This window comes from Dipodomys merriami, unplaced genomic scaffold (genome assembly GCF_024711535.1).
Source record: "Dipodomys merriami isolate MVZ:Mamm:240054 unplaced genomic scaffold, mDipMer1.0.p SCAF_59, whole genome shotgun sequence".
Taxonomy (NCBI): domain Eukaryota; kingdom Metazoa; phylum Chordata; class Mammalia; order Rodentia; family Heteromyidae; genus Dipodomys; species Dipodomys merriami.
The window spans coordinates 4545288-4605572 of record NW_027206168.1 but is presented as its reverse complement, the minus strand read 5'-3'; the positions used below and the strand labels follow the sequence as shown (position 1 = coordinate 4605572).

At 45.1% G+C, this 60285-nt stretch overlaps 2 protein-coding genes and 1 long non-coding RNA gene across 11 annotated transcripts; 2 read left to right on the top strand and 1 right to left on the bottom strand.

The window, feature by feature from the left end:
* The first annotated feature begins 11170 nt into the window (after nucleotides 1-11170).
* Nucleotides 11171-16416, top strand: Znf232 (zinc finger protein 232). The gene is made up of 3 exons (XM_070001337.1): nucleotides 11171-11446; nucleotides 11958-12027; nucleotides 15420-16416. The coding sequence occupies exons 1-3, from the start codon at nucleotides 11171-11173 to the stop codon at nucleotides 16178-16180; spliced, it is 1107 nt and encodes a 368-aa protein (XP_069857438.1). The 3' UTR covers nucleotides 16181-16416.
* A 7674-nt stretch (nucleotides 16417-24090) lies between these two features.
* On the bottom strand, nucleotides 24091-38565 carry Zfp3 (ZFP3 zinc finger protein). Of its 9 annotated transcripts, none has more exons than XM_070001680.1 (5): nucleotides 38472-38565; nucleotides 38120-38278; nucleotides 36037-36167; nucleotides 33785-34043; nucleotides 24091-27531 (listed from the first exon to the last, which is right to left on the bottom strand). In XM_070001680.1, the coding sequence occupies exon 5, from the start codon at nucleotides 27521-27523 to the stop codon at nucleotides 26012-26014; it is 1512 nt and encodes a 503-aa protein (XP_069857781.1). In that variant the 5' UTR covers nucleotides 27524-27531; nucleotides 33785-34043; nucleotides 36037-36167; nucleotides 38120-38278; nucleotides 38472-38565; the 3' UTR covers nucleotides 24091-26011. The 9 variants fall into 9 exon arrangements, with proteins under 9 accessions (XP_069857781.1, XP_069857786.1, XP_069857787.1 ...); XM_070001685.1 differs by lacking the exon at nucleotides 38472-38565 and adding an exon at nucleotides 33529-33585 and having other exon boundaries at nucleotides 38120-38370; XM_070001686.1 differs by lacking the exon at nucleotides 38472-38565 and adding an exon at nucleotides 33529-33585 and having other exon boundaries at nucleotides 33790-34043; nucleotides 38120-38370.
* A 113-nt stretch (nucleotides 38566-38678) lies between these two features.
* On the top strand, nucleotides 38679-44975 carry LOC138813303 (uncharacterized). Its single transcript, XR_011367743.1, has 2 exons — nucleotides 38679-39033; nucleotides 43152-44975. It is a non-coding gene; the product is annotated as an uncharacterized lncRNA (long non-coding RNA).
* Nucleotides 44976-60285: the final 15310 nt, after the last annotated feature.

Below are 60285 nucleotides of genomic sequence, written 5' to 3'. Positions count from 1 at the left end.
GAAGCTGAGATCTAAAGATTCACAGTTCAAAACCAGCCCAAGCAGGAAAGTCCATGAGACTCTTATCCAATTACACACACACACACACACACACACACACACACACACACACACACACACACACACACACACACACTATGGAAGTTGTGGCTCAAATAGTAGAGCACTAGCATTGAGCAAAAAAGTTCAGAGACAGCACCTCAACCCTGAGTTGAAGCCCCATAACTGGCACCAAACACACACACACACACACACACACACACACACACGCACACGCACATGCACACAGACACACGCGCACACACATGCACACACACACACACACACACACACACACACACACACACACACACACACACACACACACCCTCAGGTCTAAACCCAGCATTGGTGGCTCACATCTGTAATCCTGATTACTCAGGAGGATTATATTGGTTTGAAGCCAGCCTAAGCAGTAAAATCTTTGAGGCTCATCTCCTGTTAACTAACCTCTCCCCTCCCCTCCAAAAAAAAAGCCAGAAGTGGATGGTGCCCAGCCCCTGAGTTTGAGCCCCAGTATTGGTGTGGGGGTTGGGGGAAGCGTAGGTCTAACAGCATCAGAAAAATACACAAGATTGGTTATAACCCAATGAAGACAGTAATGAGAGAGGGGGGCTGGGGCACTGGTTGCTCACATCTGTAATCCTAGCTACTCAGGAGGCTGAGATCTGAGGATATTGGTTCAAAAGCTACCAGGACAGGAAATCCTGTGAGACTTGAGACTGGTATCTCCAATGAACCACCAGAAAACCAGAAGTGGAGTTGTAGCTTGAACTGGTAGCTAGCCTTGAGCAAAAGAGCTCAAGTACAGGGCTGGGAAGTTGGCTCAGTGGTAGAGCGCTCGCCTTGCATGCTTAACGCCCTGGGTTCGATTCCTCAGCACCACATAAGCAGAAAAAAAAAAGCCGGAAGTAGCGCTGTGGCTCAAGTGGTAGAGTGCTAGCCTTGAGCTGAAGAGCTGAGGGACAGCGCCCAGGCCAAGAGTTCAGGCCCCACGACTGGACCCCCCCAAAAAAAGAGCTCAAGTACAGTGCCTAGGCCCTGCAAGCTCTGCAACTGACCAAAAAAGAAAAAAGAAAGAGAAAGGAAGAGAGAGAAAGAAAAAAGAAAGAAGAAAAACAAATGAAACATTCACATGATTTGTTTTAATGAACAAGCCAAAGTCCTATTTCTCCAATTCCACAGCTTACAAGAAGACATCATCTTATAGCAAATCTTTCATGTACTCTCTTCTTCACACCCCCAACTACAAAGCCTTTCAGCTTCTAGAAAGCAGGAAATCCTGTATGTCAACCCAGAAGTATTTCTATTTCTCTTTTCTATTTCTCCCTGCTTTATCTTGCTAAATCTTTCTAAACATCAAAAAAGCAGGAAACTACATTTTTTTAGAGTTTTTTTAAAATTTATTTTTATTTTATATTTTTGGGTCCGGTCGTGGGGACTGAACTCTGGGCCTGGGCGCTGTCCCTCAGGCTAGCGCTCTACCACTTGAACCACAGCACCACTTCCAGCTTTTTTCTTTTTGCTTATGTGGTGCTGAGGAATCGAACCCAGGGCCTCAGGCAGGCAAGGCAAGTGCTCTACCACTGAGCCACCTTCCCAGCCCCAGGAAACTACATTTTTTAACCCTCACCACCAGACTTAGACTTACATGTGTCAATATATATATATGTATATATATATATATATATATATATATATAATACTTATAAACTATAAACTATATATATATTGCTCAGCAAATGACTAAATGTCTCACCTCATTATTGCTGGTTTTATTATTTAAAATACTTAATCATAAAAAGGTAGTACTGTCATTTTCTTTCTTGCTTTCCTTTCTCCTCTAGATATAAAATAAACTAGCCAGGCATTGGTGGCTCACACCTGTAATCTCAGGAGATTGAAATTTGAGGATTGTGGTTTGAAGCCAGCCCGAGCAGGAAAGTCTGTGAGATTCTTATCTCCAAGTAACTACCCCAAAACCAAGTAACTACCACTTTAAGCTGTAACTCAAAGTGGTAGAGCACAGACCTTGAGCAAAAAAAACAGCTCAGGGACAATGCCCAGGCCCTGAGTTCAAGCCCCACAACTGACAAAAAGTAAATAAGTAAAATAAACTATATACAGTTCAGAAAAACAAAAACAAACAAACAAAACTCAGGTTAAAGTGTATGTCACTTGGGTAAAGTATCTATTTCAAATTAAGTTTTTGGCTGGTTTCTAGCTAAATATTTTAACAACTCCCCATTAGAAATGCTGTTTCCTGAAATACAATGCACCATGTTACATTTAGAAATGTAATTCTCTCAATTTCTTGACATCATCTACTGAGTCAGGTTTTATAAACATTTACATAGTACATGCCATTTTGAATAGTTACATTATGAAAACTCAATCATTCATCTAGATTTCCAAATATTATTTTATTTTATTTTATTTTATTTTATTTGTGAACATACTGTACAGAGGAGTTACAATTACATGGGCAGGATAATGCGTACATTTCTTACCAAGCATTGCAGCCTCCTCCTTTGTTTACCCTTCACATCCCTTCTCAGCCTCCCCCCTCCCCCCCTAGATTTCCAAATATTCTAAAGTTCAATAGTTTCTAATTTTTAAATTTTTCCTGGTTCTATTTTTGTCCGTTTTTATTTTGCTTTCTTTTTTTTCTCTCTCTTCTTTTTTTTCCCCCTTGGGCTTGAACTCAGAACCTGAACACTGTCCCTGAACTTTTTTGTAGTACTCTACTACAACTCCACTTTGTTAGAACGAGGTTAAATTAAACCAATAGAGTATTAATTGGACCAAGGAAGAATGACATTTAACTTGGACAAACAAGTCCAGGTAACCTAAGAAACATTAAGTATAGACCCTAGGAATGGAACAAATTGAGGCCTGGTTTTTCTGAAATTTGTAAAGTAAGAATCGGGCTACCCTTGAAAGGCAGAGTCTCCCTGTTGAGAAAAACTCCAGGATAGTCATTAAAAGGAGAAGTCCAGAGATAAAGGCCTGGGTAAATAGTGAGTTAAACACCAGGCTACTGGAATTTGGTAAATAACAGTGAAACTCAGAGCCAGAAAACCTGGAAGGTGGTTTGATTTTGGGGTGTGTTAAGAAATTTGTAATGTGGTTTTTGCTTTGAGGACTTATTACTTTGCTTATGGAGACTGTAATTGCTATTTCACTAACTTGCTTCTTTGATGAGAAGATTTGGGATAAGGACTTTGCCTTGTGACTTATGGCCTTGGTTATTGGAATGACTGGAATTGTAATCGCCATTTTGTAATCACTGCCAGCTCTGCTTCTTTGCCAATCACAAAACCACCACTGGCCACCTGCAAATGGCGCCCCCTCGCCCATGGGTCTTGCCTTTAAATAACCTGAGCTATTTGACTTTATTGCTGGTCCCCACTGTCTTGGTATAGCTGCCACGGCCATAAAGACTCCTAGCTTAACTAACCAAGGTTGGGGTGTCATTGGGAAATTGGGGTTCTACACACTTCCAGCTTTTTTTTTTTTTTTGAGTAGTCTTAGGGACTTTCCTGCCTGGGCTGGCTTCAAACAGCCAACTGCAATCCTCAAATCTCAGCCTTCTGAGTAGCTAGGATTACAGGTGTAAGCCACTGGCGCCCCACTTTTGCTTTTAACCAGGCTCTAAACAAGAATATTTAAAGCTCTTTTTAAAGGAACCAGCATTTGAATTTCTCCCTTTATTTTTAGTTTTCCATTATCATTATTTACAGTTTCTATCATTATTATCTCACTTTCCTTTTTCCTTATTTTAGTATGCTTTTAAAGTTTGGGGGAGGTTATTCTTTTTTCTTGTTTTGTGCAAGCACTGGGGCTTTAACTCAGGGACTGAAGTCCTATCTATAGAATCCTGCTTCCTGCAAATATATCCACCGACTCAGAAAAAAAGGGCAAGGGAGTCTTTATTAGCCTCGCAGCAACTACACCCTACTTCTCAGGTAGTGGAGCATGGAAGCCAGGTTATCTCACAGAGTGACTTATAAAGAGGCCACATGCAGGAAGCAGTGATGGGAATCTGCGGTGTTCTCATAACTCCATGTTTCTCCCCTCTCAGCCCAATTCTTTTTATGTGTCCAAAGATCCTATATGAAGGGCTTGCCTACCCTCTCTTGGCCAGATCATTTTATGTATCTAAAGATGCAATATGACAGACTGACCCCCACCCAGGCACATACAGATGCCAGGCAAAATCCCAGGTATGTGAGAACTTGTTTGAAGTGTGGGCAGGGCCATCCACCTAAGCCCAGCTGTAAACATTTCCTTCATTGACCTAATGGCTTTTTCATTCACCTCTGCCTCCTTGCTCAGGACCCCAAGTCTGATCCCAAATTCACTCCCTAGCACAATCTCCAAACCCACGGAAGGCCTGTGACCCTCCTTGTTCCTCAATAAACAATCCTCGCCCATTCCTTTTCCATTCTCTTCCATTTTCCCACCAGGTGAAATACAGAAAGAGCCACATGTAGGTGTGTATATAACAAATAGCAATTTCCAATAAACAAAGCATTAAGTGGGAAACAAAAGACCACATTCTGGAGTTTCCCTTTGTTAGGGGTTTAACTGATGTTTACCAAAACATGCTCCAAGCTTCCTAGTTACAAAAACACCTTCTATTTACAAAAAACATCTTTCACACTTCCCAAGCTTCCTATTTACTAAGTCTAAAACCAAACCACCTTTCCATCCACTTTCCGGGCTTTTCCTGGATTCTATTATTTACATTTCAGTAACCTGTTTATTATTTCATTTTTTTACTTTGGGTCTTTACCTCTGGAATTTCCCCTTTATTAACCTGGAGTTTCTCTCTACAAAGAAGTTCTGCCTTATATGCTTTGCCTTTTTGTTGTTGTTTTTGTCGGTCATGGAGCTTGAACTCTGGGCCTAGGTGCTGTCCCTCAACTCTTCAGCTCAAGGCCAGTGCTCTACCACTTGAGCCACAGCACCACTTCTGGTTTTCTGATGGTTTATTAGAGATAAGAGTCTCAAGGCCTTTCCTGCCCAGGCTGGCTTTGAACCCCAATTCTCAGATTTCATCCTCCTGAGTAGCTAGGATTACCGGCGTGGGTCACTGGTCCTCAGTTATGCTCTATTTTTAATAATCAATAATTTTGTTCTGATTTCTCATGGTACACTACTAGCCTTTTTGCTCAAGGCTAGCACTCTACCACTACAGCTATAGCTATACTTCCATCATTTTTGCCAGTTAATTGGAGATAAGAGTCTCTCAGATTTGTCTACCAAGGCTGACTTTGAACCATGATCGTCAGATCTCAGACTCCTGAATAGCTAAGTTACAGGTGTAGGCCATCAGCTCTTGGCTTCAGTTTTCTTTTTCTTTATTTTTTTGGTCAGTCGTGGGGCTTGAACTCTGGCTCTGGGCGCTGCCCCTCAGCTCTTCAGCTCAAGGTGAGCACTCTACCACTTGAGCCACAGTGCCACTTCCGGTTTTCTGAGTGGTTTATTGGAGATCAGACTCTCACAGACTTTCTTGCTCTGGCTGGCTTTGAACCGCGATCATCAGATCTCTGCCTCCTGAGTAGCTGGGATTACAGGCGTGAGCCACCAGCATCCGCTTTCAGTTTTCTTTAAGATGAATTTTAAATGCTTTTATAGTTTTATTCCTTAATGAAGGAGGTAATGAAAGCATTTTCAGGTATGGTTATGGCCAGGTCCTGCAGGTTTTAGATGAAATATTCTAATTGACGCTCAATGCTTTGTAATCTTGCTTTTGATCTCCTAATAGGATTTAAGTACTTTCTTTTTCTTACTTTTGATGTTTTGTTCAAAGCTTAGGGCATTCGTTTTCCTCTTGTTAATTTGGACTTTCTATTGTACTTTTCTGTTCTCATCATGGTAACCTCGGCTCTTCAAGCAGTAGTCAGGTGCTTCTTTCCCTAGTATTACTGAGAGTAATAATTTTCCCTACCAAGAAGTCAATAAAATGCAGCCTGCGGATTTCTGTTTCCTCCTTCTCTCCCGTCACGAATTGCTGTTCCTTTGCCAGTGAGACAGGTAGAGCAGTGTGAGGTTGGAGAAGTTTCTACTTGAGGGAACTTCTTCGTTGGCTGTGGCCCTCGAAGTCGGTTTGGAAAGACGTAGCTGTGCAAGTGCAGTTCGGGGATGCTGACAATGGAGCACGGTCCAATGGACGCCGGCCCCGCCTCCTCCGGCCCCGCCTCCGCCGGCCCCGCCCCTCTGGTCCTACTGGCTCCGCTCACTCTAGTCCCGCATCCGTGCGCCCCGCCCACACCGTGGTGGCCCCGCCCACGGATTGCAAACCCCGCCTATGGCGCCTTAGGCCCCGCCTCCTCCGCTGTAGGCCCCGCCTCCGTCGCCGCGCCTCCGCCCCCCAGCTCCCGTTGGAGGCCGCGCCCCTCGAGTGCCACCTGTCGGTTGGCGCTAGCGTCCTAGCCAAGCTACGGCTCCGAGCCTTACATGGAGTCCTCGAGTGGAAAGGGGCGGCGCGGAGGTTTCTGGGAGGGGGGGGAGTGAGGCTGAGGCTGGACCCGGGCTGGGAGGCCGGCGAAGCCCGCGGGCTGGGTCCCGGCGGCGGCCACCTTGCACGGACCTCGCGGGCAGCCCCGCAGGCTGGCGCACCGGAGAGTTTTGAGACCCTGCGCTTTGCTGTCCGTGACACGTGCTGGGAGAAGGCTCTCTGCTGGAGATCCCAGGTGATAAAAGTTGGGAAACTGAGTCAGGTGATAAAAGTTGGGAAACTGAGTCACGAGGACATCAGAATAAAGAAAGCTCAGAAAACGACCTCAATAGGACAGATCGACTTTGATGGGGCGCGGGGTGGAGGGGTCACACGTAGGGTGACAGGGAATTTCTGGACTTGTCTTGAGAGCCGGGGCGGTGCTCGTTACCACGTTTGTGGTGCGGCCTGAAATCGCCTGGTTCTGGGAGCCTGTTGGGTAGGCGGATGCTGGGCCAGTGTGGCCTATGTAGAGGACTCGGGTGCGGGACACGCGAGGGAAAAGGTGGGCTTTCACGTTTAGATTATTAGGAGAACAGCAGATTCCCATCCGTAGAGTATGAGGATGGTAACTGATCTTGACTTCAGTCTCTCTCCCCCGACCCCCAGGGGTTTGGGTGGGCACCTGCCAAGGCCAGTCCGAAGTTCAGCTTCACCCTGACGCGCCAGCCCTGCATTTGCCTGTGTTCCTCCCTTGTCCTCAGCCAACGGTGACCTCCCCCCCCCACCCCGTGCTGCTTTAATGGGCTCTGGGAGCACCCACCTCCTTCCCCATTCCATAGCCCTAACGCTGGGCACTGTATTCCGGTCCAGGTCTTGCTCTTGGCAGCCCTACAACAGGATGCTGCTACAAACTCTGGATGTGTGAATGTGATCTAATCCTTCAGAAAGACTCACTTTTTTTTTTTCTTTTGCTATGGCACTACTTCAGAAATTTGAGAAAGGGGTGAGGGGCTTTCTGGAAGGAGTTTGCTGAAAGCTGCTGAGCTCTGGGCATAGGTCTGGAAATGAGATTTGCATTGAAATATGGATACTAGATCTAAGTAACCCATCTGGTCCTTATCTTGACATCTTAACAGATGGGGAATTTTCACCCAGTTCCAAGAACTCTAGAGGTGAGATGACTTTCTTTGGACCTGCAGCTGTTGTGGGTTGTTAAGCACTATAGAGATATTCTTTGAATTGCAGGTGTGTCGTGAGTTGTTTAGCGCCAGGAAAGTTTTGTCTTGTTTGTCCATCTGTCATAGGGCTTCTACTCTTGGCCTGGGCTCTGTCCCTGAGCTTCTACCACTTGAGCCACACCACCACCAGTTTTCGGGTGGTTAATTGGAGATAAGAGTCTCAGGGACTTTCCTGTCCAGGCTGGCTTTGAACTGCAATCCTCAGTTCTCAGCCTTTTAAGTAGCTAGTATTACAGGAGTGAGCCACCAGCGCCCAGCCAGGAAAGTTTTGCTTCAGAGAATATTTGTCCTTGGTTGTCCTTGATTGTTCCCCCTGGATAGCTTACTTCTGTAAGACACACTTTGCTAGTCCCCATACCATATGACATCTGCCTTGATACGGTTTTTGCCTTTATAAGCTTTGTAATAACTGCATTTGGGGCTGAGGGTTGTTTAGGTCACTAGTCAGCTTGAAGTTGCTGGCTTTCTAATAAAGATTCCTGATACAATCTCATTTTAAATTGTGCCTTCTTTGTATCTCACCAATCAAATACCCATATAACAGCATCAAATTTGTATCTTTCAGTAGTCATTAATTTGTCTTGGACTCTAGAACTCTAGTTTTCCCTGCTGGGTATTTTTTTTTCCTGCTATAGGTGATATATGAGTCTGCAGTCCCCAAAATGTGAAAGCCCATTCCTTCCCCCCTTCTCCCCCTTCCCCAAGCAGCAGGTGCCTGAATTCCCTGAAGCAGGCCACACCTTGACTATGAAATCCGCATACTGTGCCATCTTATCCTCACTGCCATCTTGGCATCTTAGTAGAAGGGGACTTTTCATCCAGTTCCGAGAACTCCAGAGGTGATATAGGTCCTTCTTTGAACTGCAGCTGTGTCATGGGTTGTTAAATTCTATAGAGGTGATGTAGATCATTCTTTGAACTCCTGACCTGTCCTGAGTTGTTAAGCTCCAGCAAAGTCTTGCTGCTGAGAATTCTTGCCCTTAATTATTCCCCATAGATAATTGGCACTTGAATGAACCTGGTTGTCCCCCCCTCCCATAACTTTCACTGGCTTGCTTTGCTACCAACTCAGTTAAACAAAGCAAGGGTCTTTTTATTAGGTACATGGCAACTACACCCCACTATCTGAGTAGTGGGATGCAGTGAGGTCTTTTTCCCATGAGAGTCTTTTAAAGGAAAAATCACAGGAGGGAAGTTTGTTAAGACAAGTAAGCAGATTTACAGAAGCAAAACATACCCTTGAGTTGCATAGTCTTGGCTTGGTTGTCATGACTGATACTATCAGTACTATCAATACTTGATTACAAAAGTCAAAACATATCCTTGCGTATGGGGAAGTCTATTTTACAGAAATGATTTTTATTATAAGCTCTTGACTAATACCGCAACTCAATACAGCTGGTGATAAGCCTCAAGGTTGTCAGTGGCCTTCAGCACAGTTTGTGGTAGACGGCAAAGCTGCCAGCTGGTAAACTTGAGTGAGGGAAAGATGGTCTTTTCTTTTTAGCAAGGATGGAAAAAGCTCAGGCTGACTACTGACCATTTGACCTGGAGTTTCTCTCTATAGAGGGGTTCTGCCTTTAATATTTGGCCCCATTTTTGGGGGGAGGGGTCCGGTCATGGGGCCTGAACTCTGGGCCTGGGCGCTGTCCCTCAGCTCTTCAGCTCAAGGATAGCGCTCTACTACTTGAGCCACAGCGCCACTTCTGGCTTTTTTCTTTTTGCTTATGTGGTGCTGAGGATCGACCCAGGGCCTCAGGCATGCCAGGCAAGCGCTCTACCACTGAGCCACCTTCCCAGCCCCTGGCCTCATTTTTAATAATCAGTAATTTTGTTATGTTTCTGATTTCACATGTTACAATATCTGGGTTTTGTTTTGTTTTGTTTTTTTGTTTTGCCTTTGTAAGGTTTGTGTTAACTTCATTCTGATGTTGTGAGTTTTCTGAGATGTGAGTCTACTTACAGTCACCAGCTTTGTAATAAAGACTCCCGATTCTGAACTATGGATAATTAAGTAGCCCATTCTGGTATCTTAATAGATGATGGGGGAATTTTCATCCAGTTCCAAGAACTCTGCAGGTGATAGATGTTAGGAAAGTAGAGAAGAAAGGAAAGAAAGAACGGGCTAAACTCAATCTTAACAGGCTAGGACCCTTCATTCCCAGCAAGGGACACAGACCTTCCCATGGGTTTAGAGGTTTATATAAGGAGATGGGCTCAGGAATGGGATTTATGGGGTCTAGCAGGAAGGCAGAGGTTAATGAAAGCGCCACTAGGTCAAGGGAGGTGGAGGTCTCAGGATGGAATATTTACAGCCAGGCTTAGATGGATTTCCCTGCCAGCATCAGACAGTCTGTACTTATGGCCTGCCTGGTATCTGTATGAACCTAGGGAAGCAGGGTTGGAGTCAGTCCTTCAGTAGAGGACTTCCTTTGATCTGCAGTTGTGTTATGGGTTGTTAAAGCACTATAGAGGTGATATTTTCTTAATTGCAGGTGTGTCATGAGTTGTGTTGCTCCAGAGAATACTTGCCCTTGGTTGTCCTAGTTTGTTCCCCCTAGATAGCTTGCTTCAGCAAAACAGGCTAGTCCCCATGCCATGTGCCATCTGCCTTGATGTGGTTCTTGTTTTTAGAAGCTTTGTCATCACAGTATTCAGCACTGCAGATTCTTTGAGACGCTAGTCCACTTACCATCATCAGCTTTCTAATAAAGACTCCCAATTCGACCTCTTCAAGTGTGACTTCTCTGTATCTCCACTGATCGAATTTCTGTACAACAGCGGAACCAGGACCTGCTCCGTAAGTTTACACAAGAAGTTCTTGGAACCAGGAGTAAGTCCCTTCACCCCTGCCCCCCAGCTCACCATGCCTTGTGTCTCCTGACTCCTCTGCTGGTCACCATGGCATCCCTCTTCAACTTTCCATTAAAATTGGTCTGGTCTATTGACATTGTTTTCTGCTCTTTATTCTAATACCCTCTGTTAGGTTTATTAAGTAGCCGATGAATGAGAACACCACACTGTTTTCAGGCAGGAGAGAAGTTGATTTTCCAGTCTGCCCCACTGTGCATGGTGGAGCCACATGGCCCAAGGGGGGCCCACTGGTGGGCCCAGGTTTATCTAGGGCAGGGGTAGAGAGAAGGCGTGCCAGGTGGGGGGAAGGTGTGGCCACACCAGATGAGGATGTGACCTCAGAGAAGGGAGAAGTAACTGCCTCCAGGTAGGCCAGTTACCTAGGTAACCTAGGTACTGGGCAGAGACATAGACAGGAAGGGAGAATCTGCATGGCCCTTCCTGAGTCGACCTTACACCCCCTTGACTCAGTTACCTAACTCATTTTCCTAGACTATTATACAAATTTTAACTCTTTGTAGATGCTGAGGTGCATTTAATGGTGGCGGGGGGGGAGGGGCGGGGAGAAGGGGGAGACAGAGACACACAAAAAATGATTTCTTCTTCTTTTACAGTGTGCCCTCAGAAAGATTCCAGCTGGTGTGAACTTTCTGCAGAGCTTGATTATGCTAAGAAGGATATGTCATCAGCAGCAGCTAACACTCTGGTCTTTCAGGGTACACAGGAACAAGAAAAGATTGTGATGCTGGAACCAAATGAAGAAGATCAGTCTTGGGAGTATGAAACCAGGCTACCTGGGAACCCCTCTACCAGTCAGGAAGTCTTTCGCCAGCGCTTTATAGGCAGCTCTGCTACCAGGAGACTCCAGGTCCCGGGGAGGCCCTGAGCCAGCTGTGGGTACTCTGTTGTGATTGGCTGAGGCCAGAGAGACACACCAAGGAGCAGATCCTGGAGCTACTGGTGCTAGAACAATTCCTTGCCATCCTGCCCGAGGATCTGCAGTCCTGGGGGCAGGAACATCACCCTAAGAGTGGATAGGAGGCTGTGACTGCGCTGGAGGACTTGAAGAAAGGACTTGAACCAGGCCGGCAGGTGGGGAAGGGGCATTGGATCTGTTGTGGGAGCCAGATCAACGAGCTGCAGGCTGGACAGAGGGGCAACAATAGGGGGAGTTGCCAAGGTAGAGCAGTTAGTATGTGTTTCTGTCTCTGCCTTTTCTGCCCAATGAATGAGAAAGAGGCGCTCTAAAGTCTCCTTGGAAACTTCAGTCCTGATCACCTGCTGGTTCCAGGCCCTGCCCATGAACCTATCCAAAAAGCGCCATGGGAGAATGCACCAAACATCCAGCTGCAACCCGAGGAGACTCAGCTCAAGTGTGAAACTCAGGAGACCCAACTGATCCAACGGAAGTGTGGGAATCTCAGGAGCCCCAGCCTTCCCTGAAGAGTGGTGAGCCACAGGACTAGATAGGAAGGGAGAGGGGCTCTAGAGGGCACAATGTTTAATACCTTATCAAGGACACAAAGTAGGTGTTTGAATGTTTGCTCTGATCATCATGGCCTTACTATTCTTACTTCTTAAAGACTTAGCCTGTCTCATTACCCATAAAATTAGGAATAACTAACCTACCTTGGTGTAGCCTGTGATAGAGTACTTAACATACAAGAAGCCCTGGATTCAATCTCCCACACCACAAAATAAAAATAAATAGCACAACTTACCTAAAGTAGCTCTGTGGATTACGTTGACTACCTAGTGTTTCTTAGCTTTAAAAGGAGCACTAAGCCGGCACCGGTGGCTCATGCCTATAATCCTAGCTACTCAGAAGGCTGAGAGCTGAGGATCAAGGTTCAAAGCTAGCCCAGGCAGGAAAGGCCATGGGACTCTTTTCTCCAATAAACCACTCAGAAAACCAGACGTGATACTGTGGCTCAAGTGGTAGAGCGCTAGCTTTGAGCTGAAGAGCTGAGGGACAGCGCCCAGGCCCAGAGTTCAAGCTAACAACAACAACAAAAAAAAGGAGCACTAGGCTTGAGCAAAAGAGCCCTGAGTTCAAGCCCCAAGACCAACTATATAAATGAATGACTAAATAAAAGGAACTCTAAAGCTGAACCACAAAATATTCCATTCACTTCCTGTTTCATTTCTGCTGTTCTTGGTATTTTTTTTTTTCTTTCACAACTGGGGCTTGAGCTCAGGACTCGCTTGGCTTTTTTGGGGGGTCTGGTCATGGGGCCTGAACTCTGGGCCTGGACGCTGTCCCTCAGCTCTTCAGCTCAAGGCTAGCGCTCTACCACTTGAGCCACAGCGCCACTTCCGGCTTTTTTTTTCTTTTTTCTTATGTGGTACTGAGGAATCAAACCCAGGGCCTCAGGCATGCAAGGCAAGTGCTCTACCACTGAGCTACCTTCCCAGCCCTCACTTGGCTTTTTGTTCAAGGCTGACACTCTACCACTTGAGCCACAGCTCCATTCAGTTCAACTGTTCTTGACACCTAGTTCTACTGACCACCCTTGGGATCCTTTATCTTTTACCTTCCTTGTGATTTCCCAAACATGCTTTTTTTCTCTTCTTGTTTTTAATGTTTTTTATATACTTTTATTAAGGTGTTGTACAGAAGGGTTACATTTCACAACCAAGCATACGTTGACAATCCATATACTTCTATGGGTGAGACCTCCCCCGGCCCCGTCCTCACCCATACTACCCCCTACCCCCACCCCCATCTAAAGGCCTCACTTGAAACTCTCATGTCTACACTTCTAACCTTCAGATTCACTGCAGAGCTGCATACACCTTTCACAAGCATCTTCCTTCTCAAAATAAACGTTAGACTTACTCCCTCAGGAATGAACTGGCCCCACTGAACTCTGTCATGTTTGTTGCTAATCAAGAAGATTCTAGTTAACCTTTAGTCTTGCACCACAACATCAAATAGAAGCATTTGAACACGCAAATTCCTGTTATGACAAAATTGGAAAAAGCTAGAAGTAGAGATTAATATCAATCTGTTCCCAACGTTTATTTTACCTCCCAACTCTTCTTTCTTGCTTTCTAGCCTCTTTCCTGTCTCCTGTTTAATAAACCTCTATTTGCTTTCTCACACTGATGCTTTACTTTTTTTAAATTAACCTTGGTATATTTTAGGTAGGGTCTTGTTTTCACTGCCTGAGCAGGCCTCGACAATCCTCTTACCAGTGCCTCCTATGTAGCTGGGATGACAGGTGTGAGCCACCATGACCCGCACTTTTTTTGTTGTTGAGATGAGGTCTCTCTAACTTTGACTGGCCTAAACTGCAGTCTTTCCCATCTCTGTCTCCCAAATAGCTTGGATTTCAGATGTGTGCCATCACACCCAACACTATATATATCTCCTATTTCAGATATGTTTTTTGGTTACATAAAAACCACCTAAACTGTATTTTTAAAACTTTTTAATTACCCTAAAGGAATTGCCTTTTATTCTCCTTAGGCTGCAGGGAATGTTAAAAAGTAAGCAAACTGTACAGACCTTTAAACACTTCAGAGGCAAAGCATTCTTAATTTTTGTTTTTTGTTGCTTTTTTGGGGGCGTCCGGTCGTGGGGCCTGAACTCTGGGCCTGGGCACTGTCCCTCAGCTCTTCAGCTCAAGGCTAGCGCTCTACCACTTGAGCCACAGCGCCACTTCCAGCTTTTTTCTTTTTGCTTATGTAGTGCTGAGGAATCGAACCCAGGGCCTCATGCATGCAAGGCAAGCGCTCTACCACTGAGCCACCTTTCCAGCCCCAAGCGTTCTTAATTTTTAAGGAAGAAGTCAAAGGGCAAGGCAGAGAGTACCAAGCAGATTGGGGGGGGGGGGGGGGTGGCGCAGGGAAGCAGTAGCAGAATCTTCAAGGAGGCAGCTGTGTCAGGATTCTCTTCAGTCGCTGAAGGAAGATGAATTGGGAGAGGTGAAAATCACAGAGCCATGAAGGGCGGAGTCTTTCTGCTTTTAGGATCATCTCCAACCTTAACTCTTCTTATTTTTTCCCTTCCTTTCCAACATCAGTTGACCACTCACCAGTTTCTCTTCTCTTCTCTCTCTCTCTCTCTCTCTGTCTGTCTCTCTCCTCTCCCTCTCTTTCTCACTCACCCCTTCATCTCTCTCCTCCCCCCTCCCCCCCTCTCTTCTTTTCTCCTCCTCTGTTTGTGTGGTACTGGGACTTTCTCAGCATTTTACTCACAGCCGGAGCTCTACCACTTAAGCCATACCTTTGCTTCCAGCTTTTCGCTGAGTAGCTAGATTTGTCTGCCCAGACTGGCTTTAAACTTCAACCTCAGACCTCAGCCGCCTGAGTAGCAAGGATTACAGATGTGAGTCACTGACACACCCATCCTTTTTTCTCTTATTTAAGAGAAGTTGAAAAGAATCTTGCTTTGAAATTATTTTTCAAATGATACTTTTTTACTGTTCCATTCTGGAAAGACTAGATGGAGGGAGCGGGGAACAGATACATGGAGGAAAGGAAAAAGAACAACTCAAGCAGGGGCTGGTGGCTCACGCCTGTAATCCTAGCTACTCAGGATCTGCTGGTTGTGGTTCAAAACCAACCCAGGAAGAAAGTCCATGAGACTCTTATCTACAATTAACCATCAGAAAACTGGAATTGGAGCTGTGGCTCAAAGTGGTAGAGCCCTAACCTTGAGGAAAAAAAGAGCTCAAGGACAACGCCCAGGCCCCTGAGTGCAAGCCCTACAATTGACAAAGAGATCACCACTGGTCAATTTTCTTCCAGTCTTTGTTATATGTAAAACCAATATTTTAAGCTCTTATTCCAGAAACGTCCATTCTAATCCAAATGTCATTTTGCTATATGACCAGAACAGGTATACTGCGATTTTCCATCAGTTGTTACAGTGGATGGCCCAGAACCCAGAGAAGCAGGATTATTGCCACAGCCACTGGTTACAAAAGCAGAATCACAGGTGCTCTCAGAAATACTTGCCACTGACATCTCAACAGTTAAAGTTACCTGGGAAATAGAGACCACCTTAAAACAACAGCAGAGAAGTACCAGAGCAGAGAGACCAAAGCGGTCCTCTGCTCAGAGAGAAAGTTCCAGACTGATGGTGGTCACGCCTAAGAAAACTCCCATGGGGAATAAAGACTATGAAGGCAGTAAATGTGGGGAAGCCTTCATGTATAGCTCTCTTCTTGCAGTCTACCAGAGAATCCAGTCTGGAGAGAAACCCTTTCAGTGCAGTAACTGTGGGAAAACTTTCAATCACAGATCAAACTTCATCCAGCACCAGAGAATTCATACAGGAGAGAAACCCTATAAATGTAAGGAATGTGGGAAGGCCTTCCGGTTGGGTACCCATCTTGTTAAACACTGGAGGACTCATTCAGGAGAGAAATCCTACAGGTGTGGTGAGTGTGGGAAGGCCTTTAGCCAAAGCTGGTATCTAAGTCAGCATCTGAATGTTCACAGTGGAGAGAAGCCTTTTCGATATAGAGAATGTGGCAAGGCTTACCAGTGGAATTCAACGCTTTTGAGACATGGCAGAGTTCATGCTAGCAGAGAGTTTCCGCAATGTGCTGAAGATGGCAGAGCCTCCAGACAGACTTGTACTTTTGTCTAGGCACCTTAAGGCTTTTCCGGTCTTTCTGGATTAGGAAAAACTGTTTATATAGTCCTACCTATGTATCGTCTCACTTTATGTTCTTTGATTAACATGAATGTGTCCATTAGGATGCCTTTGGCTGTATATGATAGCTAGCTACATTGTGCTGTTTCCCCTTTCTGAAGTCACCTTGGACAGGTTCTGCACTGTACAGCAATAATGTAAGGACAGAGATGTATACTTGAGAATCCTTGCCCTGCCCCAGAGAAACTGCTTAGTGACAGTTACTAGCATTTTCTGTGGATGGCTCTTTGGTCCTGGCCCTTGCTTAGACCCATGGAAATATGTCTTCTTAGGCAACGTCACATCTGCAAATGTCCAGGCAGGACACAGAAATGACTCCTGTAATCAGAACAAGGTATGTTTAATGTAAGTGATATTAACAAGTAACTGGATTATCTGGTAAGGAAATCTCTGAGGAATATAGGAATACTTCAATGTTGGTAGCTCACACACGTATAATCCTAGCTACTCAGGAGGCTGAGATCTGAATATCAAGGTTCAAGGCCAGCACAGGTAGGAAAATCCATAGTTTTTACCTCCAATTAAGCACCAAAAAAGCCAGAAGTGGTGCTGTGGCTGAAGTGGTAGAGTGCTAGCCTTGAGCAAAAGAAGCTCAGGGACAGTACTCAAGCCTTGTTCAAGCCCCAGTATCAGCATACCAAAAACTAAAAACAAAAATTTTATGTAATGTTGGAATGGGAAATAACTACTATTTCTAGGATTCAGAAATATTTGAAGAAGCACTTAGAAGTTTCTTTACAATTCTGACTTCACTGGAACAGGTGTGGCTGATACAGAGGTAAGTTACAACTAGTCTATAAGGCTTGAAAGAGTCAAGTTTGCCACCTCTCTTCCTAAATCTTCAGAGACAATAGGAATATTTCACACTGGGAAAGTCAGCCAGCAAATCAGAGATTTTGTTGTTGCTTTTGAGCAAGTTAAATGTTTACCAACACAGGCGATGGCTTACTGGGTAGTGATGCTCACTGAGGTACAAACGGGCCAAGACTAATCATTAGGAAACCTCTAGTGGAGGTGCCAGGAAGACTTGGTGGAAGGTGGGTGCACTGGGTCTCACAGCTGTGCTGTAAGAACAAGATGAAAAGAAACGGGAAGCAGCCCCTCTCCCTTTGCCTTGTCCCTGTAGTGTCCTTTACTAGCAAAGGGGAAATGTCCACAGCCCTAGCTCCAGTATCATAATGCAGGACAAAAGAATAGTGGGTTTGGATCTAAGAGGCAATAGATTTACCACTGGCCCACATTTCCAGCTTATTTCCACCTCAGGACCTCGTGATTGATAAACTCCCTTCACCTCTTCCCTAATGGTTACATAAAATACCTCTTTTTAATAGTAAGAAAACTTGGCAGGATCTTATTAAGTAAATAAGCAAGAAAGCAGACAAAAAGCAAAAAAGCAGACACTGTACCAGTGTGGGTACTCTAGAGGATAAAATACTTTTTATCCAGATCTCTAAATGGTACTTCCCTGTCTCTAACATCTAGAAGTAGGTGAGAAGCCACCTTTCACCAAGTATAAAATCCCAATACAGTTCACAGTCTGGAGATGTCCCACAAACTAAGACTGTATTACTTTTTTTTTGGGGGGGGGGTCTGGTCGTGGGGCCTGAACTCTGGGCCTGGGCGCTGTCCCTCAGCTCTTAAGCTCAAGGCTAGTGCTCTACCACTTGAGCCACAGCACCACTTCCAGCTTTTTTCTTTTTGCTTATGTGGTGCTGAGGAATGGAACCCAGGGCCTCATGCATGCAAGGCAAGCGCTCTACCACTGAGCCACCTTCCCAGCCCCCTGTTTTACTTTTTTGTCGGTCATGAGGCTTGAACTCTGGGCCTGGGCACTGTCCTTCAGCTCAATGCAAGAGCTCTATCACTTGAGACACAGCACCACTTCTGGTTTTCTGGTAGTTTATTGGAGGTGAGTCTCACAGACTTTCCTGCCTGGGCTGGCTTTGAACAGTGATCCTCAGATCTCAGCCTCCGGAGTAGCTAGGATTACAGGCATGAGCCACCAGCACCTGGCTTATATTTTTTATGTATTAAATTGTTTTAAATATGTAAGAGTCCAGGCACTGATCATTCACTCTGTAATCCTAGCTTCTCAAGAGACTGAGATCTGAGAATCAAGGTCCAAAGCCATCCAGGGCAGGAAAGCCCATGAAATTCTCATCCAATTAACTACCAAAAAAGCTGTGATTCAAATAGTAGAGCACTAGCCTTGAGCAAAAAAAGCTCAGTAATAGCACCCAAACCCTGAGTTCAAGCCCCAAAATAACACAAATGTGTGTGTTTGTTGTGTGTATGCGTGCAAGAGAGTAAGTGGTCCTCAAAGCCTAAAATATTTGACATCTGCCCCCCCCCCGCTTTTTTTTGTCTGTTATGGGGCTTGAACCCTGGGCCTGGGCACTGTCCCTCAGCTCTTCAGCTCAAGGGGAGAGCTCCACCACTTGAGCCACAGCACCACTTCCATTTTTTTCTGCTTATGTGGTGCTGAGGAATCAAATCCAGGGCTTCATGCATGTGAGGCAAGCACTCTACCACTGAGCCACCTTCCCAGCCTCAACATCTAGCCCTTTACAAAAAGCTAAGCTCTGCTCTACTGGTTAGTTTGGCTTAACTTCACTAAGCATTTCAGGGTGCCCTATGTTTTCTGTCTGTTCTTTGTTCCTCTAAGGATGTTTTTGTCTTCATAGTTAGTCATTACCATACCCAAATTCAGCTCACAAGAATTGATAATATCAATAAGAACACATGACTTTCTTCCTGAAAATGTCATGGAAGGTAGTCCATTGCTTTGGTGAGAATTCAATTACATGGCCATATCTGTCTTCCAGAAAAGTCAGGAAACAGAAAACACCTGTAACTACTTGCCCAATTAAAACTACTACTGTGTGCCAGGTCCTGGTGGCTCACTCCTGTAATCCTAGCTACTTGGGAGGCTGAGATCTGAGGACTATAGTTCAAAGCAGCCCAAGCAGGAAAATCCATACTTATTTCCAATTAATCAGCAAAAAGCCAAAAGTGGAGCTGTGGCCCAAGTGGTAGAGTGCCAGCATTGAGTGGAAAAACTAAGGGACAGCGCCCAGGTCTGGAGTTCAAGCCCCAGGCTGGAGACACCAAAAGCAAACCCTACTTACTGTAGCAGTGAAGGAGAAAACAATTATGGGAAGACAATCAGCAATCTTAACATCTTTCCACTTCTGCAACCCAGTGTAGCTGGTTTAGATAAAGAAGAGTTCTGGTCCCTGAAGGCATAAATAAATCAGGACTTGGGGCTGGGAAGGTGGCTCAGTGGTAGAGTGCTTGCCTTGCATGCCTGAGGCCCTGGGTTCGATCCCTTTTTGCTTATAGCAAAAAGAAAAAAAAGCCGGAAGTGGTGCTGTGGCTCAAGTGGTAGAGCGCTAGCCTTGAGCTAAAGAGCTGAGGGACAGCACCCAGGCCCAGAGTTCAGGCCCCACGACTGGACCCAAAAAAAAAAAGAAAGAAAGAAAGAAATCAGGACTCTGCCTAATAGGTAGAGAGTCTGTCTGTTTTGGCTTCATATCTAGGGAAACCTCATCAAAGGGAAATACAAAATGCACATGTCTGGGCTGGGAATGTGGTCTTGTGGTAGAGTGCTTGCCTAGCATGCATGAAGCCCCTCGCTTGGATTCCTCAGTACCACATACACAGAAAAAGCCAGAAGTGACAAAAAAAGAAAGAAAAGAAATACACATGTCAGGCAGGGTTTTGTTGTGTTTTTGTTTTTGGTCAGTTGTGCCTGAACTCTGGGCCTGGGCGCTGTCCCTCAGCTCTTCAGCTCAAGGCTAGCGCTCTACCACTTGACCCACAGCGCCACTTCCAGCTTTTTCTGCATATGTGATGCTGAGGAATCGAACCCAGGGCCTCATGCATGCAAGGCAAGCGCTCTATCACTGAGCCACCTTCCCAACCAGGCAGGGTTTTAGGCTTTTGTTTTTTTGTGCTGCTCCTGGGGCTCAAACTTAGGGCCTAGGAGCTTTCCCTGAGTTTATTTTGCTCAAGGCTAAAGCTCTACCACTTGAATCACATTGCCACTTCAGGCTTTTTGATGGTTAATCGGTGATAAGTCTCACAGACTTTCTTTCCCAGTCTGGCTTCGAAACTGTAACCTTGCCCCACCTGGCCTGGGATCCTGCTTCTTCCTTATCGTTGAATGACACTCAGACCTAAGACCTTCAGTGAGAGGTTATTTTGACACAAATTCACCTCAAAATCTGAGGGATGCACAAGAAGTTATTATGGAAGGTCCTTGGTAATTTTAAAGAAAAATGTTGGCTTTTAGGGACATTTCAAGGGCTTCATGGATTCAACAACAGGTTTCAAGAAGTCCATAAATTTCCTGATACTGTGTGCCCATTTTTTCTGGTCAGGATAGTTATGATTCTCAATGAAGATTCTTGCTTTAACAGTCTTAGGAATCTGTGTTAAAACAGAAGTCATTAGAACACTGGTAAAAACTAGAATTGCAAGTCTGGCAGACAGTGGCTCATATTTATAATCCTAACTATTCAAGAGGTAGCAAATGATGAGAAGTGAGGGAAAGATGCAGACAAGAATCCAATATACTACAAAATTGAGAGGCGGGAAGAGAGGGGTGGGTAAGTGTTGAAAGGGGTGATATTGATCAAAATATGTTGTATTCATATACTGCTTTGTTAAATGGCAACTTCTTTGTACAAATATCTAAAGATAGTAATTTTTTTTTTGGGGGGGGGGGTCCGGTCGTGGGGCCTGAACTCTGAGCCCAGGAGCTGTCCCTCAGCTCTTCAGCTCAAGGCTAGCATTGTACCACTTGAGCCACAGCGCCACTTCTGGCTTTTTTTTTTTCTTTTTGCTTATGTGGTGCTGAGGAATCGAACCCAGGGCCTCAGACATGCAAGGCAAGCGCTCTACCACTGAGCCACCTTCCCAGCCCCGGTAGTAATTTTTTTTGGGGGGGGTCCAGTCGTGGGGCCTGAACTCTGGGCCTGGGTGCTGTCCCTCAGCTCTTCAGCTCAAGGCTAGCACTCTACCACTTGAGCCACAGTGCCACTTCCAGCTTTTTTCTTTTTGCTTATGTGGTGCTGAGGAATCAAACCCAGGGCTTCAGGCATGCAAGGCAAGCGCTCTACCACTGAGCCACCTTCCCAGCCCACCAGTAGTAATTTTTAAAAAGGAAAAAAAGAACTTGCAGACCATATTCAGAAAGAAAGAAAAGAGTGAGATCTATAAGATGGCAATGGAGACCAGGTTGGGCAGAAAAGGCCCAGACTCCAGCTGTAAAATAACCAGCCAAAAGCAGGGTTGGAGGCATGGTCCTAGTGGTAAAGGCAGACTGGGAAGTATATAGGTCCTGAGTTGAAACCCCTGTATAGCAATAAATTAATAAATAGCAATTAGCAGCAGACCTAAAATCTCAGTAATGGATGATAATTTTTTTAACTGGTCCATCCAGACTGAGAATATCTTACATTATCACGAAATGAAGGAAAAATAAACACAGGCATACCCAATAGGCGTCCTGTTTGGAAAGATGATCTTACTAGGTGAAAACCACCCCCTGGTTCAATTTTTAACAGCAAAAGGGAGGGGAAGCTAAATTCAGAGAATTGGGCAGATGGGCTGGGTATCTGGAAATAAAAGAGCTGAGATGACTGAGTCCTGAGAAATGATGGCAAATTAGTCATCCTTAGCAGTTTGGCCAAGGGCCCTGTGAAAACAAAATGTCTAATGGAATGTATAACTCTTCTCCACTGGTTTTGAGGTAGATTCCTGGCACAAGCTCACCAGGCTGGCCTCAAACTTGAAATATGGTTGCCTCTACCTCATTAATGCTGAGATTACAGGTGTAAGCTACTGTGCTGGGCTTCTCTTCCCCATGTTCTACACTTCAGTAAAGTCTTTTCTGCTCACAAAGTGTTTTGAGTAGATTGGGTCAGGGGGGTGACCAAAGGTGTCCTGAAGGTTTGGGGTTTTTTTTTGTTTTGTTTTTGTTGGTTGTGGGGATTGAACTCTGGGCCTGGGTGCTGTCCCTCAGCTCTTCAGCTCAAGGCAAGCGCTCTACCGCTTGAGCCACAGCACCACTTCCGGTTTTCTAGTGGTTTATTGGAGATAAGAGTCTCATGGAGCCGGGCGCTGGTGGCTCACGCCTGTAATCCTAGCTACTCAGGAGGCTGAGATCTGAGGATCGCGGTTCAAAGCCAGCCCGGGCAGGAGAGACCGTGAGACTCCTATCTCCAATAAACCACTAGAAAACCGGAAGTGGCGCTGTAGCTCAAGTGGTAGAGCGCTCGCCTTGAGCTGAAGAGCTGAGGGACAGCGCCCAGGCCCAGAGTTCAAGTCCCACGACCGACAAAAAAAAAAAAAAAAAAAAAGAAAAAAAAAAAAGAGTCTCATGGACTTTCCTGCCCCGGCTGGCTTTGAACCGTGATCCTCAGATCTCAGCCTCCTCAATAGCTAGGATTACAGGTGTGAGCCACTGGTGCCCAGCTAAGGTTTTGTTTTTAACAAGGTGTTTAATTCACTTTTTTGTGGTTTTTCAAATATATTAAGTGTACAAATTAAGGGCTTTTATTAGTTGCTGAGTTCTATATTAGGACTGGTAGGGATGAATAAAATGTGTGAGCATAGCCAGGCACTGGTGGCTCACACTTGTAATACTAGTTACTCAGGAGGCTGAGATATGAGGGCTGCAGTTGAGTTTGTGACTCTTATCTCCAATTAACCACCAAAAAAATGGGAAGTGGCACTATGACTCAAAGTGGTAGAGCCTTAAGCACAAAAGCTCAGGGTTAGCACCCAGGCCCCAAATTTAAGACCCACAACCAACAACAACAAAGTGTGAGCACCAAAATCAAAAGTGAAATACATGCCATGTTTCATGGGCGAAAGATGCTCTGGATACTATTCAATATGAGCAACAAAAAAGAGGAATGAAAGCACATTGCATTTGTAATCACCCCAAAGGAAGCAGTAAGTCAACCAACTCTAGCTAAGAGTTTGTTAGCACCAGAAATAGCTGAAAGGGTTTAAAATGTGCAACCAATTGATTGCACAGCCCTTCCAAGCCAAACATAGGTAACTGGGGAGACACCTAAATTGGAGAGAGAATAAACCCATTTAATGGAATTTGGTTGGACAGTCCCCAAGAATATGATTCCCCACCCCTCCCCCAAGCTTTGGCCAGGTCTAGGGCTTAAACACAAGGCCTGAGCACTGTCCCTGAGCTTCTTTTGCTCAAGACTAGCACTCTACCACTTGAGTCACAGCACCACTTCTGGCTTTTTCTGTTTATGTGGTACTGAGGAATCAAACCCAGGGCTTCATGCAAGGTAGGCAAGCACTCTACCACTGAGCCATATGCCCAGCGGCAAGGACATGATTTAAATTCATTATATTCAAATACATGTACTAATTGACAACAAAAGGCTGGAAAGGGGCTGGGCACCAGTGACTCATGTCTGTAATTCTAGATATTCAGGAGACTGAGGACCAAGGTTCAAAGTAAGCCCAGACAGACAGTCCAAGGGGCTCTAATTAGCCAGCAAAAACTCAGGCTGAAGCAGTGCTCCAGCTATGAGAAAGCAAGCCATGCAAGAATTTGAAGCTCTGGAACAGGCAATAAATAAATGTGCAAAGAATTCCATATAAGGCAGTACTGAATCAGCCTACCCTACCAAATGCATAGTGGTGAAATGGACTGGCATTGGAATGGTGACTCTAGAATCTACTAGATATGTGATCATTGGCAAATTATTTAATATTGCCTGCCTCTTGCTCCACCCATTTAACTTGGGGTAATACCCACATTACTCATGGTAACTGTGCAATGCTGTAAATTAATAAACAAATCACTCAAGTGAACATTTAAAACTGGTCGATTTTATGATATGTAAATTATCTCAAAACTTTTTTTATTTATTTATTTTTTCGCCCCCCCTCTCAAAACTTTTTTTAAAAACAGTACTCACATCAACAAATGCTGCGAAAACAAATGTAAACTGTCAGTTGTTGTGCCAGGCACACAGTAAATAATCAATAAATATTAGTAATTATTAATAGTGTTGATATTAATAAAAACATTACTGATAGCAACTGTGCAATGCTGTAAATTAACAACAAACAAATCACTCAACTAAACATTTAAAATGTCTATTTTATGATATGTAAATTATCTCAATAAAGATTTCTTTAAAAAACTACTCACAACAAATGCTGTGAAAACAAATGTAAACTGTCAGTTGTGCCAGACACACAGTAAATAATCAATAAATATTAGTAATTAATAGTGTTAAGGTTAATAAAAATAGAACAATGAAAATATATAAAGTTAGCGTTTTTAAAAAGGACTTACTGGGCTGGGTGAAACATGAGTTCAACTGCTTTCATGTTAGATGAGACCATATGGTGGCCAGCAGGTGGAGGGCCCCACTCACTGTGCCACTCCCACACCACACACACACACACACACACACACCAGGCCTGCTAGAGTCCCACCAGTGCAATCCCTACCACTTCCCTCCTTCTCAAAGATGGAAACCTGAGAAATGGAGGCTGTTTCCTTTAGGAAGGACTAACCCACAGAACAGAGACCATGGAGGCATATTGAACAGGTCACATGAGACTGTCACATCTTGGTCTACCAGCCAGGGTCCCAGCGGTGAGCCTAAGTGCTTTGGCAAGGCTTTGTTAGTCAGGTGAACCAGCTCATCACCATGGCCAGGGACCTGGCAGATGTGAAGCTGCTCTGTCCTCTGCTACTTTCACACGAGATCTCCACGCAGCCATTGGCACTGGGACCACAAGCAGATCCTGCAGAATTCTTGGGAACAGTCTGCTTGAGCAGCCAGAGGTAGGAATAGCAGCTTAAGAACCTTTTCTACCTCGTGTCTTTCTTACCTATCAGGCAAGGAGAAAACTGGCCCTTCTGGACACTACAGATTTAACTTACAATCCTATAAACTGCTGGCCAATTTCTTCATGACACCCTCTTCAGATGGATGGAAAGCCTTGCAGGGATGAGCTATGAGATGATCCATGCGTCCTGCTTTTCCACTAATGCTGCCATCCTTTTTGTTGTTGTGCTGGTTCTTTTACTTTGTCCACTCAAGGCTGAGGCTCTGCCACTTAGGCCACAGCTCCACGTTCAGCTTTTTGGTGGTTAGAGACTTTCCTGCTCAAGTTGGCTTTGAACTCCCAATCCTTTTAGAACACCCAGTCTCCTGAGTAGCTAGGATTACAGGCTTGTGCCGCTAGTGGCCATCTTTAAGGGAACTTTCCAGCAGCTGGAAGATTTTGAAGTTAACAAAAGCTTACTAAATTCCTCCAAAAATAAAAATGGACAGGAGAATGAGGTGTACACTCAGGTCATGACCTCAGTAGGTACCATACAATGAGCCAACTTCCTAATTCTTTGGAGGTGGAAAAGCCTGTCTCCCCTTCCCCCCACTTCTCACAAAGCGAAACAATTCAGCTAGATGGCAGATACACACTCCTAGGGTTACAAGATCCATGAAGGCGGGGCAGGGGAAGGGGAGGAAAGAGGGACAGTGGGGAATTAAGGCCTGAAACAACTTTCGTGATTTAACTCAGTATATTGAAACCTCTCAGTTAATAAAAGTGCCTTATTTTTTCAACCAACTGTGAAAGCAATGGTGAAAAGACAGTTTTTTTCTGTCCATTCGGGTGATCTGAAGACAGACCTGAACGGGAGGACAGATGACAAATACTAAGTCTGACTTCTGACTCTCCACCGCACCTTTCCAGTTTTCTAGCTCACTCCATACAGTGAACACTCTGATGCCGAAGGAGGTGAGAACTCCGGCTAAAGGTCTTTTGACACTCTTGACACTCGTAAGGCTTCTCACCCGTGTGAATTCTCTGATGTATGATAAGCTGGGAATGCTGGCTGAATGTTTTCTCACACTCAGTACATTCATAAGGTTTCTCTCCAACATGGATTTTCTGATGGAGCAGCAGCTCAGAATGATCCCAAAAGGTTCTTGCACACTCATTACACTGATGAGGTTTCTCTCCGGTATGAATGCGCTGGTGGACGATGAGGTGGGAGGTGCGCCTGAAAGCCTTCCCGCACTCGAAGCACTCATAGGGCTTCTCTCCTGTGTGAATTCTCTCATGTCGAAGCAGTTCCGAGTTCCCCCTGAAGGCCTTCCCGCATTCTTTACACACATAGGGCTTCTCACCAGTATGGATTCGAATATGTCTAATAATCTCCGAGTTCTGGCCAAAAGTTTTCCCACACTCATTGCATTCATAGGGTTTGTCCCCCGTATGGATTCTTTGATGGCGGATAAGCTCAGAACTCTGCCCGAAGCCTTTCCCACATTCATTGCACAGATACGGTTTTTCTCCAGTGTGAATCTTCTGATGTCGAATGAGGCCTGAGCTATGCTTGAAGGCTTTGCCACACTCGTGGCACTCATGATATCTTTCTTCGGTATGAATTCTTTGATGCTGAATAAGCTGAGAGCTAACCCTAAAGTTCTTCCCGCATTCATTGCACTCATAAGGCTTCTCTCCAGTGTGGATTCTCTGGTGGAGAATCAGGGCTGAGTTCTGACTGAAGGCTTTACCACATTCTTCACACTTATAGGGTCTCTCTCCCGTATGAATTCTATGATGGTGGATGAGATGTGAACTCTGGATGAAGGCCTTCCCACATTCATTGCAAGCAAAGGGCTTCTCTCCAGCATGAATTCTCAGGTGTCTTCGAAGGCTGGAGTTGGTTCCAAATGGCTTCCCACACTCTTTGCACTCGAAGGGTTTCTCTCCACTGTGAACTCTCATATGCTGGATGAGATGGGAGTTCTGATGAAAGGCTTTTCCGCATTCTTTACAGGTGTGTGGCTTTTCTCCCACAGAAGTCCTTAGTGTTTCATTAAGTTCTAGACTACTCTCTGTGAAGTTTTGACTGGAGGCAGCAAATGTACCAACCCTCTCAGCTGTAGAACTTTCTTGATGTGCCACAAGACTCGGGATGGGGCTACAGACTGTCTCCCTCTTGCTGTTCTCTGGCTCTTTCTCACTCGAGGGAGATGACTGAAAGACAACTGGCTCTGATGTAAAGTCTCTCTGTTGGGGAGACATGTGCTCTACAATCTCTTGTGAGGACTCCCTCAAATGCCTCTCCAACATGTCATCCTCACAGGATGTTTTAAACTTGTGACCTTGGTAAGCCACTTTTGCAAATTTCTCTAATGGTGGCCTGTGTGACTCAGTTTCTTCGGAGATTTCTTCCTTGGGAATCACCTTTCTCTCAGTCCCCATCTCACAATCTGAAATGAGAAAAGAGTCAGTACATGAAATGGCTGTATCCTATCTAATTAGCCAGAGTAGTACTTGCTTGGACACAGTGCTGGAGAAACTCAAAGACAGTCCTGGCATCTGGTACAATGAATGACAGGAAGGAGCTGGAGCAGACAGCATGGTGGACATGCTAGAGGGCAGATGCTGACTGAAAAGGGGGAAATTATCAGAGGCAGAGATTTAAAGACAGCAAGAGGCAATGGATGATAAAGAGATGCTGCTAAAAGTTCCATAACTTTTAGGAGCCAGTTGGGGTAGATTTGGATGTTGCTAATATCACAAAACATTTAGATAAATGATGGCAATACTGATAGATGAATATGTGGAAAAAGGGCGAGAGAAGGAACAAAAATGACAAAAATGAATTAAAGTCCTCAGATCTCAGCCTTCTGAGTAGCTAGGATTACATCTTTTGAGTTTACACATAAAGTACCCACAAAATGAATAGTAAAAAGATGGGCACCAGTGGCTCACACCTGTAATCCTAGCTGCTCAGGAGGCAGAGAGCTGGGAATCGAGGCTCAAAGCCAGCACAGGCAGACAAAACTGTGAGACTCTTATCTTCAATTAAACAGCTAAATGCTGGAAATGAGGTGTGGTAGAATGCCAGTCTTGAGTGGAAAAAGCTAATAAATAAGAGTACAAAGCCCTGAGTTCAAGCCCCAGGACCAGCAAAAAAAGAAAAAAAAGTAATAATAAAAAAGTAATGAGAATTTATTCTTAGTCTAGTTCTGTGATTTTTTCACTAGCTCTGTGGACCAGGGCACTATATATAGTTGTTACTCATTCAAAATGTGACTCTAATTAACTTCCTACATTTTAATAAAGTCAAAGTCTGGCTTTTATTTTCTTCTGGCTTTTATTTTATCAGTACAATCGACTAAATAATTCTCTTTCCTACTGATTTTAAGTAGCAGGGTGCCGGTGGCTCACACCTGTAATCCTAGCTACTCAGGAGGCTGAGATCTGAGGACTTTAATTCAAAACCAGCCTCAGTAAGAAAGTCCATGAGGTTCTTATCTTCAATTAATCCCAAGAAAAAGCCAGTTGCCAACCCAACATGTATTCTTGCCCCATCTTCTTACAACAAAATAATGAATTAATCTGGAGTGGCAATGAGCCTAGCTACAAAATACAGAACTCAACTTCCTTTGCAGCTGGGTTTGACCATGTGACCAAATGGCAGCCAATGAGAGAGTGAGATAAAAATAAAAGTATACTGAATACTGGGAAGGCTCAGAGCAGGAAGGGATGCATTTCTTCCCTCTTTCCCTGTTGTTTCTTGGGCACAGTGTGATTGACAGCTGGAGTACCATCTTGGATCATGAGTACACAAATACTCTAGGATCAGGAATCAGAGCTAGAGGAACCAGGGCTCCTGGTGACTTCCTGCCTCCACACTTCTCTTAGAAGGAAAAAATAGAAAAAAAGCTTTTGCTTTGTTGAAGCCATTATGGGTTAGTTTGTTGTTGTTGTTTTGCTTTGTTTTAAGGCAAACTGATTCCTAATACAACTTTCCTGGGAATTCAGCTGTCCACAACAAATGATGGGGAAATATGCCTGACCTTTTACTCAGGATGCAAGCAACCTAAAGTGACTCTTTGATTAGATTGGTGTCTTTGCAAACCACAGCAACACTGAGGAATATAATAATTCCACAAATAACAGTATTAGCTGTGGAAGAGGAAAGTCATGGCGGGGATGGGCAGGGATGGACTTCATTTAGTCAATGCTAAACATGGTATGGTTTTATTTTATTCTATGTTTCTGTGTGAATTTTTTTTATTAATAAGTTTTTTAATTGTGAAAATACCTTACAGAGGGGTTACAATTACATGAGCAAGGTAATGAGTACATTTCTTATCAAGCATTGTTGCCTCCTCCTTTGTTTCCCCTTACCATCCATTCCCTGCCTCTTCCCCCACCCCCAACCCCCCAAGGTATGGTTTTAAAGCAAGAAGGAAGAAGTCTCTGGTCAGACAAGCATTTCAAGTAGATACACATTAATAATCACTTAGTTTTTGAACAAGACAGCCGAGGGTGTGACACTGAGAAATCAGCAGCTGAAGCAACTATCAAGATGTGATACAATCTAAGCCGGGCGCTGGTGGCTCACGCCTGTAATCCTAGCTACTCAGGAGGCTGAGATCTGAGGATCACGGTTCAAAGCCAGCCCGGGCAGGAGAGACCGTGAGACTCCTATCTCCAATAAACCACCAGAAAACCGGAAGTGGCGCTGTAGCTCAAGTGGTAGAGTGCTCGCCTTGAGCTGAAGAGCTGAGGGACAGCGCCCAGGCCCAGAGTTCAAGCCCCACGACCGACAAAAAAAAAAAAAAAAAAAGATGTGATACAATCTAACCAGGGCATGAAGAGGAAACAGACTGGAGGCCAAGCTTTGCAAGATCTGGTGTGACTGTTTATAACACATAAAGAAGAGAGAGGAGCCAATGATATCCAAGTCTTCCTGGGCCACATCCCTCAGCTCTTCAGCTCAAGGCTAGCGCTCTACCACTTGAGCCACAGTGCCACTTCCAGCTTTTTCTGCTGAGGAATCAAACCCAGGGCCTTATGCACGCAAGGTAAGCGCTCTACCATTGAGCCACCTTCCCAGCCTCAAATGTTCCTTATAGAATCAAAGAAAATACTTAAAAGGTAATGTTTTAGGCTTAAAAGTTTGATTTCAATATCAGATGGTTTGAGAGTTCCTGTTACTGATAATTTAGTTATGTATACTTATAAGTTCTTCCTTTATTATCTTAAAAGATCTACTTTAGCAATGGCTCCCATCTGTTTCATGTTCATATTTCAGATTGCCACATCATAGAAAAGCAAAGAAAATTCCTGGTGAAGGCTAAGTTACAGTATGTATTTCATAACTGGTTGCTTAAAGCTATGTCACTCCCAGCTATTAGTTGACACTTACGTAAATCATATTCTGAATATGTTTGTTCACCTTTCAGACTAGGTGATGCTGGACACGTCATGTAAATAACACTAACTAGGATCTTGTAAGTGTATAACTGTCCTAAGCCCATCACTGTGGCACACTGTAGAATGACTTATAGTTTGAGTATTTATCTTGTGGAAATATTAAAAAACGTATGCTTGTGTAAGTGAAAAATCACATTTTTTTTTTGTCATGGGGCTTGAACTCTGGGCTTGGGTGCTGTCCTTGTGCTCTTCAGCTCAAGGCGAGTGCTCTACCGCTTGAGCCACAGCGCCACTTCCCTTTTTTAAAAATATGTAAAGCTATTTTGTAGAGACTCAGTACTTTTCCAATGCACTGTTATATTAATGCATTAAAAATTGTAAAGTACCATGGTTAGAAATGAGAAATATATGTGAACAGCTACTGTGACATTGAAAAGAAACGATTGTGCAGAATCCAACTGCATTAAAGACCAATGGAAAGCATATAATTTAACTTGGGATTTAGGCAGGAAGTGAAAGATGGGGAGTAAACTGCTCTGAAGAATTTTTCATGAAGATCTTAATACATATATGTACTGGTTTCATATGGTGAGAGCAGTAGCAACTTGAACCAAGTACTCTTGAGCAGATGAGGCTGAAGATCAGCATATTTGCAATGCTTTCTTTGGTTTAAGAAAAACAAACCGGGGGGAGGATGGGAAGGGATGGGAAGAGGAAACAAAGGAGGAGGCTACAATGCTTGATAAGAAATATACTCATTTGGGCTGGGAAGGTGGCTCAGTGGTAGAGCGCTTGCCTTGCATGCCTGAGGCCCTGGATTCGATTCCTTAGCACCACATAAGAAAAAAGAAAAAAGCCGGAAGTGCAGATGTGGCTCAAGTGGTAGAGCGCTAGCCTTGAGCTGAAGAGCTGAGGGATAGTGCCCAGGCCCAGAGTTCAGGCCCCACAACCAGACCCCAAAAAAAAAAAAAAAAAGAAATGTACTCATTATCTTGCCCATGTAATTGTAACCCCTCTGTACAGTATTTTCACAATAAAAAAAAAGAAAAACAAACCACCACCACCTGTCACAAGTTGATATTTTTTACAAGGTTGGTCTTCAGAAAAAAGGTATAGTAAAGAGAAAAGAAGTCACTTCTAAGAATTGCAGTTGGCACATATAGATTTGTGTGCTAATACTTACAGATTTGCTTTTCAGGATTTACAGTGCAAGGTACTAGTGCACACTTGTTAATATTTCATTACTACTTCTCTAGCACAGAACTAACATGTTGAGAAGGGACTTTTTAGAGATAACTTGGTAAGGATTTTTTTTTTTTTTGGGTCGGTCGTGGGGCCTGAACTCTGGGCCTGGGCACTGTCCCTCAGCTCTTTAGCTCAAGGCTAGCACTCTACCACTTGAACCACAGTGCTACTTCCAGCTTTTTCTGTTTATGAGGTACTGAGGAATGGAACCCAGGGTCTCATACATGCAAGGCAAACACTCTACCACTGAGCCACCTTCCCAGCCCCTATTAGAATACTTTTTTTTTTTTTTTGTCGGTCATGGGGCTTGAACTCTGGGCCTGGGCGCTGTCCCTCAGCTCTTCAGCTCAAGGCGAGCGCTCTACCACTTGAGCCACAGCGCCACTTCCGGTTTTCTGGTGGTTTATTGGAGATAGGAGTCTCACAGTCTTTCCTGCCCGGGCTGGCTTTGAACCGTGATCCTCAGATCTCAGCCTCCTGAGTAGCTAGGATTACAGGCGTGAGCCACCAGCGCCCGGCAATTAGAATACTTTTTAAGGACAAAACTTTGTTGAAAATGAATCATGTTGGGTTATTTGAAATTCTAAGTTTAATTGTGCTGCCCATATATGAAGATGAGACTGCTAATAACACCATCTATGGACATGCAGTTTGCTGTTTTCTTAGTAGTAAGAATGAATTCACAGTAACCCCAGTTCTCTTGCCTAATTTCTCTTTTGAGGCAAGTTGGGTTTAGGATTAGTCTGAATGTGGAGCAGATACTTGTTTTTCTGGGAAAAGCTAACAACAGGTCAGAAGAGGGATTAAACATATCCCAGGCCTTTAACCAAAAGAGCTAATTGCTCTAGCAATTATCTGGCTACTGTCACTGTTATCGCCATAGCTGTATTCATTATTTCAAAGCTCATTCTTTCATATTTTCTAGCTTCCAGTCCTACCTAAGTATCAAGGAGATTTGACTTGTAAATATGGTAGCTGTTTACTAAGAATATGTACTGCTCTTGCAAGGAAATAATGTCCAAACAAAGCTTTACTTATTTTTTTAATATAAGCAGATTTCACTGTTTCATGGTGCTTATGTAATACATTTATCTTTTTAAAAGAATTATTTGTGTAAAAGTCAGGATTCCTTTATATTTGCGAGCTTCCCCGTCCCCTTTCCTAAGGTGCAATGGTTCCAGATCTACGGGGTAGTCCCAACTGACTAAAAACAAATGAATTTGGACATAATTCATTATTATAGGGTTGTTCATTTTAAAAGCTTTAAAACTGCAGCATTAAGTATAAATGAAAGTTACTGACAACAGGTACCTCCCTAACCTCCCCAAATGTATTACTCATTTATGAAGGATTCAAGTTAAGAGGTAACTCAAGCAGAATGCTGGTTTTGAATGTAGATGATGAAGCTACTAATAAACACTGGAAATACTAAGAAAAAAAAAGTGGCGATTGGGGCTGGGAAGGTGGCTCAGTGGTAGAGTGCTTGCCTTACATGCCTGAGGCCCTGGGTTCGATTCTTCAGCACCACATAAGCAAAAAGAAAAAAGCCAGAAGTGGCGCTGTGGCTCAAATGGTAGAGTGCTAGCCTTGAGCTGAAGAGCTGAGAGACAGCGCCCAGGCCCAGAGTTCAGAGCCCACAACTGGACCAAAAAAAAAAAAAAAAAAAAAAAAAAGTGGTGCTGTGGCTCAAAGTGGTAGAGCACTAGCCTTGAGAGTTCAAGCCCCCGGACCAAAAATAATCTTTATGATTAGAAATGAGAACACACTGGGCCAGATGCAATGTCACATACCTATAATCCTAGCACTCAGGAGGCTGAGGAAGAAGGAGCTTCAATTTGAGGAGCTTGCTATATAACATGGCCAGTCACAATAGAGAGACAGAGACAAAGACAGAGAAACAAAAAAAAAAAAAAGAGAGAAAAATTAAATGAAAATATTTTAGATGTAAATATACAATTAAATGAGAGGATACAAATATTTTCATTGTGTGGGCTGGTGGAGCAAAGAAGGATTCCAGTGATTTTGCTTCTTTATAGGAGATCTTACCTTACCCAAAATCTCCAGGAGTGTGCTCCAGTCAACTTAGCACAGACAGAGAAGTTCCTTCTCTCTTGCATATGACTGGTTCACAAAGAGCAGGGATTTGGGAATTCCAGGTTCAGACGAGGACATCTGCCTTCAACAGGGTCAACATTTTGAGGATTTTTGCCAGGAGCATCTGCAACTATTCTCCTGCCATCCTGAGAGAATCACAGGATGACACTTCTGTACATGGTTGCCTGGACCTGCTGCTGCCATGTCAGAGCTAGAAAGAAAGAAAGAGAGAGACAGAGAGAGGGAGGGAGGAAGGGAAGAAGGGAAGGAGAGAGAGAGAGGGAGAGAGAGAGGAAAAAGTCAAGGGGAAATGGAGCCAAGATCACTTGATGAAGTCAAGCCTAACATTTATGATAGTTTATATACTTAGTTGTCATTTTTTTTTTTTTTTTTGTCGGTTATGGGGCCTGAACTCTGGGCCTGGGCACTGTCCCTAAGCTCTTCAACTTAAGGGCTAGTACTCTATCACTTGAGCCACAGTGCCTCTTTTGACTTTTTCTGCTTATGTGGTGCTGCGGAATCGAACTCAGGGCCTCATTCATGCAAGGCAAGCACTCTACCACTGAGCCACCTTTCTGGCCCACTTGCTTTGTTTTATGCTAGGGATCAAACCCAGGACCCTGCTAGGCAAGAACTGAGCTACAATTACAGTCCGAATCCTTTTCTTCCCTTCTTTCCTTCCTTCCTTCCCTCCTTTTATTATTATTTTTTCAGTGCTAGGAGTGGAATCCAGGGTGTCTGAATACGAGTAAACCATCTTGAGTTGGATTCTGTTACTTACAGAGGAAATGTTAACTATGCTAACCAAGGGTGATGGCCAAGGGTGATGTATAATTCTTGCTACTCAGGAGGCTGAGATTGAGAGAATCATGGTTCAAGGCCAACCTGGGCAAAAATTCAAAGACCCCTATCTCAAAAAATAAAAAGCTGGTACCTGTCATCCCAATTATGCAGGAAGTACAAATAGGAAGATCATGCCAGGCACTGGTGGCTCATGTCTGTAATCCTAGCTACTCAGGAGGCTGAGATCTGAGGATCATGGGTCAAAGCCAGCCCAGGCAAACAAATCTGAAGTTTTCTAAACTACACCTCCAAATTAACCAATGAACTAACTATCTTATCTCAATTAACCAGCAAAAAGCCAAAACTGGCCAGGTGCCAGTGGCTCATGCCTATAATCCTAGCTACTCAGGAGGCTGAGATTTGAGAATCGAGGTTCAAAGCCAGTCCGGGCAGGAAAGGAAAGTTGGTGAGACTCTTATCTACAATAAACCACCAGAAAGCTATAAGTGGTACTGTGGCTCAAGTGGTAGAGCATTAGCCTTGCACTGAAGAGCTGAGGGACAAGGCCCAACCACCACCACCACCACCAAAAAGCCAAAACTGGAAGTGTTGCAAGAAGTGGTAGAGAGCTGGTCTTCAGGAAAAAAGTGAGGCCCTGAGGTCAATCCCCAGTGCCCTGAGGTCAATCCCCAGTGCCCTGAGGTCAATCCCCAGTGCCAACACACACACACACACACACACACACACACACACACACACACACACACACACACACACACACACACACACACACACACACACACACACACACACACACACACACACACACACACACACACGGAGGATTAGCATCCAGGTTGGCCCAATGCAAGAACCTATATGAAAAATAGCAAAAGTGGGCTGGGAATGTAGCTTAATGGTAGAGTGCTTGCCTAGCATGCATGAAGCCCTGGGTTTGATTCCTCAGTACCACATACACAGAAAAAGCTGGAAAAAGAAAAGAAAAGAAAAGAAAAAGCTGGAAGTAGTGCTGTGGCTCAAGTGGTAGAGTGCTAATCTTGAGCACAAGAAGCTCAGGGACAGTGCCCAGGCCCTGAGTCCAAGGCCCCAGGACTGGCAAAAAAGAAAGAAAAATAGCAAAAGTATAAAGGCCCAGGGTGGTGGTTCAAGTGGTAAGAGCACCTGCTTGTCTGGCAAGCACAAGTTTAAACCATATTACCCCACCACCCCAAAAAAAGAAAATAATAACCTTAACAGACTACAGACCCTTTCCCTTAACTTCTGAAAGGCCAAGGGGGTATCTGTACCAGAGACTCATCTGATATATAGACCACCTCCATCTCAGATTCTTCACTAGCATCTGCAGGAAGAAGGTTCCCTCTTGGCCCTCTGAATCAGCATTTCATTGGCTCTTTTCTCACCTCTTCCTTTATAATCTTTTTTTTCCATGTCACTTCCTAGTTCTTGCTCCCTTAGGCCTTCTCTTCTTCATGAGGCTCATAATGCCCTGGTGGTCAGCCTTGTTTCCCTTCTCCATCTCCTATCTCAAAGTCTCCAAAAACAAGAGGAAATTCCAATTATTTGAAGTGACCTGCAATCCAAATATTTCCTTTTGGGGGGGAGGGATGCGGGGTTCATGGGGTTTGAACTCTGGCCCTGGGCATTGCCCTAATCTCTTCAGTTCATGGCTAGTGTTCTACCACTTTGAGCCACAGCACCACTTCCAGTTTTCTGGTAGTTAACTGGAGATAAAAGTCTCACAGACTTTCCTGTCTGGGCTGGCTTTGAACTGTGTTCTTCAGATCTCAGCACTCGGCTTTTGTTGGTGGTGGTGGTAGTTGTGGAGCTTGAACTCAGGGTATGGACACTGTCCATGAGTTGTTTTGCTACCAATTTAGCCACAGTATCACTTTCAGTTTTTGAGTGCTTAATTGCAGGTAAGAGTTTCACAGGAAGTTTTCTGCCTGGGCTGGCTTTGAACTGTGATCCTCAGATCTCAGCCTCCTGAGTAGCTAGGATTACAGGCATGAGCCATCGGTGCCCAGCTTTCCTTTTTTTTTTTTTTCCTGTTGCAAGTTCTGTGGCTTGAACTCAGGATCTGTGCATTGTCCCTAAGCTTTTTTGCTCAAGGACAGACCTCTAACCACTTGAGCCACAGCTCCATTTGTGGGGTTTTTTCTTTTTTTCCTCTTTTTTTTTTTGTTTATTGTGAAAATACTGTACAGAGGGGTCACAATTACATGGGCAAGACAATGAGTACATTTCTTATCAAGCATTGTAGCCTCCTCCTTTGTTTCCCCTTCCCATCCTCCCCTTACCCTTTCACCAAGCCTCCCCACCCATCACCAAACTTGTAAAGTTCATTTTTATTTGTGGGTTTTTTTGGTTGTTTATTGAAGAGTCTAATGTACTTTTCTGCCCCAGCTCCTTCCATTTGCAATCATCATCAGCTCCCAGCCTCCTGAGTAGCTAGTATTAGCAGCATGATTTCTTATTCTTTATAAAGTTTCTTTGCCTTTGAGAACAAATTAGTCTCTGTTCCTGGAATACTATTGTCCACCTTTTGCAACATGTATAGTCTCCATTTTCTTCCTGACCATAGTCCCTAAAACAGACAGACTTCAGCAGCAAATAGTCATGCCACTGTACTGTTAGTTTACATACACTTCTATTTTCTTCTCTAGACCACATCCAAGGATGATGTTCCATTCATTTTGGTATTCCCAATGTATACCAGGTGTTTGTTAAGTGGATTTGTATGGCTTATCTACATAACACATTTTCCATTTATTGGAATAAAATCTCCCACAACTGTCAGATGTCAGTGGTTCAGGCCTGTGAGCCTAGATCAGGAGGACTGCAGTTCAAGGTCAGCTCAAGCAGGAAAGTTTACTAGACTCCATCTCCAAAATAGCCAGCAAAGGGGGCTGGGAAGGTAGCTCAGTGGTAGAGCGCTTGCCTTACGTGCATGAGGCTCAGGGTTCGATTCCTCAGCACCCCATAAGCAAAAAGAAAAAAGCCAGAAGTGGCACTGTGGCTCAAGTGGTAGCGCGCTAGACTTGAGCTGAAGAGCTGAGGGACAGTGCCCAGGCCCAGAGTTCAGGCCCCACGACCAGACCAAAAAAAAATTTTTATACAAAATAGCCAGCAAAAAACAGAGCTGGAGGGGTGGCTCTAGTAGTAGAGTGCCAGCCTCACAAGTGCAAGGCCCTGAGTTCAAACCCCAGTACTGAACTACTATACTTTTCAGGGCTAACTGAAGATTTCATTCATTTTTGCACCTTAAGAGCCCAAGACAGTATCTGACACACAGCTGATGTCCATGTTCATTTATAAAACAAGTTATTTCTCCTATCAGTGATATTTAAAGTGCTATTCCATTCCTGTGCCCTTTCTTTGGTACCCACAATCAAAAGATTTCTATTAACTCTTTTCCACAACTGCATTTCAGTATCCTGTCTGGGAGTACAGGACTCAATCTGGCACAAGGACGTTAACCTTTACCTATCATTTGGTCCCAGAGGTTTAACTGGGGATGGAACTGTTGGGGGGAGGGGACGGACCACGTTTCCGTAAGTCCCCACTTCGGGTTCAGCGTCTCCAGTTCCTGCAGTTGACAGGTATCGAATCACAGCTGACAGTCCCCAGGATCCACCATCTCGGCTTGCAAATGGGTAAATGGAGGCCGGAGGAGGGGGAGCGGGCAGACAGAGAAATGTCCAAGGTCACACAGCAAACTCGGGCCAGGAATGGGCCTAAATTTAGGGCTCCCGCTTAGCTCCAGGACTGGGGAAGTAGGGGAATCCAGCGCCTTCTCCCCCACCACCGACCCCTGCCCAGCGGAATGAGATCTCACCGTTGGCCGCTACGGCCCCACACTCACTCGGCCGGGGCTCCCGGTGCTTCTCAGCTGCCGCACACAGCTCATGGCCATCGCCTCGGTGTCGCGGGCGACGCGCCGGCCACTTCCGGTACCCGGGCGGCGCTGCAGCCAATCAGCACACTCCGGGCGGCACTGCAGCCAATCAGCGCACGCCGCTCTCGCCAAGGCGCAGGTGGTCGGCTGGCGCTGCCGCTCGCCCTTCCCAGGGTCGCTTCCCACCGCTCTCACCCGGACCCCGGGGGACCCCTCGGGCCCCGACCCCACCGAGCGGATTCCCCGGAACGCCCCAGTGCTCGGGGCCATGCCCACCTCAACCCCGGGACCACCGACGAGCTGGGTCCTCCGGGTGTCCTAGAGGGGCTCCGGGGATGTACTTCCGCCCCGCCCGCCGCTCCACGCTCCAGCCGCTCTCCCGAGCGCTGCTGCGGATGATCCGAGGAGCCGGGATGGCTCCGCTTTCCACGGGCCCTTCCACCCCCTCACTCCCTTTCCCGGGTTCCTGGAAGACACGCGGGCCTCTAGAGCCTAAAGACAGGTGGGTGGTCCGGAGACACGCGCCCCGAGATGGGCAGGAGCGAGCCGCAGGGGGTGAGGGCGGGACCCCGGCCGCCCGCTGAGTGTGAGTTCCCCGGGCCGGGAGCCTGGGAGAGAGCTGTACCGGGCATTGTGCTCTGGCTCTTACTTCTCCTTTGAACAAGCCTGGCCTGTTCGTGCCTAAGAACCTTTATGACTGTTCCTTCGCTGTTTCTCTGCGAGTGGGGGTGGATAAGGAGCAGGGGCTTGAACTCAGGGTCTGAGCGCTGTCCCTGGGCTTTTTTGCTCAAGGCTGGCACTCCTGCCACTTGAGCCGGAGTTCCATTTCTGGATTCTTAGTGGTTAATTGGAGATAAGCATCTCAAGAACGTTTCTGCCCCCAACTAACTGGCCTGGAGCATGGAACCTCAGCTCTCAGCTTCCTGAATAGGGATTGCAGGCATGAGTCACAGGTGCCCAGCCCCAGAGGTCTTTGATGCCTACCAGCTTGTTTTCCTATTTCCTACATCTCCTATTTCAGCTTTCTTCACTCTGCTCAGGTCTTTCTCTAAGCCATGATCCAAGAAGAGTCAATTACCTTCACAATCTTGCATCTGCATTCATCTCTAGGAAGTACCCAGACTACCTTAAAACCAAGAATGGAAGACAGTTGGGTCTACTGATTTTATCTAGTACACTTGTCGCTAGCTCCTAAAACCAGTTCTCCTCAGTGGTGGCTATATATTAGAACCATTTAGGAATCTAAAGAGTACAGAGTTCTAATGTTGTCAAGGGAATCCTAGTGACTAGAATTCCTCTGGGAAATCCTATGCTGGCATGAAGATGAGCCACCTTCAGGAACCCCGAGACCAATAGAAAGACTCACCTTCCAGGAGGAAGACTTATTTCCATATGCATTTGTGTTTGATACCTAACATACATACATTTACCCTTGGAATATTGTTGTAAATTCTGAGTAAATTCTCCTAACAACCCACACAAATGTATTATCCAGTAGCATACTTTGCAACAAGCAGCAAAAAAACAATACCATGCATTGTTTTATGCCAATAATACTAGTCATAAACCAAAGGGCAAGTGAGTGAGACACATGGTATTTATCTTGAGTGCCAAGGCTGAGTAAATAGAATGAGGTTAAAAGAATGTGAGGGGGAGTTGAGCACCTGGAGGTTCACACTTGTCATCCTAGCTGCTTAGTAGGCTTGAGAACCGGAGGATTATTATTTGAGGCCAGCCTGAAAAAAAAAAAGTTATCGGAAAAAGTTCTTTAGACCCTTTTCCAACCCATAGTTGGGGAGGGTAATACATGCCTGTCATCCCAAACTACATGAGATTGCAAGAGCAAGACCATTTTCAACAAAAAAGTCCTCAAGAACTCCATCTCCACAGAAGGAAGTTGGACATAATGGCACTTGCCTGTCATCCCAGTGATGATGGAAAACCTAAAGTAGGAGAATTGCAACTTAGGCACCCATGAGTGGGGGTGGGGGAGGGGCAAGAACCTGTCTCAAAAAGAACAGTAGAGGGGCTGGGAAGGTGGCTCAGTGGTAGAGCGCTTGCCTTGCATGCTCGAGGCCCTGGGTTCGATTCCTCAGCACCACATAAGCAAAAAGAAAAAAGCTGGAAGTGGCACTGTGGCTCAAGTGGTAGAGCGCTAGCCTTGAGCTGAAGAGCTGAGGGACAGCGCCCAGGCCCAGAGTTCAGGCCCCACGACCGGACCCAAAAAAAAAAAAAAAAAGAACAGTAGAAAATAGGACTGAAGAGGCTGGGAACATGGCTTAGTGGTAGAATGCTCACCTAGCATTCATGAAGCCCCAGTTCAATCCTCAGTTCCACATAAACAGAAAAAGCCAGAAGTGGTTCAAATGCTAGAACACTAGCCTTGAGCAAAGGGAGCTCTGGGACAGTGTCCAGGCCCTGAATTCAAGCTCCAGGACTGGCAAAAAAAAAAAAAAAGAAAATAGGATTGAAGGCATGACTCAGATGGTAGCAGCGTACCAGCCTAACAAGTTCAAGGTCCAGGGTTCAAACCCTAGTTCTACCAAAACAAATAAACAATGTGAAAAGGGAAGATGGAGTTAATCAGGGCACCATTTTCTTTTTTTTTTTTTTTTGGGGGGGGGTCTGGTTGTGGGGCCTGAGCTCTGGGCCTGGGTGCTGTCCCTCAGCTCTTCAGCTCAAGGCTAGCACTCTACCACTTGAGCCACAGTGCCACTTCTGGCTTTTTTCTTTTTGCTTATGTGGTGCTGAGGAATCGAACCCAGGGCCTCAGGCATGCAAGGCAAGTGCTCTACCACTGAGCCACCTTCCCAGCCCCGGGGCATCATTTTCTGCATTCTGAGAAAAGTTCTAAGGGTTAGTACTCTCTTTTCATCCCAGAATCCAAGGATATCTGTTCTCCTAGGATTTTCTCTTTGGCTCACCACCAAATTTAACAGTGTAACTTATATTTGCCCTGATTCTTATCCTGGGTTCACTGAAGAATTACCTGGGGAGCTTCAAAAATTATCTGCATGGCCAGGGGTCAGGGGCTCATGCCGTAATCCTAGCTACTCAGGAGGCTGAGATCTGAGAATCACAGTTCAAAGCCAGCCTGGGCAGGAAAGTCAGTGAGACTCTTATCTCCAATTAACCACCAGAAAACCGGAAGTGGCACTGTGGTAGGGGGCTCACCTTGAGCTGAAGCTCAGGGACAGTGCGCAGGCCCAGAGTTCAAGCCCCACAACTGACCAAAAAAAAAAAAATACATATGCATGGATGTCAGTCTGCAAGGGTATCACAGACTGCACAACTTCAACAACAGAACATTCATTTGCTCACAGTTCTGGAGGCTGAAGTCTGAAACCAAGGTGTTGGCAGGTGTGGTTTCTCCTGAGGCCTCTCCTCTTGTCTTGCAGATGGCCATCTCCACACTGTGTCCTCGCAAGCCTTTTCTCACTATCTCTTCCTCTTCTTGAAAGGACATTTGGTTGAACACAGGTGGTTCACACCTGTAATCCTAGCTACTCCAGACAGTTCAAAACCAGCCCAGGCAAGAAAGTCTGGGATTCTTATCTCCAATTAACTACAAAAAAAAAAATCTGTCATATTGGCCTCATCCTGTGACCTCATTTAACTTTTACTTTCTTCAAAGCTCTAAGTATAGTCACATTGGGAATTAGGAGTTTGGAAAAGACACAATTCAGTCTATAATACCATTAATTAAAATTTAAATTTCTGGGACAGATATAAGTATTGGTACTTCTAAAAAAGGTTTCTAGCCAATGAGAAGCATACATGTCTGTCTTGTGTATGCAATGATTTTGAGGGTTGAATATTCCCCTTCCCGGCAAGGAAGGAGGGGAAGAAAGGAGGAATAGAAAGCAAAAGAAAGTAGGGGAGGGAGAGAGAGAGGAAAAGAAGGAAAGGAAAGGAAGCAGGAAGGAGGAAGAGGAGAAAAAGGACAAGAAAAAAAGGTCAGGGAGAGAGAAAAATGAGAGAGCTTGTCAAGGTTGAAGTTCTGGTTAAAGATACTTTTGCGGATGGTACTGCTCTTTTGAATTTTACCACTTACTTGCCCTGTGTATCTGGAAAAGTAACACTGAGCTTCTATTTCTTCTCCTGTAAAATGGGGTGATAGTAGAAAAAAGAGTTTTTGTGTGATTTAAGAGAAATGCTCAGCCAGGCGCCAGTAGTTCACACCTGTAATCCTAGCTACCTACTCAGGAGGCTGAGATCTGAGGATGGCGGTTTGAAGCCAGCCCAGGCAGGAAAGTCTGTGAGACTTTTATCTCCAATTAACCACCAGAAAAACAGAAGTGGCACTGTGGGTCGAATGGTAACCTTTAGCTGAAGAGCTCAGGGACAGAGCCCAGGTCCAGAGTTCAAGCCCCACGACTGACAAAGAAAGGAAAAGAAAAAGAAAAGAAATGCTCCATGGCATACATTTAGCACCTGCTGCACTAAGATGTGTACTGTCCAGGTATGGAGGTAAGGGGATTTCCTGGGACCACAGAAAGGATGTAAATAGAAGGGTGCAACAAGAGAGTGTTTCTGTAAGAAACAGTGCGATTGGGTAAACTTAATCTTGAGCAAGAAACTTTGACTTCTTATATTTAAGTTTTCTCTTCTCTGAGCCAGGATACGGAAAGTTTCCTTGCTGGACACCAGAGGGCACCCGAAGCCCACAAAGGAGAATCTGCCTGGGGAAGTGGATGAGACAAAAGGTTGAGTGGCAACTTATGCAGCTGCAAGGAAGGAAGGAGGAAGAGAAAGAGTGGAAGAAGGAAGGAAAGTAAAAGAAAGTAGGGGAGGGAGAGAGAGAGGAGAAAAAGGGAAGGAAAGGAAGCAGGAGGGAGGAAGGGAAAGGAGAAAAATAACAAAAAAGGGCAAGGGGAGAGGGTTTAAATGAAGTCACAAAATTCAATATTCAAGGCTGGGAATGTGGCTTAGTGATAAGTGCTTGCCTGGCATGCGTGAAGCCCTGGGTTCCATTCCTCAGCACCACATAAACAGAAAAAGCCCAAGTGGCGCTGTGGCTCAAGTGGTAGAGCGCTAGCCTTGAGCACAGAGAGGCTCAGGGACAGAGCCCAGGCCCTGAGTTCAAGCCCCAAGGTCTGGCAAAGAAAAAAAAAAAAAAGAATAATTCAATATTCAAGTGGCATGTGATGTGTGTCTGGCATCCCAGCTCCTCAGGAGGATATGTGTGTGTTCCCACCAGTATTGGGGCTTGAATTCAGCCATATGCTCTCACTTGGCCTTTTTGCTCAAGGCTGGCACTCTACTACTTGAGCCACACCTCAGCTTCTGGCTTTTTGCTGGTAATTTGGAGATAAGAGTCTCATATTTGTCTCCCTGGGCTGATTTCAAACCTCAGTTCTCAGATCTCACCCCCAAGTAGCTAGGATGAAGGCTTGAACCACCAGGACCCATCCAGAAGAATCTTTGAGCCCAGGAGTTTGAGATCAGCCCCAATAACATAGGTTGACCAATAATGCTAATAAATCAATATAGAAAATAATTTATCTCCTCTGGATTTTTTTTATTGTAAAAGTGATGTACAGAGAGGGGTTGCAGTTATGTAAGTCAGGTATCCAGTAAATTTCTTTTTGAAGAGTGGTTTGTTTTTTTTCCTTCTGCAGTGTTAGGTATGGAAACCATTACCTCATACATGCTAGTTAAGCACTCTACCACGGAATTATATTAGCCCTCTAGATTTTTTTCAAATTATTTTTTACCAACATACATTTTAAAACATAGATACACGCTAGGCACTGGTGGCTCACACCTGTAATACTAGCTACTCAGGAGGCTGAGATCTGAGGGCCACAGTTCAAAGCCAGTCCAGGCAGACTCTTATCTCCAGTTAAACAGTTAAAAAGCTGGAAGTGGAGCATTAGCTCAAGTGGTAGAACACTAGCCTTGAGCAAAAGCAGCTCAGGAACAGAGTCCATGCACTGAGTTCAAGCCCCAGGACTGGCACAAAAAAAAACAAACAAAAATAAAACAAAAATGAAAGGAATGATGAACTGTATATTAGTAGCTTACACTTGCCATTCTAGCTACTTAGAAGGCTAAAATTGGGAGGATTGCTGTTGGAGGCCAGTCTGGGCAGGAAAGTTTATGAGATCTCTTCTCCATGGATACCTGGATGGAGTGATGTGTGTAATTCTAGCTATAATGGTAAGTATATAATGGTAAGTATAAGATGTCAGTCCAAGAGTGTTCCAACACAGGATATGAGACCCTATTTCAAGTATAATCAGTACAAAAAGAAAGAAAAGGATTGTCACTGGGCTTTGTGATGCTATGCTGTAATCTTGGAAGGCTTAGGTAAGAGGGTCGTGGTTTGAGGCCAACCCCAAGGCAAAAATCACAAAATCCTATCTGAAAAAAACTAACGCAAAGAATGCTGGGAGTGTGACTCATGTGGTCCAGTGTCTGCCTAGCAAGCTCAAGGCAATTTTTTTAAAAAGCTCGGTGCTAGTTGCTCACCATTGTGATCCTAGCTACTCAGGAGGCTGAGATCTGAGGATCATGGTTTGAAGCCAGCCCAGGCAGCAAAGTCCATGAAACTTCTGACTAGAAAACCAGAAGTGGTACTAGCCTTGAGGAAAAAGTTTAGGGATAGTACTCAGGCCCTTACTTCTTCAAGTCCTACCACTGACAAAAAAAAAAAAAAAAAAGAATGAGAAGATGGAAATATAGGCCAGTGGTAGTGCCTGTCTGGCATGTGTTAGGTCCAATGTTTGGTTCCTAGAACTGCAGAAGAAGAAGGGAGAAAAATAATATTCTAGAACACACTACAATGTTGGTGAATTTTGAGATTTTTTTTCTACTAAATGAAATAAGCTAGGCACAAAAGGACAACTATTACATGGTTTCTCTTTTATTGGGTTCTTAGAACAATCAAATTCATAGAGACGGAAGTAGAATGGTAGTGACTGTAGCTGGGATGAGGGTAGAGAATTGGTGTTTAAATGAGTGCAGAGTTCCCATTTAGCTTGAGCAAAGGTTCAAGAGGCAGGGTAACAGTATATGTAAGGTCCACTCCTGGGTAGCCAACAGACTCTACCCTCCTCGAAGCAAAGTCTCCACCCAGTACCTGTGTTACCTAGGCAACTGGCACACCTGGAAGCAGTCACATCTGCATCTGCTGAGGTCACATCTGGATTCGATGTGGCCACACCTTTCCCTGCCCCTACTCTAGATAAGGCCTAGCCCAGCCCGGACGCATGGAGGGCCAACATGGCCTGGTGCCAGCTGGAATGATGAATAAACCTACCCCTTACCTGAATACCACGTGCGTAGTGTGGTTCTTACTTGGCTACCTCTTTTTAAAAACCTAACAGTATAGTCCTGTAATGATAAAGGAAGATTGAGAGTTTGAGGCAAGCCCAGCCTACACTGCATGACTCTCATCTCAGGAAAAATCAAAGTAAGGAGATGCATAGAGGTAATGGTTACACAATAATGTGATCTGTGAATTGTATTTAGTGCCCCCAGACGTGTACACAATAAAATAAGTATGTAAACAGAGACAGTAAATAAATATATTGTTCCTCTAGTAATTTTATATTACAAGAATAAATCCATACATACAGTTAAGTTTTTTGGTTTTGATTTGTTTTTTGTTTGTTTGCTTATTTTGTCAGTCGTGGGGCTTGAACTCTGGGCTTGGGCGCTGGAGCTCTTCACCTCAAGGTGAGGCTCTTCCACTTGAGCCACTGCGCCACTGGTTTCCTATTAATGTATTGGAGATAAGAGTGTCACAGACTTCCCTGCCCGGGCTGGCTTTCAATGGTGATCCTCAGATCTCAGCCTCCTGAATAGCTAGGATTACAGGCTTGAGTCACTGGCGCCTAGCTCATACAATTAAATTTGTGACGTCTGTTCTTTTTTTTTTTTTTTTTTTTTTGCTTTTTTGTTTTTGTACCAGAATTGGAATTTGAACTCAGGGTCTGAGCATTGTCCCTTATCTTTTTGCTCAAAGCTGGCTCCAAATCCACTTTCAATTGGCTTTAAACCTCACTCCTAAGATCTCAGCCTCCTGAGTAGCTAGGATTATAGACATAAGCCACTGGCCCAGGGGGAAATAACTATTGAATGTTGTCATAGATTGACATGTGCCTGAAATATAGTATTGCCACATTTATTACATTATTACATTCAAACGCTTTCTCGCCAGCATGAATTCTCTGGGTGGAAAAGTTATAAACTATATATCTTATATACAGAGCCTGGCACAAGCAAGATAAGCCCTTGTTGTTTGAAGTACAGTTAGGGTTATTTCACTGATACTCCCCTTCTCAGTCTTCAGCTCCACCTAGCTTTCATCTGTTTGCTCTCTGAAATCTCAGCAGCACATGTATTGAAGTAACTTTATTAAAAAGGTAGTTCCCAGCTGGGCGCTTGTGGCTTATTCCTGTAATCTTAGCTATTTGAGAGGCTCAGATCTTAAGGATTGCGATTTGAAGCCAGCCTTGGGCAGACAATTCCAAGAGACTCTTATCTCCCAATTATCCACAAAAAATCCAGTACTGGAGTTGTGGCTCCAGTGGTAGAGTGCTAGACTTGAGGAAAAAAAGGCTCAAGGACAGTTCATAAGCTTTGAGTTCAAGTTCCAGGACCACACAAACATATAGTTCCTGCTGGACACTAGTGGCTGATGCCTGTAATCCTAACTACACAAGAGGCTGAGATCTGAGGATCACAAATATATATATATAGTGTGTGTGTGTGTGTGTGTGTGTGTGTCAGTCGTGGGGCCTGAACTCTGGGCCTGGGCGCTGTCCTTCAGCTCTTCAGCTCAAGGCTAGCACTCTACCACTTGAGCCACAGTGTCACTTCCACCTTTTTCTGCTTATGTGGTGCTAAGGAATTGAACCCAGGGCCTCATGCAGCAAGACAAACACTCTACCACTAAGCTACCTTCCCAGCCCCTGAGGATCATAATTTGAAGCCAGCCCAGGTTGATACGTCCCAAGCTGGCTTCTGATTGGAGACTTAAATCCAGTTACCAACAAAAATCCAGACTAGAGCTGTGGCTCAAGTGGTAGAGTAACCAAAGAAGCCAAGTGAGAGCATGAGGCCCTGAATTCAAGCTACAGCACTGGCATGAGTGTACACACATGCACGCGTGCACACATACACACATGCATGCAAGCACATATGCATGCACAATGAGGTTGGAGATATAGCTCAGTGAAAGAATGCTTGCCTCCTGTGTAATAAGGTCCTGGGTTTGAAAGACCCAATACTGGGGGGGGGGGGGGGGGAAATGTAACCAAGAATATTATGACTTGTAAAGCAGGATCCACCAGGGAAAGCCAGTCTTGTTCCCTCAGCAAGCTCAAACTTATGCTGGGAGCAGTAAACATTTGTCCCTTAGAATGTGGGTGCATTGGCTCCAGGATCCCCAAATAAGCAGATGTTCGAATCCTTCATTTTTCTTTATTTTTGTGTCAAGTCCTAGGGCTTGAACTCAGGGCCTGGGCGCTGTCCCTGAGCGTTTTTACTCAAGGCTAGCACTCTACCACTACAGCTTTACTTCCGGTTTTTTGGTGGTTACTTGGAGATAAGAGTCTCACAGGCTTTCTTGCTTGGCTGGCTTGAAACTGTGATCCTCGGCTCAGCCTCCTGAGTAGCTAGATTGCTGGTGTGAGCCACTGTCCCCCCCTCCACCCTCACCTCCTCCACCCCCCCACCCCCACCCCTACCCAACCACCCCCGCTTGTTCTAGTCTTTTATATAACATAGCTTAATATTTGCGTAGAAACTACATGTATCCTTCTGTGAACTTTAAATCATCCTTAAAGTACTTATGATACACATATATGTCAGTGTATATGTGTGTGTGTGTGTGTGTGTGTGTCTGTGTGTGTGTGTGTGTGTATTTGTCAATAGAGATTTGAACTCAAGAATTCTTGCACCAGCTGGGTGCTGGTGGCTCACGCCTGTAATCCTAGCTATTCAGGAGGCTGAGATCTGAGGATCGTGGTTCAAAGCCAGCTCGGGCAGGAAAGACTCTGAGACTCCTCCAATAAACCATTAGAAAAACCAGAAGTGGCGCTGTAGCTCAAGTGGTAGAGTGCTCGCCTTGAGCTGAAGAGCTGAGGGACAGCGCCCAGGCCCACAGTTCAAGCCCCATGACCGACAAAAAAAAAAAAAAAAAAAAAAAAGAATTCTTGCATATTTGGCTTGCTTTGCTCAGCTGGCACTGTACCACTTGAGCTGCATCTCCAACCCAGCATTTGATTTAGCTGGTTAATAGGGCTCTCACTTTTCTGTCCAAAGTGACTTCTAGGGCTTAGCCTCCTTGAGTAGCTAGGGCTGCCAGCATGAGCCACCAGCAACCAGCTTCCCAATTATTTTATATTCACAGCTGGTTGAATCCAGGGATTCAAGACCCACAAATAAGGGCCATACCAGCCAGCTTTATGAGTCTCCTATTTAGAATAATTCTCGGGGGCTGGGAAGGTGGCTTAGTGGGAAAGTGCTTGCCTATCATGCATGAAGCCCTGGGTTGGATTCCTCAGTACCACATACACAGACAAAGCCGGAAGTGGCACTGTGGCTCAAGTGGTAGAGTGCTAGCCTTGAGCAGAGAGAGGCTCAGGGACAGAGCCCAGGCCCTGAGTTCAAGCCCCAGGACCGGCAATAATAATAATAATAATAATAATAGTTGTTGATCTATGCATTTTGTTGTTGTTGCTGTCATGAATTCAAAGGCTTTTTTTTTCATTTACTTTCTGGTTCTGGTACATTATTGGTAAATATTTGTAACTATTTCCAATCTTTTATCAGTTCATCTTAAAAAGGTTTGTGGTTGTTTGTTTGTTGTGGGGCTTGAACTCTGGGCCTGGGCACTGTCCCTCAGCTCTTCAGCTCAAGGCTAGCGCTCTACCACTTGAGCCACAGCACCACTTCCGGTTTTTCTGATGGTTTATTGGAGATTAGAGTCTCACAGACTTTCCTGCCCAGGCTGGCTTTGAAGCCCGATCCTCAGATTTCAGCCTCCTAAGTAGCTAGGATCACAGGCGTGAGCCACTGGCGCCTGGCAAAAGGTTTTTTTCTTTCTTTCTTTCTTTTACAGTTATGAGGGGATTGCATTTCCATTTACATCTGGTCCTTTGCGTTCTGGGTGTGAATGGCATGGTCTTGGACTTGAAGGATGTTCCTGGTGAAGGGAGATGGGGTGGGAAAACCCTCATCATAGAGAAAAGCAGAACCTAAAGCTCTCTGGGCTTCATTTTTCTCTTCTCATAAGATAGTTGACCATCTCTCATGGGATGTTCTGTGTTTTATATCCTGGCATTTTCCATGGGTTGCTTCTGGGTGTGAGGAGGGAGAAGGTGAAAGACAGCAGATAGCAAAGGCAAAATGAGAGTACACGAGGCCTGGGCTTGCCAGCGATGCTTCCTCAGCTTGCAGACATCTCCAGGATACATGCAAGCTCCCTGCCCCTACCCCGGGGTATGGGTCTGTGGGAGACAGGATATGAGGAAAGCCCAAGATAGTACTGGGTTTTAAAGGCAAAGGGTTCAGGGTGAGGAGTCAGGTTGAGCCCCTGGTGGTGCAACAGTGAGCAGTGGCCAGACAGGACACACATCTAGGCCCTGGACCTCCAGAGACAAGTAGATGAGATGGGACAGCTGGAATCATTCCAGCGTAACCAGGAAAGCTGCAGTTCATAATGACGATTGTGGATTTGGGATCAAAGACATGATGCTGTAGCCAGGTACACACCTGCAATCTCAGGAGGCTGAGAGCCGAGGATCATGGTTCAAAGCCAGCCTGGGTAGACAAATCCCTGGTATCTCCAGTTAACCAGCAAAAAGCCATAAGTAGAGTTGTGGCTAAGTGGTAGAGCACCAGCCTTGAGCAAAAAGCTGAGGGACAGCATCCAGACCCTGGGTTCCAGCCCAAGGACCAAAATACATGCACACATATATACCCTCCCTCTCCATCTCCCTCTCTCTCTCCCTCTCCCTCTCCCTCTTCCCCGCCCCCCCTCACACACACACACATACACCACCATGTTCCTGCACATGAAAGGACTCGAGAGGCACCTTCCCCTTAGGGAGCACTCCACGCATCCAGGAAGAACCCACATTCCCTAGGAGAGAGGTTTCCCAGGGGATGGTGAGCTGGAAGAGATGGAGAGCTGTGTGGGATGAGACAGTGGCTCCCAAGACCTGTGTCACAGTGAGATGTTTCTGGAGCTGTGAGCTTAATTATTCACTTATTAGTTTTTATTTGTTTTTTGGGTTTTTTTTGGGTCCGGTCATGGGGCCTGAACTCTGGGCCTGGGCGCTGTCCCTCAGCTCTTCAGATCAAGGCTAGCGCTCTACCACTTGAGGCACAGCGCCACTTCCAGCTTTTTTTTTCTGCTTATATGGTGCTGAGGAATGGAACCTAGGGCCTCATGCATGCAAGGCAAGCGCTCTACCACTGAGCCACCTTCCCAGCCCCTCACTTATTAGTTTTAAAGTTATGTGTTGTGCTTGAACTCAGGGCCAGTACTCCCTGTACTTGCTCCTGCTTAGGATTCATATCACAGCTTATCACCTTGTCCTGCCTCCTGGTAACACATAAATCTCAACTATGATTTCTTTGTTACATGTTCCAAACCTTTTAAAGCTGTAAAGTCCATATTATTAGCTGAGCTCTGGTCGTTTAGTAATCCTGTAATTCAGGAGACTGAGATCTGGAAGATCACGGATCCAACCAGGCAGAAAAGTTTGCTAGAGGGGCTGGGAAGGTGGCTCAGTGGTAGAGCGCTTGCCTTGCATGCATGAGGCCCTGGGTTCGATTCCCCAGCAACACATAAGCAAAAAGAAAAAAAGCCAGAAGTGGCGCTGTAGCTCAAGTGGTAGAGTGGTAGCCTTGAGCTGAAGAGCTGAGGGACAGCGCCCAGGCCCAGAGTTCAGGCCCCACAACCAGACCCCCCCCCCAAAAAAAAGAAAAGTTGCTAGACTCCATCTTCAAGTAACCAGCAAAAGAGAGAGAGAGAGAGAGAGAGAGAGAGAGAGAGAGAGAGAGAGAGAGAGAGAGAGAGAGAGAGAGAGAGAGAAAAGGTACCATTAGAGTTATTCAATAGTACTGCATGTGCTGAGGTATAGGTCAGTGATTGTGCATGAAGTGAAGTCCTGGGTTCAATCTATAGTACCAAAAAGAAGGAAGAGGAGGAGGGAGAGAAGGGAAAAAGAAGAAAAAGAAGAAGAGAAGGAAGAGGAGAAGGGGCAAAAGAAGGAGAAGGAGAGAGAGACTTATGTGTGATAAAACACATTAAACATCAGCTAGTCCAAGCCAGGCACTGGTGGTTCATGCCTGTAATCACAGCTGCTCATGATGTTTAGATCTAAGGATTGCAATTCAAAGCCACTTGCACAGGAAAATCTCTGAGTCCTTGATCTCCAATTAATCATCAAAAAGCCCAAAGTGGATTTGGGATTTAAGTGGTAGAGCACTACCCATGAGTAAAAATGCTCAGGGACAGTACCCAGGCCCTGACTTCAAGCCCCAGGACCAGCACAAAAAGAAAAAAAAATTAGTCCAAGCCTGTATTTAGCAACTGAGGAACAGAGCTGAAATCCTCATGACTGAGTGTCCATACCAAGACCTGATCCACAGTTAGGACTGGCCTCTCCGCTTCCTCTGATTCTGATGCACATGTGCACCACAGAGCTGGCTCACAATGCCTGTGGTCCTGTTGTGCTTTGCTCTCCTGGCTCACAGAGAGTGGTCATTTAATGCCCCCTCAAAGACCTGCAGTAGGAAGGGATTTCATCCTGCTTGGGAAACAATCTTGACTGTTTGGCTTAGCAACCTCAACTATGGCCTGGTAACTATACTGAGTATTTGTCCAGAAAGAAAGAGAAACCAAAGCCAGGTGCCAGTGGCTCATGTCTGTAATCCTAGCTGCTCAGGAAGCTGAGATCTGAGGATCATGGTTTGACGCTAGGCTGAGCAGAAAAGTCCCCATGAGACTCTTATCTATAGTTAACAACTCAAAAACTGGAAGTAGAGCTGTACTGACAGTGGTAGAGCACTAGCCTTGAGCAAAAGAGCAAACGGGTAGCGCCTACGCCCTGAGTTCAAGCCCTACAACTGACCAAAAGAAAAAAATCACCAAACTATGGAAAATTTTCAAACATCTACCAAAATAGGGTGACTGAATACCTAAGCATACATTTCTCACATTCAACAGTTCACAGTCAATCAGCTTTATTAGGGATATTTTTCTTCTAACTAAGAATTGGATTGCTTTTTTTTTCAGGGAGGAAGAAACTTTTATACTTCATAGATTTTTTTTTTTTTTTTTTTTTTTTTTGCCAGTCGTGGGGACTGAACTCATCCTGGCCGCTGTTCCTCAGCTCTTCAGCTCAAGGCTAGCACTCTACCACTTGAGCCACAGTGCCACTTCCAGCTTTTTCTGCTTATATGGTGCTGAGGAATCGAACCCAGGGCCTCATGCATGCAAGGCAAGCACTCTTCCACTGAGCCACCTTCCCAGCCCCTATACTTCATAGATTTTTGAAGAGATAATTTGCATAGTATAAATTCTAATTCAGTGGGGGATTTTTTGCTAGTTAGTCTCATGGACTGTGGTTTTATAGAATTGTGCAATCATTACTATCATTTTAGAACATTTTTGTCATCACCCTAAAATATTCCATTATCAGTCAACCTTCATATTCCAACCCTCTACTTCCTATCTGAGGGCTTCACCTTCTCTAGATAGGAAAACAAGATACATGGTATGTTAGAATAGCTTCCTTGTGTGTGTTTTTTGATGATTTAGTCAAATTGCCAAATTCAAAACCCTCCCAACATCTCCACCTCTTCATGCGGTGTCTGACTCCCTGCCATCTGAGTCCAACCCCCACTCGGGAATGCAGCTTTTAGAGTGAATCACAACCTCCACTCAGTATCCATGGTTACTTCTTCTGAACTCCTATTCTGTCATGGGGTAGTGCTGTGTGCCATGAGGGTAAAAAACTATTTGTTGAAGCAAAATCCAAGCTAGGCCCTGCTGGCTCATGCCTGTAAATCCTAGCTCAGAGGACTGAGCTCTCACATTCACAGAAAAAGCTAAGAGACAGTACCCAGGCCCTGAGTTCAAATCTAAGTATCGGCGACACACACACACACACACACACACACACACACACACACACACACACACACACACACACACACACACACACACACACACACACACACACACACACACACACACACACAGCAAAACAAACAGTTTAAAGATCTTTCCAAGCCTGTCTTTTCCCTCTCCCTCTTTTGCAAAACTGCATGCCTGTAAATCCTAGCTACTCAGAGGACTGAGCTCTCATGTTCACAGAAAAAGCTAAGAGACAGTACCCAGGCCCTGAGTTCAAATCTAAGTATCGGCGACACACACACACACACACACACACACACAGCAAAACAAACAGTTTAAAGATCTTTCCAAGCCTGTCTTTTCCCTCTCCCTCTTTTGCAAAACTGCACAGAAAACCGGAATCCATTGTCTTAAGTTCCTCCAATTGTCCATTCCTCCACAGAAAACTCTATTATTTGTTTTTCAGAAACAAAACAAATGACCTTAAAAGGCGATAAGCAACTGACCCAGGAGCTGCTGTTTGCTCGGGCAGTCTCCTCCCCATCCCACTGGGGACACGCTCTGCGGCTGGGCCTGGGCAGCACTGTGTATGTGGTTTGCCTTCTCTTTGAAAGAAAGCAGGACTGAGGGAAGATTCCCTTTCCCTGCAGGCCAGGCTGCACAGGGGAATGTGAAGAGTAGTTACAGCCTGGAAGCTTAACATAGGAAAACTTCTGTTGATCAACACCGGATTAGGAAGGAGGAGATTAGGGAAAAACACAATAGAGAGGTTATTCTGAGCAAAATATTGTCTATTCCTGCCTGAAATACCATAGGGGGAAACCCTTGGTACAATTCATACCAAAAAAAAAGACAGGACGGAGTGGGGTGGGAAGGGGGGGTGAAACAGTGGAAGGAGTGGGGGCTAACAAGGGAAATGAATGAGGATGAATTTAGAATCCAAGTCATTTGTTTGTATGAATGAAAATAGAACAATGAAACCCATTGAAATTGTTTTAAGAGAGGGAAAGAAGTCAGACACAGGTGGCTCATGCCTCTAATCCTAAACTACTCAGGAGGCTGAGGCCTGAGGATAAAAATTCAAAGCCAGCCCAGAAAGGAAAGTCCAAGAGACTCTATTCCCAACTAACTACCAAAATGCTAGAAGTAGAGGTGTGGCTCAAATGACAGAGTGCTGGCCTTGAGTAGAAAAAACTAAGGGCTGGCACTCAGGCCCTGAGTTCAAGTCCTCGTAACACACACACACACACACACACACACACACACACACACACACACACGAGGAAGAGTAATGAGAAGGTGATGTTGGTTAGGATATAGTGTATGCCTATAGGAAAATGTCAAAGTGAACCCTCTCTTGTAAAGCTAACATATGCTGATTTTTCAAACAAGAGGAAGAATTTCTTAAATGGAAATTATTGGTGCAAGGTAGAAAAACTACATTAGACTTTAAAGTCTCTACTCACCTGTTTCTTCTGTTGGCTATGGGCTCCTTTCTCCTGCTATTCCCTTTATCTAATCACTCTCAATCTCTTTAATGAAAAGCAAATCTAAAAATTTTTTTTAAATCCTATGAATTGAATAGAGAGAAGTGCCAGACCAGCTTGGGCACATAGCAAAACCTTGTCTCAAGGAAACAAAGCAAAGCCAGGTGCTGGTGGCTCATGCCTGTGATCCTAGGCAGTCAGGAGGCTGAGATCTGAGGATCACGGTTCAAAGCCAGCCTAAGCAGGAAAGTCTGTGAGACTCTTACCTCCAAAAACTATTCAGAAAAAGCTGGAGGTGGCGCTGTGGCTCAAGTGGTAGGGCACTAGCCTTGAGCACCAAAGTTCAAGGACAGTGCCCAGGCCCTGAGTTCAAGCCCCAGGACTGGCAAAGCAAAATGCCAGGAACTGGTGGCTCACACCTGTAATCCAAGCTACTCAAGAAGCTGAGATCTGAGGATTGCAGTTAGAAGCCAGTCCAGGCAGGAAAGTCCATGATACTGTTTATCTCCAGTTAACTAGCCAAAAGCCAAAAAATGGAGCTTTGGTTCAAGTGGTAGAATACCAGCCTTGTGCAAAAAAGCTATAGGACAGCGAGCAGGCCCTAAATCCATGCCCTTGGTCGCTGCATTTTAACTGATAAAAGGGAATCATTGAGTCAACAATATTTGAGCATCTGCTGTAAGACAGGTAACAAGGGAGCTACACAAATAAATATAAATATGGTCTTTGCTCTCAGGCGGGGGGAACTTCATGGGACAGTCTGGTAGGGTAAGCAAGATAGGTACATAAGTACACTGTATAAAACAAGAGCTGGCTGGGTGCTAGTGATTTTTTGCCTATAATCCTAACTACTCAAGAAGCTGAGATCTGAGAATCACAGTTTAGAGCCAACCAAGGCAAACAAACCCAAGAGATTTTTTTTTTTTTTTTTTTTTTTTTTGTTGATCATGGGGCTTGAACTCTGGGCCTGGGTGCTGTCCCTCAGCTCTTCAGCTCAAGGCGAGCGCTCTACCACTTGAGCTACAGTGCCACTTCCAGTTTTCTGGTGGTTTATTGGAGATAGGAGTCTCACGGTCTCTCCTGCCAGGGCTGGCTTTGAACCGAGATCCTCAGATCTCAGCCTCCTGAGTAGCTAGGATTACAGGCGTGAGCCACCAGCGCCCGGCAACCCAAGAGATTTTTATCTCCAGATAACCAGCTAAAAGCCAGATATGAAGGAGTAAGCCAAGTGGTAGAGCACCAGCTGTGACCAAAGAAAGCTATACAAGGCCCTGAGTTCAAGCCCTAGTATCAACAACAACAACAACAACAAAAGCCAGGTGCTGGTGCCTCATGCTTGTAATCCTGGCTACTCAGAAGACTAAAATGTGAGGATCTTGGTGTGAAGCCAGCTCAGAGTGGGGTGGGGGTGGTGCAGAAAATTCCACAGGACTCTTATCACACACACTTATCAGTCTTGAGCAAAAATGCTAAGGGACATCATGAGTCAAGTCCCAGTACCGACACCTTCCCTCCCCCTCTTCTCCCCCCCCCCCCCACCAAGTCAGCCAACAGTCAGCTTCCTAGCGGCAGTGTATGAATTCCTTCTATGGTAGTTCACAGGAGGCAGGAGGGAGCCTGTGCCACAGCCAGGGAAGAAGACAGACGCCTTCAGTCAGGAAGTGGTGTCTGAGATGGATCCAGAAGCAGGGCAACACATTGACCAGGAGGTAGCTGGAGAAGTCATTTAAGGCTCAGGAGGGACTGACAAGCCAGGGAGGGAGATGATTTTCTTTTCTTTTCTTTCTTTCTTTTTTTTTTTTTTTTGGGTCGGTCATGGGGCTTGAACTCTAGTCCCTCAGCTCTTCAGCTCAAGGTGAACGCTTTACCACTTGAGCCACAGCGCCACTTTCGGCTTTTTCTGTTTATGTGGTGCTTCTTAGCACCCAGGGCCTCATGCATGTGAGGCAAGCACTCTATCACTGAGCCACCTTCCCAGCCCTGGTAAATGATTTTCTTATGGACTGAATCTCAGGTTAAGGCTAGAACTCCAGGGCAAAATACACAGGCTTCCTCCTCTACACTTCATCCTTTTCTCTCCTGGTTAGCCAGAACCCTGGCCTCTTTGTGACTTTTATGGGTCATCATCATATGAGGACTTCCCCAAGGCGCCTTCCCAGGCTAGCTCCTTCTGCAGGGAGTATGCATCTAGCTCTGGCTAGCTGCCCAGAAGTTGAGTCACAGCCTCAGTCTCCCCATCATGTAGCTCTTCTGCCATGTCTAGATCCACCTGGAGAGGTGGGTCCATGGGAAGGAAAAGCTGGGTCAGAGTCAAAGGGTGCAGAAGATCCATTTGTTAAATCATGGAGTCCAAAGCCAAGATGACAATCCATCACAGAATGTCTCACTACATTATCATGTGGTAGCAACAGAACTGTGTTTTGGCTAAGCTTGAAAAGAAAGGGAGCCGGACACCAGTGGCTCACGCCTGTAATCCTCGCTACTCAGGAGACTGAGATCTGAGGATCAGGTTTGGCTTTTGGAGAACATTTAATCCATTATCTGATTGTATTTACTTTAAAACATATTTATGGAGGTCCCACTGCATAGGAAACATTTTCTCTGTATTTTGAGTAGCACAAAGGAGTGTGTGTGTGTGTGTGTGTGTGTCTGAGTGTGTGTGTCTGAGTGTGTGTCTGTGTGTACAGAAAACTCCAATCAAGCTGGGCGTCAGTGGCTGGTGTCTATAATGCTAACTACTCAGGAGGCTGAGACCCGAGGATCACGGTTCAAAGCCAGTCCAGATAGGAAAAGTCCATGAAACTATCTCCAATAAACCACCAGAAAACCAGAAGAGAGGCTGTGGCTCAAGTGGTAGAGTGCTAGCCTTGAGCTCAAGAGCTGAGGGACAGTGCCCAGGCCCAGAGTTCAAGCCCCACAACTGAAAAAAATAAATAAATAAAAAATAAATGTTCTCCAAACTTTTTCCAATCCTTGAAAGTTTGTTTTTCTGCTCAGGACACCTCTGAAATTTGAGTTCCAACTATTTCATTTTTTAATTTTTCTTTTGTACTAGGGCTTGAACTCAGGGCTTTAGCTTTCTCAATCAAGGCTAGTACTTTCCCACTTGAGCCACAGCTCCACTTTGACTTTTTGCTGGCTAATAAGAGATAAGACACTAAAGGACTTTTCTGCCTGAAGCTGCCTTTGAACCATGATCCTCAGATCTCAGCCTCCTGAATAGTTAGGATTAGAGGTGTGAGCTACCAGCACCCAGCTTGTTGCAATGTTTAACAACCTTGTCATGATGGGGCCAGGGTGGACACAGAGGCTTCCCGGGCCTGTGAGGGCTGGACTGCTCTTGGGTTAGGACTCCTACAGGCACTTTGTTCATGAACTTTGGCATGTTGAACTAGCCTTACCAACTCCAGTGACTTTCCCATGTCTGTGTAGAGGTGGTGATCCCAGATGAATTTTGATGGCTTCTGCTTTTGGCTTCTCCACGCTTACCTTTCTTGGGAAGCCTGGCTCCTTATCTTCTCCCTGCTTTCCACCTACACCAGGTTCCTCCTGACCTTTCCCTGGGGGTGGCTGCAAACAGACTCAACTCTTACCTTCTGCTGTGATTCTCTTCAGCCTCCGGAGAGGTTGGTTTTGACAACGCACTGGGGGAGAGAGCAAACCAGCAAATCCCATACTTAAAGTTTGAAATCTCTTTCATACCCATTCCTCCTTTCCAGAAAAACAAGCAAACAAAACTTATAGAGGTTAGTTACTACAAACTTAGTATAACATAGCTACTTAGAAGGCTGACCTGGGAAAATCACGTGAACCTAGGAGTTCGGGGGCCATTGTGAGACCTTACCTTTCTCTTTCAAACAGGGTCTTGCTATGGAGCTCGACCTAGCCTTGAACATGGGAAAGTCACTGGAGTTAGTAAGACTAGTTCAACATTCCCAAGTTCATGAACAAAGTGCCTGTAGGGGTCCTAACCCAAGAGCAGTCCATCCCTCACAGGCCTGGGAAGCCTCTGTGTCCAACACAACAAGGTTGTTAAACATGACAACAAGCTGGGTGCTGGTAGCTCAGGCCTCAAATCCTAACTAGTTATTCAGAAGGCTGAGATCTGAGGATCGTGGTTCAAAGCCAGCTTCAGGCAGAGAAGTCTTTTAGTGTCTTATCTCTTATTAGCCAGCAAAAAGCCCAAACTGGTGCTATGGCTCAAATGATAGAGAACAAGTCTTGAGCAAAAGAAGCTCAGGGGCAGCACCCAGACCCTGAGTTCAAGCCTTAGGACCAGAACATATACACAAAAAAATGTAATCACCATGAGGTGTTCAAAACAGGACCCCCCCCCAGGAATTATTTTAGAATTCTAATATTTTTTTGACTAATAGTAAGGAGAAGTGAAAAGTCAGGTTGGAAATATACTTGCCCCAAATAATATGAGCCAGCAGGTAGGGCCATGGACTTGGTTGATGGATGAGAAGTCTTAGGGCTGCAACCTCTCTTACTTCCTGTCTGGGACAGACTATTCTCCAATACCTTGCTCCAGGGCACACACAATCGTATAGGACTAGAGTGGCCTGAGCTACTAGTCACAACCTGTGGAGCAGCGGCTAGCCAGAACACCAAGAAGCATAGGAATCTGCCAGACAGGAAGGGCTCTGAACTCTGGCAAGTTAGAGTCTTGGTTATTTCCCATCCCATTGTAGTTCCCATCCCTACTCCCATCCTCTGCATTTCTGTGAAAATTCAGGTGAAGCCCAAGGTTTGGGGCACTTCCCACTGAGATCCACAAGGTCCTGTCTTCCAAGTGTCAGCTCCCTCACCCCTACACACAGGCTAACCAACTTGATTTCAGAACACAACAGTGGCTAGGCACCGGTGGCTCATGCCTGTAATCCTAGCTACTCAAGGGGCTGAAATCTGAGGATTGCTGTTCAAAACCAGTCCATTCAGGAAAGTCCATGAGAATCTTATCTCCAATTAACCACCAGAAAACTGAAAGTGGCGCTTTGGATCAAGTGGTAGAGCATTCGCCTTGAGCTGATGAGCACAGGGACAAAAGCCCAGAGTTCAAGCCCCATGACCACCACCAACAACAACAAAAAAGGACACAACAGTGATCAAGGGGTGTTTCATTCTTCATTAATTAAGGTTCTTCCTCTTCTTCCGTTCAGTA

Coding starts and splice junctions, on each gene's coding strand:
- Znf232 (XM_070001337.1), top strand. CDS start 11,171: ATGATTTCTTCTTCTTTTACAGTGTGCCCTCAGAAAGATTCCAGCTGG. Junction 11,447..11,957: donor CTGCTACCAGGAGACTCCAG/GTCCCGGGGAGG, acceptor GCTCAAGTGTGA/AACTCAGGAGACCCAACTGA. Junction 12,028..15,419: donor CCAGCCTTCCCTGAAGAGTG/GTGAGCCACAGG, acceptor CTATATGACCAG/AACAGGTATACTGCGATTTT.
- Zfp3 (XM_070001680.1), bottom strand. CDS start 27,523: ATGGGGACTGAGAGAAAGGTGATTCCCAAGGAAGAAATCTCCGAAGAA.